Source organism: Leptosomus discolor, chromosome 1 (assembly GCF_034619465.1).
Source record: "Leptosomus discolor isolate bLepDis1 chromosome 1, bLepDis1.hap2, whole genome shotgun sequence".
NCBI lineage: Eukaryota > Metazoa > Chordata > Aves > Leptosomiformes > Leptosomidae > Leptosomus > Leptosomus discolor.
Genome location: NC_141391.1, coordinates 71,120,191 through 71,190,474, shown reverse-complemented (window position 1 = coordinate 71,190,474; position 70,284 = coordinate 71,120,191). Strand labels below are relative to the sequence as shown.

General features: G+C 40.6%; 1 protein-coding gene across 1 annotated transcript; it reads left to right on the top strand.

Moving 5' to 3' along the window:
• The first annotated feature begins 11,210 nt into the window (after window positions 1-11,210).
• On the top strand, window positions 11,211-31,360 carry TMEM182 (transmembrane protein 182). The gene is made up of 5 exons (XM_086482140.1): window positions 11,211-11,351; window positions 11,749-11,848; window positions 13,205-13,303; window positions 21,733-21,870; window positions 31,137-31,360. The coding sequence occupies exons 1-5, from the start codon at window positions 11,211-11,213 to the stop codon at window positions 31,358-31,360; spliced, it is 702 nt and encodes a 233-aa protein (XP_086338266.1).
• The last annotated feature ends 38,924 nt before the right edge of the window (window positions 31,361-70,284 follow it).

The window sequence follows — 70,284 nt, the reverse complement described above, 5'->3', positions numbered from 1 at the left end:
TAACACTGTTTCCCACAGCATTCTCCTGGAGAAACTGACTGCTCATGGCTTGGATGTGCATACTCTACACTGAGTTGAAAACTGGCTGGATGGCTGAGCACAGAGAGTGGTGGTGAATGGAGTTCAATCTGGTTGGTGGCCAGTCACAAGTGGTGTCCCCCAGGGCTCAGGATTTGGACCAGTCTTGTTTAACATCTTTATCAATGATCTGGATGAGGGGACAGAGTGCTCCCTCAGTAAGTTTGCAGATGACACTAAATTGAGTGGGAGTGTTGATCTGCTCAAGGGTAGGAAGGCTCTGCAGAGGGATCTGGACAGGCTGGATCGATGGGCCGAGGCCAATCGTATGAGGTTCAACAAGGCCAAGTGCCGGGTCCTGCACTTGGGTCACCACAACCCCAGGCAACGCTACAAGCTTGGGGAGGAGTGGCTGGAAAGCTGCCCAGTGGAAAAGGACCTGGGGGTGCTGGTCAACAGCCGGCTGAACATGAGCCATCAGTGTGCCCAGGTGGCCAAGAAGGCCAACAGCATCCTGGCCTGTGTCAGACATAGTGTGGCCAGCAGGAGTAGGGAGGTGATTGTGCCCCTGTACACAGCACTGGTGAGGCCGCACCTCGAATACTGTGTGCGGTTTTGGGCCTCTCACTGCAAGAAAGACATTGAGGTGCTGGAGCATGTCCAGAGAAGGGCAACAAAGCTGGTGAAGGGTCTGGAGCACAGGTCTTGTGAGGAGTGGCTGAGGGAAGTGGGGATGTTTAGTCTGGAGAAGAGGAGGCTGAGGGGAGACCTTATCGCTCTCTACAACTGCCTGAAAGGAGGTTGTAGTGAGGTGGGTGTTGGTCTCTTCTCCCAAGTATCAAGTGATAGGACAAGAGGAAATGGCCTCAAGTTGCATCGGGAGAAGTTTCGATTGGATATTAAGAAAGATTTCTTCACTGAAAGGGTTGTCAGGCATTGGAACAGGCTGCCCAGGGAAGTGGTGGAGTCACCGTCCCTGGAGATGTTTAAAAGACATGTAGATTTGGTGCTTAGTAACATGGTTTAGTGGTGGACTTGATGATCTTAAAGGTCTTTTCCAACCTAAATTATTTTTTGATTCTGCTTAGCATGTATGCTGCTGTGGTGTGTTTCCATTAAAGTCAGGAGTAGCTGGAATTGCAGACGGCAATTATGTTATAACATATTTGCATCCAGAGAAGTAAAATGGCGTTCTTAAATCTCTGAGATGCACAGGTGGAAGCAATTGTCACTTGCAAAATACCTTTATGTTGGAGGCAGAGGGGATTTTTTTTTTGTATAGCTGCTAGGCCAGAGATGAATGAAAAGGCTGCGGTTTTAAATGCTTTAAAAAACCCATAAATGCATGAGGGAACAGGAGATGCTTTAACTTGTTTTTAATTATCAGTAAGACGAAGGTTTTGAAAAATGATGATGACTTAAATTTTAAGAGTTAGCACCATTTGATGAAGTTTGAGAATGATCGATCAATAACTGACAATAGGATAACTTCAGTTCTGTCTTCATGTTTTCAGAAGAAATGTAAGTCACAGTATTGAGGGTCTTCAACAGATTTAGATCACAAAAAAAGGCGAAGGGAGTGTGTTTTTCCTTATGGTTATGAAGAATTAAGCTCAACACCTCTCCTCCCCCCCAAAAAAGCGAAACACCTGGAAAGCAAGAAGTATTCCTAGATACACAACTTATTTATAATATACCAAGGCAAAGCTTAGCCTAGCGTATGCATAGGGACAAAGATGTTATCAGAGTCTCCAGAATAAGTCAGTTGTTCATTATCCTAGTGGCTGTCATATTTTATAGTTGGCTTAACCAATACATCCTATTAATTTAGCTCTCTGAGGCCACTCTGAATAACAAATCCTCTCAGTGAGATTTTTAAAATTCTGGTTACGACATTAATGGAGATCACAGTTGCATACAATTCCTCTGAAATGGACAAAATGGTTAGAAAATATTGAAATACTAGGACGTCATGGGAATTGACGCTACATTGTCTGCTCAATATTGCACTAATTTTATATTTGGCCATTTTTAACTTTGATAGAAGAAACAGAAAGGGCTTGAAGATTTGTCAGAGGAAACTATTAAAGAGGTTGGTGATTAAAAGATATTGCAAGGGTTTAAGTACCATTCCTCAGGTATAAGGCAGTTTGATGTCCATGCAAACACTGAGCCCACGTGAAATTTTTTAAGTTCTATGTAAATATCAGTCTCTGTTGTAAGTCTCAGAAACCAGAGTTAGCAATTCTGCATTCTTCTCAGATTCTGAAGATCAAAATAATCTAATATAATGAGGATAAAATGTTGTAGGGAGGAATATTGAATTCCCTGACAATGGAAACTTTCTTAACTTTGTCTATTATTTCAAGCTACCTCCATGCAGAATGGCTTGTAAAGCAGAGAATAACTGAACTCTTTGATGCTTCAGTAACATTGTCAGTGCAAACTGTTCACAGAGTAAAAAAAAAAAAAAAACTTACTGTCTCTTCCTTTAACAGTTCTCTTACTCCTTTTGTACTGGAAAACTTGATTAGATATTAAAGAATTGTGAATAATACATGTTTACTTTTGCATAATATATAAGGAAATGGCATTAATATATAGTAGCATGGCAAATATCTGTTGCCTTTGAGCTGAAGGCTAATGGTTCCTGCTACTTCAGAGGTTCCCACTCATGTTCTGTCATTGCAAATACAAAATTTAAGATAAAGACTCACAAATAAAGAAATCTTTTGATAAACGTTCCCAGTTAAAGTGGTGGTATGATAAGGGAATTGACTAAGAATTAAATGGATGAAATGCAGTGAAGACCATTTTTCACAGTCTTAAGGAAAATAGAACCAATATAATATCTTTGGTGGCAGAAGTTGGCTGATTAAAATGATACTATCAATGTAGTACGCTTACATTACTTTAAGGTATTTGACTTGTTGCTACTTAATGTGTTTAACTTGTTACTGGATGATTCTTAAAGACAGTAGAGCAATGCATACTCAGAAATGGCAAACAGCTTGTAGATTCAGAATTGTTTGATATGTCTCCAGACTGTATTTGTGAATGGATCATCTTCTCTGAAGAAGGCGTATGTCCAGATGGTCCTCTCATTTCTAACGCTTTTTCCATGGGGTTTTCCAGACCTGGAAGAAGAGATAGAATTATTCATTGTATGGATAAAGCTAGGAAATTATGCAGACTACTGACACAACACGAACGGAGTACTCAGCTTTCATGATATACAGGTATTCTAAGTGTAAAGGCACAGCTAGAAACAAAGCATGATGCACCCTTAGGGGGTGCACCAGTCTGTTGTGGCAGTCAGTGATTATGAGATGAACTTGGTAGTTACGGTAAATAACCAGCGACCATAAGTTCTTATTGCTATGCTGTGGCCCAAAAAGCAAACTCCATCTTTTGATAAGAAATAGAGGAACCTGAAGGAGAAAAGCAGGAAAACTTTATTACATTTGTGTGAATTATTTGGTCTGAATACTAACGCAATATTGTGTCTAATTCTGCTGTCTTAATTGAAGATCAATGTTGAACAAATGGAGAGGGTTACAAAAAAAAAAAAAAAAAAAAAGAGAGACTTTAGTGGCAGAAGGAATGTTTCTTACAAGTGTCGGGCTGTCGGAGATTGGACTGTCCTCAGCCTTGCTTAGCAGGCTGTTCTTGCCTGAAATTATAAATGGAAGGAGAACTACTCCAGGGGAGAATGTCTGAGGTTCAGTTTGCTACTGGGCAGAAGGGATGAGGGATCTGCAGCCCTTTACTAAAAACATCCAGTGTGGTAAGTGCTTTGTGTCACCTGCCAAGCAAGGGGTTGAGCTGCAGCTCAACTGGTCTGCAGCTGCCTTTCCTCAGCCAGCTCTGTGGCTGTGTGTGCTCCAAGCCATGACACAGTGAAAGCACTGATGAAAGTCCTCTGAAATCTAACAAAGTTTTGGAAAAAAGATTCTTTCCTTCCTTCAACAAGGGAGAAAATTTTAAACCTTAAACAAAGTTTGTAAAATACTTTTGTAAGACAGATCTAAGACAACTACGGCAATTTATTGCAGTAAATTGAACATATTCTTGGATTCCTGCATTACAAAATAGTAAGGTCAAGAGCGCCAAATGTACAATTCGTCATCGGATTTAGTGAATCTAACAATGACTTATTTCATTCTGGTTTACCGCTTCAGATCATTGGGGTAACATTCAACAGTCATTTCAACTTTTCATATACAAATTGAGCCCAGTAGAAAAAGATACAATCCAGCGGTCCAGAACATTTTAAGAGGTACTGTAAATGAACTTGAGTTTGGAAACTGCTGTTAATCTTAAAGACATTTAAAGTCTGAACAGTTCTGCAGATTTAAGGAGTGTGGAAAGAAACCTTTTAATTGACTTCACCTTCAAAGCTGTAAGTGCTGGTAGGCATGACAGAGTGACTTAGAAAGCATTTCTAAAAATCTTGTTAAAGGAAGGAATTATTTCAGGCTTTGGGCCTAGTTCTCCCCTTCTAGAGTTTTCCATGGCAGCATAACTAAGACTATGTAGCTTTCCATGTTTCTTTCAACTAATGTTAACAGATAAAATAAGTACACCAGGAACGGTTTAGATACTATTGATCCTGCTCTGGAGCAGAGGATGGCCTGGGTGACTCCTGTTGGCTCCAGTCCATTTGCTGTCTTACTACACTACCACTACTTCTCACGCACACTGCCAGCCTATGATTTATGTTTTCTTTAACCTCAGGAGCGCTGTAGAAACTGAAAGTGTACAGAAGGGACTGGAGGCTAGTTTCTCAGCCCTCCTGAATAAAATTTGAAAATATGTATCAAAACCTGTCTGTGCAGTAGATGGAAGAAGTTACTGCCTCAGAGTGAGATTCATAATAACTTCATACTGTGGAAGGACATGTAAAGCAGCGGTAAAAATGGTGAAGAAGGGTGCAACTCAATTTCTGACTAGTGTTTCTAGGGTGCAGGTGCACAACTGTTTTCATGAGAAACTGCCTGAAATTAGGCAACTCCTTCATTTCTGTGAAAATTGCACATGGGGTGAGTCATTCCTTTAAAGTACTGCAGGAAACATTAATGGTGTTGGCCTGGCTTTCCTATAATTGTAAGAAAAGTTTAGAGCACTCACCGAGGATGTGAGGAACTCAGGTGCACCTTCTTGTACCTCTGATGGTTTTAGTTGTCTTGCCCAACATGCAGGGACATGGATTCGTCACACCTTGAGTCAGTGTTATGACTCAATTTTATCCAATGGAGATTTAACGTAAGATATAATGCAAAATGGGATAAATGAAACAGTGACCCACTCACAATCATGCTAAAATTTTTTATTCCTTTCTGTGGCTGAATAAATGTGATGTTTTGTAGAATGACAAAGTCCTGAGCATAGAGAGCGTATGAGGCAGGGTCCAAATAGGATATACACCCTGCAGCTTTGTTATCTGGGTGGCTGCAAGTCTATTGCGTGTTCCTGCAGATGCATAACAATGGATCCTGGTTACATAAAAATGTGTAGATATAATGCCACATAAAGAAGATTGTTCTTGTTGGTTTATTAGAGTTCCTGTTGAACCTGTTGCTGGGATATGGGCTGCTTCTGTCCTTAGGTAAGAAGAAGGGTAGTTACCATCGTCTGTCTCTTTGTGAGCTTAGTATAGCTCATGTGGAATGAATGACTTGGTGATACCTGTGTTCAGAATGGCTTGATTTCATCCATGTGTAGAGAAGTTGTACTGTCTACAATCTCTACTCAGGTTTTACATGAGTGCCCTTGCTGCAATGTGCCCTTGAATGGTATCCTCGTCTGCATTAGGCAAAGCGTGGCCAGCAAGTTGAGGGAGGTGATCCGTCCTCTCTGCTCAGCACTGGTGAGGCCACACTTGTGCTGGGTCCAGTTCTGGGCTCCTCAGTACAAAAGAAACATGAACCTACTGAAGAGAGTTCAATGAAGGGCCATTAAGATGACGAAGGGGCTAGAGCATCTATTGTATGAGGAAAAGCTGAGCAAGCTGGGACTGTTCAGCCTCGAGAAGAGGTGGCTCAAGAGGATCTTTTAAACGTATACCTGAAGGGAAGGTATAAAGAGGACAGAGACAGGCTCTTTTCAGTGATGCCCAGTGACAAGACCAGAGGCAGTGGGCGCAACCTGAAACACAGGAGGTTCCCTCTGAACATCGGGAAACACTTTACTATGAGGATGACTGAGCACTGGTATGGGTTGCCCAGGGAGGTTCTGGAGTCTCCAGCTTTGGAGATAATCAAAAGCCACCTGGACATGGTCCTGGGCAACCAGCTTTAGGTGGTCCTGCTTGAGCAGCAGGGTTGGACAAGGTGACCTCCAGAGGTCCCTTTGAACCTCAATTATTCTGTGATTTGTGGCCTGATTTACTTTAGTATTGAGATTAAAGTGGTCATATCTCAAACTAGTTATTCCATGCCCCCTTTTAGTCAGTGGAAAAAAAAAAAAAAAGAAGAAAAGTAATTGCGCTTTTAGGGCATGATTCATTGCACATTGAAGTAGTCATCCAAAAATAGGTCAGATAGACTGTGCCGTAAAAGTGCCGATAGGACTGTAAGGGAAACCTGAGGTGACCAGCTGAATTGGAGACAGCTACCCTGCAGCTGTCTAGTGTTAGGTAAGATGAATCCCAGCCAAAGATTTAATGGACAAGGTGTACTATACTTTGTACGTCTGACCAGCACGCTACTGACAATTGATCGTGTAGGTGCAATGGATAACATACTGCCCAGCTGGGGAAGATGGACAGGATGAGGATCTGAATCAGCGGATGAGATACTCCATTGCTCTTCAGAATGTTTTTCTTCAACAGTAAATGGGCATTGAGGTCTCAGAAGGACTCAGCTCCAAGGCAGCTGCTGAAATTGTTTCTTGGTGTATAGTGAGACATGCAGCCAGTTCTAAAAGGCTGTTTTTAGATCATGGACATATCTGCCAGCACAGATAAGGCGCTGCCTGCCAATTCCAAACATGCACACACGGCATTTACTCAATCACACACAAACATAAACAAGCAAATAAACAACCTCCCCCTCATATAGACTTATCAAGCTTTTTTTCCTTTCAGATGGAAAAGGAATAAAGAAACAGCCTGCTATTATTTTAGTTTGTTTTTTTTCTTCTTCTTTTCTATTTTTAAATACAGGGAGGGTCTTAGATACTGTATTGAAGCTGGAGCTATTTAGATACATAAATAAAATATGCAGACTTAGGAGTCAGTTTAGCCCTATCTATCTGGAAAATAAACAGAAATAAAATCATAAAACTTTTGCCAACTTTGTTAAATGAGGTTGGAATCCATCCATTATGTGGGTGCCTTCAGTCTTTACACTATGAATCAACAAAATCGATGGATGTTTGGCTTAATTGGCCAAACTGATTGTATATTAAAACTGATTTAATTACTTCATTGTCATTATAGTAGGGATAAATTTAGCTAAGTCACTTTGATTTAAAATTCCTGTCTTTCTGTAGAAATTTAGGAGTTTCAGAAGGAGGTGGAGAATGATTTTGTTTAAGACTCAGATGATTGTTTTGGCTTGGTAAGCCTGGCCCAGTTTTCCCTGCCTTGAAATTTTCTCTCTTCTATTGAAGAACCTTCAGAATTTAATTTAATTGAAGAAAAAGTGCCCTGAGACTTTCTGTGAGTATTCAAGTAGTGGATAACATGAATTTTTAAGCTGACATAACAAGTCTTAACATGGCTTCTGATTCATTCCTGACATAGCCGGGCATAATACTGGAGATGTTCGAGTATTTGGAAGATAGCACTGCCAGAGAATGTGCCATAAATATAAAAGAGAATAATTAAATTAGATCCTCTCAGGATGAACATGCTAAACTGAGACCAGAGTGCATGTATAGTATATTAAAAATAAATACTTGTACTGCACAGGCAGTGATTCAGCTGTCATTTGAATTCAGTGAAACTTTTCATGCAAACTGATTTCAGTGAAGCTACTTATGACAGTAAGTTACTGTCATGCAGAAATGGGTTTGTGGTGTCACTGATGTATTTCTGACCTGAAGCCAGGTAGGTACAGTAAGAGCGAAACCAGCCATCTTATTTCTTTTATTTCTTTTATTGTTTGTGGTTCAATGGTTGAGTCAGGTGGCTGGAGTTCTCTTTTTACTTCTGATGTAATATTGAAAAAAGTAATTTCATCATTGTGTACCACAGTTTCCCTAGTTACAGGTATAAATAGCAATGCATAGCCATCTTTGAAAAGAGCTTTGAGAATTGTAAAGCATGAAAGTGAAAAGTATTTGTATTATTTTCAATGTCAGAATTCACCAAATTGAGGTTTGTCCCCTTTTGCAGTAGTCATGCATTGCTCTGTCCAGTTGGTATTTTGGAGGTTATCAACACATATCCCCTGACACTGAAAATTAACATTTTTTAAGATGAGCCAAATGGCGTTATGTTATACATCAGAAGCAATTAAATTTTATCTGGTTGTTGTTTTTTTTTTTTTAGTGAATATCATGAAGAACTTTGTGTCATTGATTTTGTTTATGTTGTGACTATCTACATCTCTGGATTTCACTGAATAAAATTTCTTGAGCTTTGGGCCAATGCTTTGTAATGCCACACATAGTACAGCAAAACAGTTGGGAACTCCAGCCCACTGGGTGGGATTCAGCTCCAGATTAAGACCTTTGCATTCAGATGTCTCCATGTGGAATAGGGATCTGTGCTGACATTAAGAGTCAGTGGAGGTCTGGTTAAAACACTCAACAGTGCTTCTAGAATGATCTGATCAGCTAATGGAGACTGGTTTCAGCCATCTAAACAGAGGGATCTAGCGTGGCTTTTAGGTGGTGTGAACCTGGCCTGTAGTTGTCATTCAAGAAAGGTATGGGTCTCCTCTAAGTCCCTTGTCATACCTGCCTGCCAAATGTGGATACTGTAGACATCCTGGAGCATCCAATGGTGGGAAATGACGGTAAGGCAAATGCATCCCTCTGTCCAAGCTTGATTCAGTCACCATCACATAGGTTCCTAGTGCCATTTGAGGTGAAAGAGGGTACCTAAGATACCTGCATGGGGCTGGCAGATGTTAAAATTGGGAGAGAAATATTCCCTTCTGGAGTGGCAGCTGAGCGCCTGCAGGGTACCCTGGGAACTAACTAACCAGAGCTTGGTGTCTGCCTGAGTCGTTGAAATGAGCTCTCTTGAGTCTAATCTAAGTTGTGCTGAAGCACTCTATGAGCTCAACTGACTGTATTGACTGTATCATTATTGATTACAACAGAAGGACATCTAGCTCTTGTGAAATTGTCTAAATTTCTAAATTTGTGCATGTTAGTCCTGAACTGAATCCTACTTTTTTTTTTTTTTTTTTTTGTATTTTGAGCACATTAGAATAGAATAGAATGGAATGGAATATTTCAGTTGGTATGGACCTACAATGATCATCTAATCCACCTGCCTCACCACTTCGGGACTGATCAAAAGTTAAAGCACTATTCTAACCTGCAAGTAATCCTTTTCTAAAATATGCCTTATTTTCTTTTATAGCGCATTGTGGGTGTTCTTCTTTTTCCTGAAGATATTTTTTCCTTTAATAAAGAACAATAAAACATCACTTTGCAAAGTGATGTTTCCAAGCATCACTTTCTGCTATAGCAAAGTGAACTGCATCAGTGGCTGTCAGGGAAAACAAATATGGCAAAAAGAGTCTGTTTGACTGAAAATTCATTTGATTTTCTGCCTACACTGAAACTGTGCAGTGCAAAAAGACCAGAAAATATCAGATGTGTTTGTGTATGAAGTTAGTATAGTATCAGGTTTTAATAAAATATGACTTGTAATAAATGTGAATATGGCATTAGGCAGACAAAGTAGTATTATAAAAACACTGAGGGCACATCTCTGGTTCATCTGTCTGGAAATGAGGAGAGGTGGTAGAAACAGTCTTTTTCTTGCTCTCCTAGAGCACACTGCTGCACTGTCCGAACAGATAGGGGGATATTGGAAGCAGGAGTCCCTCTGGAGACCTAAGTCTGTTCCAATAAAATTTTGTGACAAATGTTTTCCAGAGTAAACTGACTTCATCCTTCTCTTGATCCCAGCACTTCCCAGCATGGGATGCCAGTGGAATATTTTCTACTCCGGTGATAGATAATGCCAATGAAATGTCATTGGGTAAAGACTGCAGGATCTGGTGCATAGTATAAACTCAACAAATCTCTGCAGAAGCGTGCCCTGTAATCCACTAGAGATGTTTGGGAAAGCCTGCTTGGCATGAAAAGAAGTTGAAAACGCCTTTTTCTTGTGCAGTGAGTCCTTGGAATTTAAATGGGTTAGTTCATCACAACCCAAAATGGCCAAAGCGCAGCTATGGGAAAGTCCCTTCTTTTTTCAAAAAGATTGAAGTTTCTTTATCAGGTACTGGGGGGGGAATTTTTGATTGCATGCATTTGTGATATATGCAAATAAGATGTATCTGAATAAATAAAGCAGTTAAATGCTCAGTTTAGTGTTGTGAAAGCTGTTGCTTTAAGGGTAAGCTGTAAATTTTTAAAGCTAACTGTATTTATAATAAAGGTTAGGATTTTTCAAAGCCATCGCTGCGATTTGGCTACCTTGTTTTAAAATTCCATAAAAAATTCTCAGCCTTCATTTAGCAACGTGACTTATAGTAACTTCCAAAGTGTTGCGTGTGTTTCCTTCCCTGCTAGCAGCCAAGGAGGCATTCACCACCAAGCCTGAACTTCGGAAGTCCTTGCTGCTACTGTGTGCTCTGTAACGCAGTTTATGTGGACGGACGGAGCCATGGCAACTCCATCTCCATCTTCACTGGTGTTGGTGCACCAGCTGCAATAATATTTCGAGTCAATCCCCGATTAGTTAGGGGAAGGTCAGCTATTTCTGACTGGCCTCACCCAGACAGAAAAACAGAATGAAGCTCTGCCATCAGTGTCCTAAAATAGAAGGCCCTTTTCATCTGTCAGGCTTGAGTCAGCCACATCGCACACCAATTAGGAGACACAAATCGACTCACAGGGCATTGGAAAGAAGGGCACAGGCAGAAAGTCAAGTGAAAAGAAACTTCTTCAGATATGAGCTGTGTTCTCCAAACAGCTTTTTAGTCACTTTCCCAATAATTTTATTTATTTTACTCTTTCTTCTTCAGTAATTAAGCATTTTTTTTAAGACAACTTCGATAATGAAACTGAGCGTGGGGATATTTTTTGGAGGCTTCTTTGCAGCTCTGGGGGTTTTGCTTTTTTTGGTGGCATTTGGAACTGATTATTGGCTTCTTGCTACAGAAATAGGAAGGTGTTCAAAAGCAGCTGAAGATGCTGGGGTTAGTATGGACATTTTTATTTATAATGAGAATTATATATGGAGGTTTCTTTGATGTGTTTATTTTGTAAAAATTTACTTCTGTATAAACTTTTGAATATACTCATTTTGACCTTCTGGAGGCTTACAAACCTGCTTCAAAACCTATTGTAACCAGTTTTAATCAACTCTAAAAGGAATTTGTCTTTTGAGATACTACTTTTGCAATATGACATTCTTTCAAAGGAAGTGTAACTGTTTAGATATGCTACAGTTAACCTATATTCAGACAGTCTGTGTTTCATTATGATGGTGGTGCCTTTTACCTCAACATCTAATTTTGGTTGAACATGATTCTTTCAGCCGTATAAAAATTGTATGATAATGGCTTCCTTTTTTTCACCCCCCTGACTCCCTAGGGGGAGAAGGCCACTTTTCATCATGAAGGTTTCTTCTGGAGGTGCTGGTTTAATGGAAATGTAGGAGAGAATAATGCCAGCATGTGGAATTTCTGGTATAGTAAGTAACTTTTTCCTTTTACATTCTCTACAGTAGTTTGTTCTCAAAATTGTTGTGGGTTTTTTTTCTGTCTTATGAATCACTGGATTTCATATGGCTTCTTTGATGATCAGACTCTTCAGCTACCCTAAAATAAATTCTTGACATACATATTTGTGATCTCTACTAAAGGAAACCCCGGGACAAGATGATAAATGTTTAACTATCAACTTACGCTGCGAGTGTTATGGCTGCCCTGTTAACTGTTCTTATCAGGACAGTCTCTTGCCGCTTATTGTTAAACAGACAGTTTATTTCTGTAACATAGGAAAAAAGAGCTTAGTGGTTACAATGGTCTGTGAATTTTTGCTTAGAGAGTTTCTCCAACTAGTTCTACAAGTGGGGTAAGGAGGGCATGGGCAATTCCACTGTGAAAATGATGTAGGACATGTCATCTCTAGGAGAATTCTTCTACTAAATTCACAGATGACCCTTTGCTTTCTTTCATTACATGCCAGAATTCTGGAAGATCAGATAGTATTTTACAATCAAAATCTCCCATGAAGAAGAGGTCAAGCAAAACTTCTTTTTCTGTGTTTGACCCTACCTCTGAGGTACAGAGCTCCCTCTCCTTATTGCAAGATTTCCACAGTCCTTGTGAGAAGCAGGTGCCATCATACAAATTTGACTTCAATATCCCATATTTTGCTAAATATATTGCTTGGTCTTAGATGGCATATGTAATATTCGCTGTAGTTAATTTCCCCTTGTTATTTATCTGGAGAATTCTGCGGTCAGGAATCTGAAATTTAAATGTGGTTTAAGCTATAGTCAGCCTTTATCTTTCACAAGGAAGAAGGTGATGTTTTTATAAGCATTTAATATAACGTGTGAAATTACCCTTCTCTGGGGATATTGATTCCATAGACTAAACTCATATTTGTTGAGACTGTAAACTTTCTGAAGATGCCTGATATTTTTCATTGTTCTTTCACAAGAGAAAAAGTAATTTCCTGGGGTTTTTTATTTTTTTGTGGGACGCACAATAATGAGACAGACATAATTAACCCTCACAAGAGAAAGGTACATATGTGTATAAAAGCATATGTATGCATTGCATATCAATTGCAGTGTGCCTTCAGCAAGGCTGCTTTACTGTTCCCATAGAAAGAATATGTGTTGCCCTTTAAGGAATATCCTTGGCTGGATAACAAGGCTGGTATCTCTTACCAAACCAAATCCATTGTAAGCTATTGCCTGGGAAAGAACCTGGAATCTTGACCTATGAAACTCAGTTTATCTATTTGAAAAAATGGCTTAAAATATTTTATTGTTAAGGCAGTAAAATATTAATCTTTAGCTTTCTTTCACTTTTAGCTAACCAGTCACCTTCTAAGAATTGTACACATGCTTACCTGTCACCTTTTCCTCTTATCCGAGATGAACACAACTCAACCTCCAATGACTCTGCAATCAGTAAGTATTTTTTGGGCTGAAAATGGATACAATGCCTATAGTTTCAAGAAAACAATTTAGATGCTTCAGTATAAAACAGCCTTATCTCTCCACACAGTTTAATTAATAGACTTGTGGTGTTTCATACTTCTCATAATTTTACAACATGCATATTTAAGCCACTGTTTAGCAAAGCACTTAAATCAATGCTTAGCTTTAAGCATGATGGCAGAATGGAAGTAATTTCTAAACAAAAGAGACATTTCTTTTTTAATGCTTTCTTTCTCTGCCATAAGAAGTATCTTCCTCAGGCTGAATGCATTAAACAAGTATTTCTTCTCATATATTCCAATAAAACTGTTTTTTTTTTTTGTTAAATAAATAATCACATGTAGAAATATATTGCATTTTTACTTTTTGAAGAAGGAGGAGAGGGACCTCGATACTGTCTAAGTTTATTCAACTCAGATATACTGCACTGACTGCTGGATGTGCCAGCTTTTCCTTATTGATACTATGGGGAGCTGAGGCACTGAAATTACTCTGAACAGTGTGTGCTATATATGAATAATGTAACCTAAGACTGTAGCAATGGGCAGTTTTGTTTTGTGAACTAAGCTCTTTTTAAATATATATATATATTCTCTGTAATAGTTCAAAATACTTACTATGTTAAACTGAGATATTAACACTGAGAAACTCTAGCTGTTCCAGAGAGAGAGAGAGATGGAAGATATGCAGTAATTGAAAACCTTATGTTTGAATAATGCCTGGAAAACTCTGTTTTTACAGCTCTTAAAAACTACTTTAAAGTGTTGGTCACGTTTCATCAGATCAAGGGCTTTATGCAAGTGTATTTGAAGAACATACCTTATGATACCTATTTCATACGACTTTTTAAATAACCCGTGATGTGTGGAAGGTGCATGTCTCTGAGCTCACTGACTCAGTGACTTAAGTGATTCCTTCCTGTCCTCAAGATGTAATTATGCCTTTGCTAACTTTGAAGTGTCTTCAGAATCCAATTTTTATGCTGCAGTCGTGAAAAAGAAAATAAGTTGATCTGATAATGGTTCTGATAATCTTTAGAAATCATGAACTGTTTGTCCAGGAAAAATTCAGACCTCACCATTCAGAGATTTAATCTGTAACTTCACAGCACATCTAGAACAGTTTATCTTTCCATTTGAAAATGATGGACTTATCAGCTCCTAATAATCTAGACAGAGTTTGTATTCCACAGTTCACTTACACATTCACAAAGGATCCTCAAATTATATTGCATGATTACACAGAAGTGGACAAACAAAGAATAAGGAAAGGAGAAGGAATATCATCAAAAGTTTAATTAATTTTAGTTAATGTTTGCCAAAAGAACCACTGATCAAATATAATTTTCCTATCTATATTTCATATTAGGAGATTAAAAATAGACAGAACTGTACTATAGATACTGGCCCAGGTAGAGTATATTCAGAGCCATCCCTGCTATATAAATAGATACAGTTGGATTGCTTTCGAGCTCATTAAAACTGAAGAGGGATTTTTTTATGCCTTCAGTTCATTTTCAGCATCCAAGCTGAGTTATTTACTAGAGCGGGTATGCTTGTTCAATAGTCTTTCGCTACTTTTTGTGAAGAAGGTCATCATCTCTTCTGTTAGTTCAAAACTGGTTTCTCCTTTGGTCTAGTTTTGCAGTCCTGCCCATGATATTTGGCAGACAAGTTTTTAAAACATCGCTGCAACTGCAGTTGCTAAATTAAGAAATGCTAGAAGGTTATCCTTCTTCTTCGTGATTCACAGTGGAGATGCTTCTCTGTAAATCCAGTGGTGAAAGCCCTAGGTTTGACTTCATGAAGAACAAGATTTCATCAACTATTTGTATATCCAGCTGGTTGCATCTAATACTCTTCATCAGCTAAACATAGAACAAAAAGGCACTACCAAAAGCTTGAGGTTATTGTCCCTTTTTTGGTCCTGCTACTGTTTCTTCATACAATATTACCATTTTCATGGCTCATAGCTTTCTCAACATACTCACTTTTGGGGATAAAAAAAAGAAATCTCCCGTACAGGTTTGTCACTATGTTTTTAGTGAGTCCCTCAAGTCCTATTTTAATTAAGAGTGCATGAGAAGAAATATTCAGTCATCTGAAAAATACTTAGTTTGCTCATTCATAGAAAAATAAACAGCTGAATAAAAAGCTTTAAACTTCATTAAAAAAATCAAACATATATGTACCACACATTTTTCTAAAAATCACTAACTTTGTGTTACCACAGCTGTTAGTTTCTGAGCAAGCAAAAGCACGTGACTTCTTTTACAGACTGTTTGACTTAAAAGACTTTGGGACCTTATCAGAGGAATTCAGATTTAGCTGGAGCCCCTAGTGGAAACACAAGTGTGGTTTGTTGGCGGAGTGCCATGCTACCATCCAGTTAGAAGGGCTCAGGCAAAGATAAGTTTTCTGAGGAACATCAGATCCCTGATAGTTTTTGAGTGGCGTCTGGACCAAGTTCTCTGTTGACATAACTCCTTTGGCTTTAGTATTAGTAGGAATTTGACTCAGAGCTTTTCTGGGCCATAATTCAAAAGAGGCTCTATCTGTCCCTTCTTAGCTTAGTTACATCTTTTTGTATGTTGGTTTTATGATGCTTGTGTTTTAGTTCCCAAAAGACTCAGAACACTGAGGATCTTGAAGTTTAGTGTTATAGTACACCTTACAAAGCTTTAGACCAAAGACTTGGTTCATCTTGCTATATAAAACTAGACTATGAGCTCTCAGTGGCAAGAATTATAGCCTTAGATGAAAATGTAAAGACAGAAAAGCCTACAGTGATGCTTATATTGGAGGTTTGAATGCATGTTTTAATGTCTCAGATTTCTTTTCATCATTGCTGTCAAATGGATGATCAGTGTTGAAGGGTTAGATAGCACTGCTTTGAAATTGCAGTTGAGTTCATTCACTGGTTTTGTTAAATAACAGCAGACTGGGGAGGACTTCACCTACCTGCAGTGCAAGGTGTGGTCCATGGCTGTGCTAACCATCATTTACGGTTAATGCACTTAAAGAAATTTGTAGGCCATGCCATTTATCTTAATCTGAAACAGGCATCTAAATGAACTCAGGGGAAGCCTGACTCTAGTGACTTTCTGTGATGGTACAGTGGTTTATAGTGACGGCTATTATAGTGTGCAGCTCTTAAGTAGACTTAGACAGCACCTCATTGTGTTGCCAGCAGATTCATTTGTATGATGATTCACAAGCATATGTGCAACAAACTACAACCTAGGAATAAAAAACTATGAAACTAGCCCATACAATAAAAGTGCTAGAGTAATGACATCTACGTTCAAAAATAAACATACATTTGTATAATCATAATCAGATTGGTTATCCTGTCTGGCTATTTTGAAAACACAATAATATAGTACTAAATAATGATTCATTGCTAGCTAGATTAATGCATGGTATCATGTCATTTGGTTACTTAATGCTGGCATTCAAGGATTATCATGCTTTTATGAAAACTCTTTTACTACAGCATAATACTGGGCCTGTTTTTGAAAAATGTACAGTCTTTACTTGTGCAAGTAGTCCGGTTGGCTATAGCGAGATTATTCTTAAGAAAAAGAGGTGCAACATCTAGCACTTAGTCAATTCATTAATTTTATTTTTGAGGTTTGGGGTTTTTTTCAACTTTATTTGGAAATAGACAATAGCTCCTTAACTGTTATAAATTGCCCCAGAGCCTTCTGAAGCTAAATTGGAAACCATTTAATGGGGCTGCACTGACACATTAATTTAATACTCTGATTTGTAGCTGCTAATAATTTTTTTCCTGACTATTAGTATCTTATTTTGTCCGGTGCTGGGCACATTGCCAGCATTTGAAATAGTGCCGAATATAATGTAGAATACACAATGTTTATAGGACTGAAGCGAAATTCTGGTTCAGCAACTGTTAAATCTAAAATGGTGTGATCAAATTTATTGGCAGATTTGTTATTGGGTTGAAATTAACCTAAAGTAATCTAGAAAATATCAGCAATGAAATCTGAAAATAAAAACTGTACAGTAGCCTATTTCTAGGGCAAATAAATGCTGTTATGTAATACAGTCACATAATTGCCCATGACAGATTGTAATACAGTACATTTACTAAGGGAGAACTCCCTAGCCACCGAGCAGTGATAAACCAAGAAGTATTTAAAAAAGCAATGTATTCATACTGTGAATCTTATATTTGTCTTACTGTTAAGGTTATTAAAAAAAAAAGTTTATTACTACTAAGGGATAGTAAAGGGTATTGAGTGAAAATGAGAAAAGTCTTGCAAGGTTTACAGTGTTGCCAGGTGTGTTTCCTGCACTGCTACTGCGATGTGTGATCCCATTTACAGTTGTTTATCTGCAGAGAAAATACTGTGATTTAGAACAGTTCAGGCACTTTGCCTTTCACTCTATTTTTATATTGTGGGTGGGAATACTCTTGACAAAAGCATTTTGATATCTCTTACATTAAATAGAGGAGTAAAAAAGACATATTCTAAAATAAAATCTGCAGTCAAATCACAGGAAATGTTCGCTTTAGCATGTGAGCTTGTGGGTGAAAATTCAAGGCAACTTTTTCAAGTCATTTTGCCTATCCGTAGTAATGTTTATGCAGCAATGTACTCACGCACGCTTCAGAAAGTTTTTCAGCTTTGTAGTGCTTAATAATTCATATTGATATTAAATTCAATATTAGGTTGCTGTGGGTTTTTTTGATAGACCATAGAAAATATGTTGGGTGATGGCTGAGATTTTAAACCAGTTAAAGTCAGCAAGGGCAATAAAATATGTGGTATGGTTTCATGGGGCTGATATTAACATCTTCAATAGTAGATGAGTCATATTGAGTCATTATCTAACCTGTTCCTGAATGACCCATTATGGAGCTTCAAAGGTGTGCATGGCTACTACACAGCAAGTGTGAGTGGTAGGTGACACAGCTGTGTAACTTTGTCAAATATATTATTGCTTCTGTTTGATATCATGCACCAGTAACATCTTAAAATGTGAATAGGTGGCTTCAGTTTATAAACAGTGCTGGGATCTACTATACTAGCAAAGGGGGCTTTTGGTAATTTTCAGCCATTTCTCCAAAATTTTGTCTGTTACTCAAAACCAGATACTTCTGGTTTTCAAATGATGCAAAAGGCTCCAGAGGGACCTAAATTAGGATCTTCAGGAAGAAAAGCAAGTAGCAAAGGAAAACTACATGTCGTGCAATTTTGGAAGAATATACTGCAGCTATAATGTTCCCATAGTATACAGGCTGAACGGTGCCGAGCTCAAAGACAAGCATACCGTGTATACTCCCTGTTTTCCTCTAAGTACTATTTTATTTTTAGGTCTGCCTGTTACTGCCAAGGCAAATGTTGTACCCGACAAAGGGGCAGCTTACCAAGACAAGTTACAGAACCTTCTGTTTAGCACTTTTGCAACACAGAGCAATGGTATCTAAGATTAACATTACAGATAGGTTTACCTCGGACTCTGCTGTAGTGCTTGTTCTTAATTTCTTCTGTTGTATGAAATACTTGGAATAATGCATGTATTTGAGGTAGGTAGCTTAAACGTATCTGTGAAGTACCTTGCAGAGGAAAGGGTACTCCTTGTCATCTGGACCAGAAGATGGGCTATCTTATCAACTGCATCAGCGAGACTTGAAATGGTGCAAACTTCTGTTAACACTTTGTATTGGTACAAAGAGAGAGCGGTAGGGCTGCATTGTCATTGTGAATTATAAGCCACGTAGGAATTGATCTTGCCCATCAAGGGAGAGAAGATGGGAAATGTGGTCTGAGAAAAAATGGTCTGAGTATGAAATAAGTGAAGCCTTCTTTGCAGAAAAATGGTTGCTTTTTAACTCCCTTACTAAAGAAGCAGTCTAAATGCTCTTAGGATGTTACCTCAGAGACCTGTGCCACAAATGATCCAAATGACTTACTGTCTTGCAAATTAGAGGGGTAGTCTTTTGCTTGAAAGTCACAGATTTGAGAGCATTGCAGACTTTTCACCTGTCAACTACGTTCTATTTTCTAACTGATGTTTTATGATGGAGTTATCTGGATAAACAAGTATTAAGATTATCAGAATTTATCCATGATTCTCTAGAGTAAATAATTATTTCTAGAGAAATAGAATGGACGCTTATTTGAGGTGATAGTTAGGTCAAATCAGTATTTCACATATAATGCATAGAACAGCTTTTCTCTTGTATAGTTACAGAGAGGTTTAAACAAATTCTCATCAGTTACATTTTTACTCCTTTTGTGTTCCGTTTCCAGGCATATTTGAACAAATCAAGCTTTTCTGGTAAATTTTCACTAAGAGCAGACTTTAAAGCTTCCTGTATGAAGAGCAGATAATGAAATTGGATACTGATTTTTTAATGCTGGAGAACATTGTGTCCTCATCCGTTCAGAAAATAGAAACAGTGCTGTATGACTTACGTGACTGACCATAATGATATCGAAGAAAGCTTTTTCAAGGTCCATTTTGGCCAGTGTGTCCTATTATGTAGCATGACTTTGAAGTACCTTGGGCCATCCATGTAAAAGAGTTGGGTGGTTATAGACTGATTTAGCGGTATTAGGCTTTAAATGAGGAAGTAATGTCCCATGGACGTGGGGACTGCGATGAAGCTTAGCAAAGTAGCCCCATGAGTAAAATAATATGAAATTGCTTCAGAGACCCAAGACTGAAAGACTTGAGAGATTTACTTTTCTAGGTCTCCATTCAGTGTCCATTTGCATTAAGTGAATCATTTAACTATGTGTTTAACTTTAAACAGGTGCCTAAATCCCGTAAGAGGTAGAGTGCTTAAAGCAGAGCACACACTTAACTGCTTTGCTGAGCCACAGCCTTAATTCTTACTTGCTATTTCTGTATTTTTTTTGTTTATGTGGCAAGAAGACTTGTATTGGATATGAACCAAAACACAGTTTTAACCCTTCTGCCATCCTTCAAGCACATTCATCCTTCCTATGCCCAAATCTGCTGATCAGTGTGGTGGAAAATTGTGTCTCTGAATGTTTGCCTGGATTAAAAAGGATGTTATTTAAAACATGGGTAATGTGATGAACGTGATGTAGCTAATACATTTACAAGGCTGAGAGAAGCAAGATGGTGTACACTTTAACATGAGTTAAGCTGGTCAGGTTTAAAACTATAGATTTTTAAAACACATAGGTGAGAAGCAGGTGTCTAGTGCACCTTCAGATTTCAGATGAGAGCAAACCCAAATTATTCCAGAATTGCTGGCTCTGGCAAGCCGTATGAATTTGAAACTTTCAGGATATGAACGAGTATAATAGTTGCTTGGTTGTGTTTTGCCATAACAGTAAGTAGGTGCTGTCAAATGATAAGTGGCAGTTTCTTTTGTGACTCACTTTTCCTGACTTGCCAGCTGGCTTATATGCTTTCCCTCAGTTGGGTGGAAATGTTTTTCACTGACTGAATTGTCAGTGCTTCAAGATTTTCAGATCTGACGATGGAGATCTTTGCAACTCATAATTTTACTAATGGGTTGTGTTAATGTACCAATTTTTAAATTCATGGGAGAAATTTATGTCACTCTTGTAGCATTTGTAAAATGATGACTTTGTTAAATGGATGTGCAATTAACCAGCTAAAAAATAATTGTTAGAAAGACTCTTTTTGGCCAGAGTATGTCACAAAACTCTCGGCTCATTTATCACCAGCTGCATCCATTAATTCAGCACTGCTTGGCACTGTCTAACAGGGGCTTCTGAAACATCACATTCTAAATTGAATAAAATACAAAGAGCTTTAGATCAGGAAAAGGCTGGTTTAAAATACTTAACTGTTTTTCAGAAACCCCGTTTACATTTTTTGGGTTTCTCCCCCCCTCCTGCTTTACATTTCAGTCTGTCAAATATGCCTATATGTAAGGAGAATTATCCAGTTGTAAATTATAGAGAACTTACAGATTGCTATTGGTGATGTGGTCTGAGCACTAAGAATGTGAAGATGTTGCAGAGCTCTGCTTCTCCAAGAAAATTTTGGTGAAACAATTGTATCCTGTCAGTCCAATCATTTATCGCAAAGAATCATTGCTACAGCTTTGGTGTACCATTTTCTAAAGAGCATAAATTTGGTCAAGTTGCTATATTAAAAGTTCCTGCTAAATATTAAGCAGATGGATTTCATTCATGGTGACGTACAACCTATTTTCCATGATCATCAGATAAGGACTGGCATTCAAACCTAATTTGATCCGTATGATATATAACATATATGCACAATAGAATGAATGTTTCATTTGTTAATAAGGCAAGTAAAAAGAGAAGGCGAAAAGAAAAATCTTTGTTAGCCAAATATGTCACTTGTTTAAGTTCTAAAAAGTGTTGTATTCTTTTTTTCCTTCTTCCCTTTCTCCAGTTTATCGAGGTTTCTGGACAGTTCTTATGCTCCTGGGAGTGCTCACTATTGTGATGGCTAGTTTTTTCATCATCTGTGCAGCTCCTTTTGCCAGCCACATTCTGTACAAAGCAGGAGGAGGCTTTTTCATCATTGCTGGTGGGTATACTGTTTGCTCAGTCAATTAAAGAATAGAAAGGATGAGGTATTTCTTCCATTTTCCTTGACCAAAAATTATATTAATTGTGATTAAGAGAAAGAAAAAGCATATGCTTCTGTCCTTTGGCTTGTGGAGTGCCTGCCTTGGAGACAATTCTCTCCACAGTTATTTAGTCATGAAGCTATTCTAAAAGCTACTTTTGGATAAGATAGATAAAAAAAATCCAGGACAAATCATGAAATTACACTGCAATTTCAATCTACTTTTTTAGCAGGAAAAAATAATGCATATTTGGGATGCTGCCTTATAGGATTCTCAAGGGCTTTAGCTAAGGAGAGGGTTTTTTTTATCAGTGACACAAAAGATGATTACGGTGGGCTCTAAAGAAGTTGGAAGACAGAGCACATTCACATGTCCAATATAGGAGAAATGTTTTGGATGTGATTAGAGCACACAAAACAGTTGTCACATATGAGTAAGTGGGTGCTCTAAAGCTCTGTGAATGAAAGATAACAAATACCTGAATTCCTTCCTTCCTCATAACCCGCACGTACTATGGAAGATGTACCCTCTCAGAATTCAGCTGATATGGGCAGCTCTCTGGGACGCTGTTCGGTTAACCTTGAAAAGTCTGGGAAGATGTCACACTGGTGTGTAAGACATAGTTGTGTAGAATGTAAATGATAGTATGTGCTCAATCACTGTGCTCCTTTGTATAAAGCCTGGTGAGAGGCAGCCCTGTGACAGCAGCATTGTGTTACAGGGTAGGGCCACTCATGTCAGGACCAGGCTCCCTTTCTGCTTCTGTTACTGACCTGCTGACCTTGCTTACCCACTTCACCTCGCAGCTCTTCATACGCAGCTAGTGATCATTATTGCCTTTTAAAGGACCCACAGTGAAGTGTGGGAAGTATTTTATAATATTTTTTTCTGAAAAAACCTCCTGCATACTTACATTTGGTCCCTTGAGAATTACTCCTCCACACTTTTAAAAGACATGCAAAAAATATTCATAGTCTGACGGAAATCCTAAGATATTTCAATGCATTTTGTCATTAATTTGCAAGGTAAGAGCCTATGTGAGTCCTGTTTTTTTCTGCATTTGTAATCTTTAAAAAACCTCAGCTATCACTAGAAAGTAGCAGAGGCTGTTAAAGACGAAAAGGGCACTTGAAAGACACCAGGAACTAATGGGCAGAGGTGCAAAGTGACATGTGTGTTCTCCACTCTGGGTCAGTTCATCTGCCCTCATTTAGGCAGGGGAAAGTTAGATCCCCAAGTCTGCATTAGTCTCCCTTGTCTTCCCTAGGAGGCCTGCAAGAGCCTTTCATTGGCAGTAAAACATTCATTTGGCAGTGAAAAGAGTAGGTGTGTAAGAAGTTCCCCTAGCTAGGGATTAATTTCATCCTGAAAGAGGGGCCTAACTGGATCAGATGAATGCCCTATGGAGGAACCCTACACATCTCTTTCCTTTATTGAGGGACTCCAGAGAGACTATTTTTGTAGGTGTGTGAAGTTAAGTAAGCTTTATCATCTCAGTGTGAGACCTTGGGACTGTCTTTTTGTCCTCTTACCCTTTATCCCTATAGAGCAGATGTTCTTCAAGGGAAATCCTGTCTTTTTACGCTCTGTATATGCAATATCTTTCAACTTCGGGACTGTTCTCAATCAGGGCTTCAGAGAAGAACTGTGTTATTTTTACTATTACTATTGTTGTTGTTGAAAAGCAAAGATATTTAGCAAAATCCTGCTATGATTTGTGAAAAGATAGTGGTAGCAGCAAGATACAGGACCCTGGAGCCATTCAGCTTGCACAAGACGTTGATGGATTGGGTAGGGGGACATGGTCCTGACCAAGCTCTTCTACATCTACTCCCAGTCCCACCAGTATGACAGGGCTGCTGAAGGTACTTACTGTAAATATCATGATCCCATCTGAGACTTCAGATCACCCACAAAAAAGTTAAAAAATGTTTTTTGATCTTGGCACAGCCAAGGTGACGGTTTAATTATATCATGAATTAAAATCATGCTGGTGGGAGGGACCATACTGACATAAGAAGAGCTTATAAATACTTTGCATTGTCAGTAGTTAAAGCTGTGTCCTGTGGAATATCATGGGCAACAACCTTTTCCTGTGGTGTTACTGTTCAATGGCCCATCATGTTAAGTGGAGAGTAAGAGGGATTTTCAGACCCAAAGGCGTGACAACATGAAATTACTATCTCTCTTTCTCTCTCAGTAGGAATTCCTCATAATAGTTAATATCTTAAATCTGTAATAGCTTGAGGGCAGAGCAAGTTAAGGTAGAACCTGATGTGGAAGAGGAGTGTTTTAGCTTGTCCCTAGAAGACAGGGTGGTGTGCTCTACTGTGTTCCCTGCAGCCCTGACCTCTATCCATCTCCTTCAGGACTAGAGAGCCTGTTTGTTTACTACCTCCCAAGGGAAAACAGGGCACTGAAGGAGAGAGTGATGAGAAGTGGTGCATATTTACCACTCATACCAACATGTGATCAGGATGCAGCCGGGGTGTTCATCTATTTAAACACAGACCTACTGGGAAAATGAAAAGATGTAATGTGACTTAGATCATAGGTGAAGTTAGAGTTCTCGTAAGACAGAAACCAGCATATTGATTTGAAGAAAAAAAGGAATTATATACATTGTTTTGAAATGGCCTGGATGCTGTCTTACCACAAAAATCTGGAAGAAGATAGGAAGATCAGTCATTTTCCTGCTTACATATCTTTAAAAAAAAGTCTTAGATGAAGCAATTTTAATACCTGTTATTGGAATGAAGTATTTGTATCATTTTGCAACCTTAAATGGCAAAGTAGGTAGCAGAGAATAGCTGTGCTGAAGAGAACAGCTTGTAGTATGGTCTGCTGTGCCATCTTAGGGTTCAGAGAGCAGCTCAAGACATTATTGGGAATGGGATTCATGCCATTTGAAGGCTAAGTGTTTTGTATGAACCAACTGCTTAAACTTCTATTGTCAATAGTAAGAAACACCACCAGAGGGACATTTCACCTTACCTGTGCTAAGGCAGATGGACTTGCCTTTTGGAAGGACGTATGGAAGGAGCCTAAACAGAGTTCCTGAGTGACAGAATAAATTTAGGTTGGAAAGGACCTCTTGTGGCAATCAAGTGTGACGTCCCATTCAAAGCAGGGCTGGCTTCAAAGTTAGATCAGGCAGCTCAGAGCTTTATCCAGTCAAGTTTTTAAAATCTCCAATAGTTGATGCTTCGCAGCATCTTTGGGCACTTGTCCCAGTTTGACCAAATTAATTGTGAATTTTTTTTTTCTCCTTGTGTCCACCTGAATTTGTCCTTGCTGCAGTATGTGACCATTGTCTCTCATCCTTTCAGTGTGCAGGTCTCTGAAGAGTCTATCTCCGTCTTCTCTATAACTCCATTTAGAAAGATGAAGAGTGTTTTCTTCTCTAGACTAAAACTCCCCAGCTCACTCAGCCTCTCCTTGTCCTCCATTGCCCTAACCGTCTTGGTGGTCATCACCTCAGTTTGTCACTATCTCTCTTTCACCAGGGGTCTGAAACTGGAGACAGTTTTCCAGATGTGATATCACAAGGGCAGAGTAAAGGGAAGTAATAGTATGTTCAAACCTAATGACTCTGTTCTTGCTAATGCAGCTCTGTATGAAGTTAACTTTCATTTCTGCCAGACCTGCTTGGATTCTTGCACACTGAGATGGACCATTCTTGTGCTTTACGGAAGTTGCCTGTGAGAAACAATCAGTTATTCTGGGCCTCTTTACCCTTCAAGACATCCTTTGTCCTTCAGGGCAGCCTCCCTTGGGATCCTGCCTACCTGTTCCCTGAACAGGCTAGTCTGTTCTCCTGAAGTTCTGGGGCTTTCATCTCCTGCTTGCCTTCCGTACGCCTCCTAGGAACTTAAACTTTGCCATTTCATGGCCATTATGACCACAGCTAACACCATCTATCAAATTCCTGACCAGCTTTTCCTTATTTGTAGTGCAAACTGGAAGAAGCCTTATAGTTGCTTCAAAGGCCGTCAGAGAAGAAAGGAAAGCTGCCATGAAATAATAATTTAGAACAGCCTTCAATAAAGGCCATAGTTAGCTCAGGCCTCTTCCTGCCTGGGTGGTGGTAAAAGCTGTTGTCTTGTACTGATGTCAAACAAGCAAGCCCCCAGGCTCTGCACAGAGCATTACAGAATCACACCCTTGTGAAGAGGCAAGATTAGAAGTACAACTGACTTCTGCTTCATAGAATGGTTTGGGTTGGAAGGGATTGTAAGGACCACCTAGTTCCAACCCCCCTGCCATGGGCAGGGATACTTTCCACTACACCAGGTTGCTCAAAGCCCCATCCAGCCTGGCCTTGAACACTGCCAGGGAGGGGGCAGTGACAGCCTCTCTGGGCAACCTGTGCCAGTGTCTCACCACCCACACAGTGAAGAATTTCTTCCTAATATCTAATCTAAATCTCCCCTCTTTCAGACTGAAACCATTACTCCTCATCCTATCACTACACTTGCTGATCAAGAGTCCCTCCCTACTTTCCCTGTAGGCTCCCTGTAAGCACTGGCAGGCCACTATAAGGTCTCCCTGGAGCCTTCTCTTCTCCAGGCTGAACAACCCCAGCTCTCTCAGCCTGTCCTCATTGGAGAGGTGCTCCAGCCCCCTGATCATCTTTGTAGCCCTCCTCTGCACACACTCAAGCAGCTCCATGTCTTTCTTCTGCTGGGGGCCCCAGAGCTGGACACAGCACTGCAGGTGGGGTCTCACCCGAGTGGAGTAGAGGGGGAGAATCACCTCTGTGAACCCGCTGCCACACTTCTCTTGATGCAGCCCAGGATGCAATTTGCTTTCTGGGCTGCGAGCGCACATTGCTGGCTCATACTCAGTCTTTCATCCACCAGCACCCCCAAGTCCTTCTCCCCAGGGCTGCTCTCAATCCACTCATCCCCCAGCCTGTCTCTGTGCTTGGGATTGCCCTGACCCAGGTGCAGGACCTTGGACTTGGCCGTATTGAACGTCATGAGGCTCTCATGGGCCTACCTCTCCAGCCTGTCAAGGTCCCTCTGGACGGCATCCCTTCCCTCCAGCGTGTCAACCACACCACTCAGCTTGGTGTCATCAGCAAACTTGCTGAGGACACACTTGATCCCACTGTCCATGTCACCGACAAAGATGTTAAACAGATGTTAAATGCTTTTCCTGCCAAAACAGTGAAAAGAGCTGGTATTTTAATTCTAACTCCTAGATGAGGGCAAAAATCTGTCTTCAGAGTTACATGCCAGTTCCCATAACTCTTAAGTAGGATTTTCTGTGCGTGCTTCAGAGCGGAATGTGAACCATGCTTTTTAAACAAAGGTCACAAGAAGACAAGGTAGGTGGTAGAATCTGTAGTAAGGACAAGGACAGAAAAATGCAATTGAAAAAAAAGAATACACACACATACAAGTTTTCCTCGAGTGAGATGAAGAGTTCTGAACTTCTAGGCACAAGTAAAAAGCTTGCACCATTCTTTCCAGCACCTGTTGTCTTCATGTCTGCATAGTAAAAGATTCATGCCATAAACAGCCATTCACCATTGACAAGTGAAAGGCATTTCTGCGTGGGAAGAATAAGTACTAAAGGCCAGCAAACTGCTTCTTGAATTCATAGACATTTCTAAAGGTTCTGTATTCTTTCTCCTCAGCAATATGCACAAGTATTTGTTTGAAAGAAATTCAAAAGAATAAATGCAAAAGACAGAAAAGAGTGACCTCAGAGAAGTCCACGTCTTATCACACTGCACAGAACTGTGTATCAAACATGTGTGTTCTTAAAAAAAATGCAAAATGGAAAAAAAAGAAAGAAGGAGGAGGAGGGAAGTATTTATTTGTCTTAATCTCTCTCAGACATATTTTATGTTGTAGGAATAATTTCCCCCATCATTCCTGATTCATGCAACTGTGGTTTTATTTTATATTCACTAAAAGGCAAGGGCAAATGGACACCCGCACACTTATGCAAAAGGTCTAAGTGCCGAAAATGTAGAAATACATCATAGCACACATTGTTCCTAAAAATATTTGCTTCGTGAAATTGTGAGGGTTTTTTCAATCTCAGTAATTTTGCCTTGGAGCTTGGCTATGAGAGTTCATGACATTCATGATAGTCAGTGGAAGACTGCAGGAACAGAGTACCCAGAATAAATATATATCCAGTAAACTCCTGTCTAAGTGCTTAACTCGCACAAAATCATAACTCTGTGAAAATTAAGCAAAAGGAGCACTAGTGAATGAAATGCTGTTGGAGGCAACAGGACATGGTCAGTTTTTACTTAGCCTGATTCTGCTGTTCAAGACCTTTCTTGAACGCAGTAAGCAATATACCTACTAATTAGCTTCCATTAGCAGATAGCGAGAATCCTTAAATACTCCTTTAGTGCCTTAATTAACGAAGAGGGTTTACATATTCTCCCTTTCTTTTTCTTTTCTTTTAAAGAAGGGCATTTATCTCTGCTTGACATACATTCCTTCAGCAAATTTCCGTACCCAACAATTTGCCACACACAGGTATTAACAGCTTGCTGTGAAATCACCCAATGGATTTTAGCTTCCCTGAAGTTGTTTTACCACTGGCAGCACTGGCTTGCTATTTTGCATCTACATGGTGTTGGCTCTAGTTTAACCACCTAGAAGGTGTTGCTTCAAGACTGCCTGAAGAGCAGGGGGTGCCCGTTTCGAGATTAAAGCACCTCTGATGGGGTCTTGTCTCAGTGGTAGATGCTTCTGACTAACTGGGCTACTCAGCTTTGCATCTGCCCAGGGTGCCGGACGTCATTCCAGATGTGCAAGGCCTGGTTACACTTACCTGCAGCCATAGTAACGGAATATGCATCAGTACTTTTTGTAGTTATTATTATTTGGGACTAAATTTGCACCGATGTAGAGAATAAATAGAAGACTACAGACATTTGAAAATGAGCAGGCACAGACAGCTGAAGAGGTAAACTCCAATGTTCATATGGATTTTGCCATATTATTAATGTATCTTTCTAAATCTTTGGGCTATTTTTTTTTTTAATGAAGTTTTGAAACCTTGAACAAACTCCATGTTTCTAATAACTCCATTTATGAATTTGGCTCTGAATCTTTTTACTTTTTTACCTCAAAAGTGACTAGCTCTGTTTGGTTCTCATTTTCCTAGGTTGCCTACATTATCTGTTATCATTAGATGTTCTGTTATAGGAATCTTCTGCTCAGTTTGACTTATATTTGGAGAGTCTCCAATTTAATTTCTTGTTCTTTATGTCTGGCCCTAAAGTGATCCTTCTTTCTGATTGTTTCACCAGTTTTATGTTTAATACAGGCGCAGTACTAAATTCCATCAAAATTGAGTTTTACTTAGGTAAAATACTTTCAAAATTGAATTTATGACTTTTAGAGTTGAGTGTTGTTTTTGTTCAAACCTTGTTAGGAATTTGAGCCCTAGCAAAAAATGTAATCCTGGAAGTATATTTCATAGACGGGAAATGTGTCTGCCTCCTTCTTTATTTAGTTTTTCTACTTTCTTTCAGCCTCAAAAAAAATGCAGATCCTTTGAGATTTTCAGTCACATTTTGATTATGCCTCAGGTTAACTACTTCAGCTCATTTTTTGGTGGGCTTCAAAAGGAAGTGTTCACAAGCATTGAGTTGTGAGCTCTCACCCGTCAAATGTTCAGGATGTCCAGAATGTAAAGCTATTATATTTTGACCATAAAGCACCAATAAAAATGTCACCGTATCACCAATTTCAACTGCTACAGCTAACCTGTCTGATTTTGCCTGAAGCAAATGAGGGAGTGATGCCAACAGTTCCTCCCTGGTAAGTGGGTAGGAAGGGCAGGGAAAGGAGGTGGTGAGGCAGCATCTCAGGCTGGGGATGGGGAAAGGTAACCATGAAAGTTTACAAGGACAGATGGGTCTGGAAGCAAATGCCTGTCCATGGGTGCTTACAAAGTGCATTTGTGGGTTTTGCCACAAGTGTCACGTTTGTTCAAGGTTGCATTGCAAGTATTTAGGAGGGTGGGGAAGAGACCACAAATAGCTTTGACTTATACTCTGCAGCTCTACAGCCTGTAGACTCAAGTTTGGCAATAAGTGTTCCCAGGAGTATGCACTGGCTTGTGGTTTTAATGAGACACCTAAACGTCTTGGGATAAAGGCATGATGGGGTGGTGTTGTCCAGATATTTTAATGTTGGAACAGATAGTCCTCCTGCTGTAAGTATGACAGCTGGAGCCCAGGGAGCAAGTGGGTACAGGCTGGAGCATGCAAAAAATTCAGACTTGTGCCCTCAGTTTTCCAGCAAATCTTCTGGTGGAGCATCTGTGCTGCAGGCTTGCATTTCTCAAGTGCCCACATTCCTCTAAAGTGAAATGAAGTATTAGGAATGCAACTGATACTTTGGAAAGCACTTTCTTCTTATATCTCCTTCTGGTGTATAGTAACAAAGAGATTAACAAAGTTTGTAAGAACATGTTCTGCTATTACGATCCTGTGTAAACAATCCAAAGGCCTTTGAGAGGAGTGGCTGGGAAAAAGCTGTGAATTATGTGGTGGATTAATTCCAGGAAACTGTTGTATCCAATCTGAGGTTAATGCTAATAGCCTGCTTCATAGCTATTATTTCATTATGGTTGGGTTTTGTTCCTTTACCAGGAACTCCTTTTCTAATGTGGAGGATTTTTAATTAAAGACATCTGAATTTGTCTGCAAAATATTTGAGTAAAATACTATGAAGGTAGTATGTTCCAAACAAAGCCCTTTTCATAAGAAAAAAGAAGCAAATGTAGAGAGGTGAATGACAGAAATATTTCCCACCCCTTTCCCCTTTTCATATCTCATCCAAAAGACTGTGATAGAAACGATGTCAGAGTTTGTGAAGCAAAAGTAGGTATTTTTTCCCAGGTCATCAAGTCCTGTCTGCCCGTCTTCCCCCTCCCCTGGCCCCTGAATTCAAACCAGTAAATACCTGCATGAATTTTGTCCCTAAGCCCACCTGTGTTTCAGTCTGCCTGCCAAACCCAGATATATCCTTTGTCGTGGGAGTATGCCTTTCAGTGCAAATCAGAAGCGAGGTGGAGATAGTGCTTGTTAAGAGGAAGCCAAAGGCAAAACACATCCCGTGGTGGCTGACTGTGCCTTGCAGTTGGGGCCTCAAGCATTGATGGGTTTCAAGGTATTACAATAAATGCACTCAGCATTTGTCTCACACTCTGTTGTTAAAACCTGGTGTTTCTGTTCCAGGTGTCCTGTTTTCGCTGGTGGTCGTGATGTATGTCATCTGGGTCCAGGCGATGGCTGATCTGGAAAACTACGCAAACATGAAAAAAATGGATTGCCCAGACTTTGCTGTTTATGTACGTTATGGCTGGTCTTTTATGCTGGCTCCTATAGGAGTATTTTTTGCTTTATTAGCAGGAATGCTGTTCTTGTTGGTGGGGCGTGCCATTTATTTACATTCAGACTAGTTGCACACTGCTGAAGGGAATACAGGAATTCTAGTGAAACTTCATAACAATTGTAAACTGAAACACAATTTTATACATTGTAACCGTTACGGTAATCCTAAGTGTGCAGGCAGACTTCTGGAAGTTCTTCTGTTACTTCTTTAAAGGTAAAGGACACAAAACTCAATACAGGAGAAACCACTTTTAGTCCCAACTAGTTGTTTTTAATTCTTTAGAAAGTACACATGTGGTTCTCCATATTGTTCTATTATCAGCATTTTCGAAGTTTTGCAAAGAGAGGAAGGCAAAATTTTTCTGCAACCAAAAGCCCAACATGAAGTGGGCCAGATCAACGTTTTATACACTTGTCTTTTAACATTTTACTTCGTGCTTCTGCTTGTGGATAACAGTAGAAGCTGGAGGAGAAAAACATTCAAACACAGTAATTCAATCTACCTCCTCTCCTGTTTTCCACTACTTGCCTTAGCTTTAATACAAGGAAACATGTCTGCGCTTTATAAAAATAGAGTGCAGTTGTTCGTGGAGCATCCCTGGGAAGAGGACGAGAGAGAAGACAATTGCTGTGAACAGCGACCTGGTGCTAGTACATGTAAAAGCTTAACTGCTTCCGTTACGCATTTCTCTTTTCTGTATGCATTTGAAAGCTGTACACTTCTGTATTCTGAAATTCATGTTGCATGATTCTATAAGCCAAAATGCTGTAGTTAAATCTCTAGCTGAAGTTATGCCAAATTGTACTTTGAATTATAGCATTAATATTTTAATCAAGTTGTAACCCTTTTGTTTTTGAATGGAATAATTGGCTTTTCCCACAAACATTTTCCTGGCTGTGTAAAATTACTTTTTTATTAAAAAAGGTTTATTATGAAGAGACTATCTAGGACATGAAAATGTATGTTCTATGTAGCTTTCATTTTCCCAAATATTAAAAATCTACATTATAGGCCAAATCCAATTTGCCTACTAGTCATCCCAGGAAAAGCAATGAGCCTAGCTAAGACATCAGGGGAGATGCATTTGGTTCTGTAGAGTGGCCGGTTTCTGTGTATGTGTGTGCGCACGTATGTTTGGAAGATGGGGTAAGGATGGGACTGTATGCATGGTATGGAAAAGTTGGGATGGAGTTTTAACAATGGGGAAACCTTGTCTGGTTTTGGGCCCAAGCTGAAATTAAATCCATCTGTTGGTTTTCACTTTGTAACTCCGTGCAGAATAGTTTGAGACTGATGAGGAAAAGTAAAGACTGCATGTTGGTTTCTCCTTGTTCATAATGCTTAATTCCACAGCTGTTCTGAATACTGAAAGCATCACTAAAAGGCAGGAAAGGAGTGCCCACCTAGAAGATGTGGTGGGCCAGATTGGATGTTGCTTCCATTTCGGGAGCTTTGTGATTGGAAGCTTTCCAGCCTGCCCTGCTACTTATTTAGTTTTCCATCATCAAGATTAGCTTTATACATTATAGAGCAGGAAGACAACAAGGGCGGGGGGTAGGGGAGCTGGGACTATGAGGTTTGGAATAATTACCAAATCACAAAAATATTTTTATTGGCAGCTAACATGGTGTTTTTAATTACTGTGTCAGAAAGTATGATGGGTGAATTTTAACCAAATATTCATAAGCTCATATCTGAACTCCATATAAATGATAGCCATCCGGAGAACATTAGGGTTACACCATAATGCCTTTGGTTAGTCAGGAAATGCTGAAATTAACCCTGCCCCTTGTGCGTATGGTATTATGTTCCTGCCCTTAATTACACAATCACATACTGTTTCTCAAATAATACAATCTGTTGGTATTTACCCCCTTTACAGTCTAGGATACTCACTGGTAATTGTGGAGGTAAATTCAATAATCAAGAGTTATTTGACTAGGTACCCCCCCAAACCTGTCTGCTTCTCTGCAGGGGAAGAGTCCTTCTCCACAAGACCTTAGAGGGGGCAATACGCTTGAGCCACTTTCTTGCAACTTTTAGAAGCTGGAGGAATTGAGAAGTGCCTCAGAGCTGGACTTCTTCCAGCAAACCTAACCATGTGTGCAGCAGCAACTAATAAACTCTGCAAGGAATGAGCCAAAGGCTCCCGTGGAGCCCTTAATTCAGCCCATGTGCATCTTCAGAGCTCTCTCCATTATGCAGCTAAATTAGTTACACTCTTGTGTGCGAGGCGGCCTCTCTTGGAGGCAACCCTTTGGGTCAGACTGTGGACATAATGGCCATTGAAGATCCAAGGTGTTTCTGAGGGTTTCCTTAGAAAATTCAGGAAGCCTTTCTGGCGTCAGCAGAAATTGCTTGAGCGCTCATAAATTCTTCACTCAAACTCACACTTTTGGCAATAGCCCGTAGCTCTATCAATTCGCTTTAATTGGATACCACCTTCTTCTCCTAATGGCAGAACTGAGAGTCAGGTTCCTTCTGAAATGGAGGGGACAGGTTGCTTGCTCCCTCCAAAACACATATGTAGGTAAGCACATGATGTGTAATAAGTAGCTGCTTCAGACCTTGGAATGATGTTGAGGGTGGTGGAGTGGCATCTCTGTATGGGTATTACCAAAAAGCGCAGTCTAACTCCTGTTCTTCTGATTTCATTAAAGAGCTATGTGCAGGGGAATGGGTTTGTAAGAACTCGGGGAAGACAGGCCAGCTAAGAAGACTCTCTCCGTGGCATTCTTCCAGATATGCTTTTGTCTAGAAAATCCTTGGCGGCGATGCAGGGATTTTCATGATTAGAGCTGAGTAAAAGATTGTAAAGGGGATTAAATACTGTAATCAAAATATTCTGTGAAATTGTTCAAAGAACTGTGGTCCTCACAAATCTATAGGGTTTTGAGTTTGCTTTGTTTTTAATTGCCTGGCTGGCTTAATAGCCTGTGGTCATATTGGAAGAAAAGAGGTGGGGGTTTTTTGTTGGTTTTTTTTTTTTTTTTAAGCAACATGTTTGGAGAAGTGATGGTGAAAGGAACAGGTAGGTAAGAAGCATTTTCTGATTATTTTCAATCTGACAATCATCTGGTTGTCTAGCGCAAACATGGCAAGGGCCATGCCTGACCACAAAGGAGGCAGTGAGAAAACAAGGGGATGGAAGTGAGAAAGGAGGGAGAGAGAGGAGGGTGAGCGTCCCTCTGTGATGCCCTCTGCCAGCCCGCTGTGCAGCTGTTGTGGATCCTACGGGACGCACTAACACGTGGCAAAGGCAGCTGCAGACAAAAACAGTCAGAAAAGGATTTCCCCATGGTTTATCCTTGTAGGTCATTGGTGTGGCTGCTGGTGGTTTTGCGGGAGCTGACCTTGATGAAATACGTGGCTGTTTATTGACATTTACATTGGTGAGGTAAAGCAGCATTCTCCTTTGAGGAAATGCAGAAGAAAGCCTGCTTTATTTCTATGCAGGGTGCCTAGCTGCTGCAACTGAGTCTGTACCCTATAGAGTGCTAGTAAACTGCTAGTAGGACAATCATAAGTAGTGTCTGTATTGCTGGCCCCATTCTTGCAAAATCCTAACTGTCTGCAAAGTATGTTTTGCTTATTATCTTTTAAAAAGTCATATTGAACCGCTCAAATGAACTATTTACCTTCTGATGCAGCAGCTGGATTTTCTTCTGGCTCTCCTGTTCCTATCTGTCCTTTCAGCAGTGTGATTTCCAGGCAGTGAAGACTAGATAAAATATGTTCACATGAAATTCTGCTGTGTTAACTCAGAGTAAGTCTGGATTAATGCTGCTGAAGTTGGTGGAGATGCTGAAATTGAAAACAGAAGTCAGTCATCTATAATCAAAAGTGACAGAAGGGATGAAGAATCACAAATATTTACAGTACCACTTTTCCCTTCATGTCTCTTACTCACATTACCAGTTTAAACTGGTCTATCTTTTCAGTCCACAATATGACTCATCTGCCAAGGAGACACGTTGACAATAGGGATCAGGAGAGCCATTTGACATGAAGGTAAGAAGGAATGGAGGGCTGGCAGATCTCCTATGTTAGACACCTCCAAATTCTGCACCTAATTTTTCCCTACATCTCAAAGAGCCCAGAGGGGTCTCATGGACTGCTGCAAGACTCCACATTTTGCTGTGAGAATAAGGGGAGGGCCTGGAGCAGAAGTCATCCCATGTTATTTACCATAGATCTGTTCCTCATCTGTTCCTAAAAACTGCCAAGGGTGCATTTGGTACAAACTAGAGGGAGCCTCTGCACAGGGAAGGTGTGTTTCACACTGGGAGGCAGCCACTCTGAACTGGGTTGAAGCAAGGGGATGGTCTCAGTTGTGGTACTTCACATTTGGCACACCGTTCCCCCTGCCTTGTGCCCAGGTGCCCAAGTACATGTTCTTTGAAATGATCTGCACATGATTCATGTTTTAAACCGGTTAAGACCTTAAATTAATGCATCTTTAAGATGGAAACACTTTTAAAACAGAAAGAAACCCAGGAAGATAATGAAAAACGTTCCCCCCTCCTTTCCTATACCACATCAGATTGACTTATCCTCTGTTATGTGGCTTTACTTTGAAACAGATCATTCTCATTGCAACACGTTGAATGCTGCCAGCCACCACATGGTTATTTGGCAGCTATTTAAAGCTCAGATCATATTACTCTGTCGCAGCGCTAGGCACCCATGTTCCAACTGGTATACAACTGATCTAAAGAGAAATCAGCTTCAGGTTTTGTTCTCTGAAATTAAATGTGACGGCATGATCTCTATGATCCTTTTTTCCCTCTTTTCTCTCTCTTTTTTTTTTTTTTTCATATGCATTATTACTTTTTGGAACAGCGTTTTGCTAGCACCACAGGGGAAATTCAGTTAGGTTGTCAGCCTGATATAGTGTATTATCAGACACGTTAGCTTTTCCTCCCTCTTACATTTGCTTAAGAGCTTATAAACCGCAGAGAATAAAAAGTGCTAAATAGAATGAAATGACCTGTCAAGGGTAGATATAGTATTTGTGAATGACTTAAAAAAATTCCACCAGCTTCAAGCACTCCAGTCTCACTGACTGTCTGTGCTATCTTGAAATTTGGCCTCTTTCTTTTCTCCCCCAAGTAAAGCTCTTTGATGGTCATTGATCTTTGCTGATTGCTTCTTGAAAAGGACTAATTTTGTCTTCTTATATTCAGTCCAGGACGAGATTTTGTAGCAGGAGAGGGTGCCATTATGAGATTCGAAATAGATTTGAATCCTGCTCTTAATATAATGAGCCTCATCTTGAATTTTACAAAACATTGAACAAAGTCAAGACAAGCGACTCCCAAGAAGAATTAACCAATAAATACTTTACACTGCAGGGAATTTAATTATTTTACTAATGGAGAACAGGAGAATTTTCCATAGGAAATAAAGTGACAGATCTCATACCCAGGTCATTGTTAAACCTGATAGGTATATTAAATTGAGGAGCTGGGTGATCAGCTTGCATTTAACCTCCCTCAGGAAATATGGGATCATGCTTACGCAGAAGCTCCAGTGGGTATTGGTTAGGAAACTGAAGTTTTGTATGTAATCCTTCTTTCACTCCTTTTTTCTAAAGTCCTGTTCATGTCGTTCATCATTGGCCCCCATCCGTCACCCCCAGCAATTACATCAAAACCTTTTCAGGGTTTAAAGCTTTGCCCTGAACTTTAAATAGCAACTTGCTAGTCACAGCAGTGACTAGCATATTCCTATACGTTCCAGGACTAGCGCTAAGGTTATAACGTAACTTGTTTCTTTGGCATGAACGTCACATAATCGGGTACAAGAGCACCCTTTTAGCCTTCCCCGAGGAGCAGGCTTTAGGGAGGGAAGTGTTAAGCCTCCCTCGCAGCACGGCATGCTTCGAGGCACTGGTGTGCTGCTGCCATGCACACAACAGTCCTGGCCATGCCTGGTGCTGAGATGGGCCTGCATAGATACATCAGCTGCTCCAGGACCCACACCGGGGTCCAGACACGGGAGGATGCAGCTTAAAATGCAGTCTCCAGAGATGCCTGTGTAGCAATGTAGTGTGGACATACCAGCTTGCTCCACAAAGTTAGCTTGAGTAGTGGACACTGCCAGCTGATGGTGACCTTGGTGTGGTGTGCAAGACAGAGTTGGTCAAAGAGAAAGGAGGAACTGTAACCTGGACTATGCTCTCTGCCTTACCCACAGAAACATCCCATTGCTGTAGCTCCAAATGCTTGTTTTGTTCTTCAAGTTGCACCATACACCATTAATTCATGGGTTTCCCAAATGTTAGCTGTGTCTGAGGACATGAGCCTGACGGGTTTCAGGACAGAATGTGTTATGTGTAGATTGTGGCTTATTCTTCAGCTGGATTGATACAGCACTGTATAGACACTGTGCAGAGCTTCATATTTCCTTGGAAGACGTTTCTGGTAGACAACTAACTCTTTGTGTCTGCAGAGAATGCAGTCCACAGGAGGCACTTGCTTCTAGTCACTACCAGAAAAAAAACCCTCTAGCCTGATTAAAAAAAAGCAACTCCTATCAGCTTAGTTTTTCTAGCCCTAACGAAAACCTAGTAGTACCTTATTGTATGAACAGCCCCATAGAAATCTGTCACAAGGCATTGACGTACATGCTCAAAGACAGGATGGTGACAGCTGGTTCCAGTACATGAGACCCTCTTATAGCTCTAACCTGTGATTCACCCAGTAGGAAAATATTTGGATAACCTTTCTCCAGTGAGAAGCATTACTTTGTAATTCGGATGTATGGGAATATTAAGTAATTATATTCCAATTATTAATTGCTATAAAAAGGCATGTCTGACATTTTTTCTCTGCAGAAAAGAACCCCAACAAATTCTATGCGTATTTCAGTGACAGTGAAATACCCTTCAGATTGCCCTTGGTAATCTGCGCCCACACCTCTGCTGCTCCAGTGAAATGAGCACATCCCTTGAAGACTCTGCGTGAATCAGCTATGGGGTCTTTGTTTTAACAAGGAGCTTCTGCACTCAGAGGGGGAGGAAATTCATGAACTAGAGAGACCAAAGTAGAAGCCCCAGTTAGAAGCTAATGCCCTACATCTTGGTATCTGAAACTCTTTGATCAGTCGTATGCTTGGGTCATTTTGTCAGAACCTTATTCCAGCACAAACACACTGCCTATTATTGCCTGTATGTCTAGACATAGGGACACCTTTAGATGCCAGAGCGTCTAAAAGCTGCTCAATAATAGAAAAAGACAGGGCTCTGAGAGACCGATTTAACAAGAAAGCATTTGGCCCGTGCCAGCTTTTCAGGGCACCTGGATTCTGCTGATGAAGAATGCTGAAGGTGTGGTTTGAAGTTGGGAAAGGACATGGCACTGCCCCGAGCTTCTGAACTACCTGTTCTTCCAGCGTTAAGACAAACGGTTGGCAAAAACAAACTCTCACCTCACGAGACAGGGACGCCTGCCAAGTGCTTTCTCTTTGAGAGGAGAACGGCAACCTGCATCGCGTTTTGTGGAGGTTTGTATTTGCTGTTGAGCTGACGAGGGAACAGCCACGTCACCCCTGTGCGAGCCATCACCCGCACGACGGAGATCCCGCCGGCCGAAGCCTACGCGTCTCAGCCCGCCGCTTTTCCTCTTCAAAGCGACCTGGAGGAAGACGAAAGATTTGGAGCGGGGATGCGCGGGGGGCCAGGGCTGCGTTGCTGTGGCGAGCTCTGCCCAGGGCCGAGGGGCTGCGGCGGCTCCAGCAGAGCCGTGGGGCAGCGGGGCCGAAGCGCGGGAGCCCGGGCGCGGTGCGGGAGCGGTGCGGGGGGCTGCAAAGCGGCCGGCGGCCACCGGGGGGCTTCATCTCCCCTCGAAAGGAGCCCAGGCGGGAGCTGCTTCCAGAGAGAGCGGCTCGTTAGCGCTGAAAAGCGCCCGGCTTCCCCCTCCCGTCGCGGAGCGTTTGCTGTTAGCTCAGGTTTCGTCCATTTAAAGGTATCTTGGCCTCCCTGATCGTGTTTTTTTTTTTTTTTTTTTTTTTTTTTTTTTTTTTTTTTTTTTTTTGGGGGGGGGGTGGGTGGGGTGTTTCAAGCTTGTCGGCCTTCATAGAGTTGAGGCTAATACGCTTAGGCACGTTTTCCCCTTCGCTGGAGTCTTGCGTTGCCTGAATAATAACAAAGGCCGTTCCTGGGGCAGGGCAGCCCCAAATGTTGGGCTAAAAAAGCTCTTTGCAGCCTACCAGACTCCCATTCCCGCGGTGCTGCTCTGCTTTTTGCTATGAACGGGTGCTTCAATAATTTCTTGCTTAAATAATTAGCCATGAGAGTAATACATATTAATCACTATAATACATGAGGTTTTTTTAAACGCTTATATTCATTCATAAGATGTCAAAGTGCTTTTTAAATGAGGCCAACACAATTAACCCTATCGAACCACTGCTGTGAAGAATTTCCAGATGTGCTTATAACTGATGCTGTCACTGTGCATCAGCCGGGCAAATGATCCCGTTTCTAACACCTTTAAGCCAAGGCTGGAACCAAAACCAAAACAGCAGGAAGCCTCCATATTAGATAAGGTTTTTGGTCACAGAAGCTGCTGCTGCCTTGAAGGGAGGAAGAAAACAGCCTGCAAGCATTTGGAAACTGCCCCGCTGTGGTTAAAATGGTTGAGGATCACTGAAGAGATGAAATGAGGAGAAGCAGCAGTTGGCAAAAACTGGAAAAGGTAGCAGTGAGAAGGAGAGCAAAGTTTCTTAAGTAACATGTAGCTTAAAGAGCTGTCACAGTTTTTGAGATAGGCGCCTGCCCTTCCTCGAAGAAAAACATTCCTAGTGATCTGGAAGAGTGAGGGGGCTAAAGCCCTAAAAGGAGGCCTCCAATTTTAGCAATGCCTCTCCTCTCCATAATCCCTCCACTTTTATAACATTTTCTACGTATGGCATTATACAAACCGCGTAACTGACAAATCCTCCGTTTGCATTAGATTTAAGTGGCTTCCCTCCCATCACTCCTCATGGTTAAAAATACATTATAGAAATTACTAGCCTGCCTAGGAAAATGTGTGATGACTCTGGTGTCTGTCGTTTATTCCTAAAACATTTTGGCACTTTTCTTGCCGGGTTGTCTTTTCCCTTCAGCTTTGAGTGGAAGAAAGTGTAGGGTTAGGGCAAGATTTTTCAATTTCCCTGGTTATTGCGTGCATGCATTGCAGCCTGCGTGCCAAACACGACGGGATCTAAATGCTGAGCAGGAGCAGTGAAATCCTCAGGAGGAAAGGGGAATAGAAAGCCCCGAGAAGCCACAGTTCAGGCTGCCATCAGAATGGCTGTATTGAATCAGACCAAAGGTACTGGCCCAGGATGTTGTCTTCCTACAGTGGCCAATATTTACAGAAAGACTGTCAGCAAACAGCAAGTGCAACATGACCTTTGCTCTCATGTGACCTTTCAGCTTCTGCAAAGGGCACAAATTCACCCCTGCTTTCACTTCCTTGCCACATGGGCTAAATTTGACCCTCCGCATCCAAACAACCCTCTGATCTTCTTCACTCCTTTCTCCTGCAGGTCTCCAGCTGATGCTCCAGCGCCACGTCTGAGGGGCTGCTCACACAGGGTGTTTCTGAGCATTAATCACTCCGCAGAGATCCATTTTGCCTCTGATAAGAGCCGGCTCAATCTGCAAGGAAAGGAGGGGAATCAATCTGCCTGATTGCCGTAGACCCTTCATTTTGCACTCTGCAGCCCCTTGCCAAGCAGAGCAGCAGGGGAGTCTTCGCTCAGTTGCTCCCAGCAGGTGTCACTATGGAATGGGAAAATGCAAGTCCAGGGCCGGGAAAGGAACCTGGCTGCAGGCAGAGCATCCTCTGACATTGCTGCCGAGGTAGCATGCCGCTACGTCTGGGAAACTTTCATAATTAGAGCTGAAACAGATATGTGCTGCTGCCCTCTTCCCCTTTTTCTCCCCTCCATCACAGCAACACTAATAGCGGCTAGGAGGAGTTTTCTGATTTTTTAAAACATTGCTTAGCAATGAACGAAGAGAAACCTGTCTTCATGGATCACTACCCTGTGTAGTAACACAGCACAATAACATGTAAAGTTTCCAGAACTGTTGGTAATTACTGATAAGCCCAGTTCAGCTCTCAGTTACATACAAAGCTGGGTAAACAATGGGAGGAAAAAATTAATTAGAGCCCGTGTTTGCTAAAGCTGGCTAGCGATTCCATCTGATCACGTTTCTGCTCCTTTTATTCCCTTTGCACAAACATTTGGGTGGTCAGGTTTTGCTGGCACCTAGGTGTGCAGGAGGAGCTTTTGTCTGTGCAAATAGTACATCTCTCCCAGGGCACAGGCCCTTCTGGCGAGCACTCTCCCATGCTCTGCCCTTGTGTTTGCAGCCGGGAGGGTGTTTGGAGGCCCGGGGAGGTGGAGGTTAAATGGTCACCTCTCCCAAGCAGTACCAGGAGTCTATACATCAGCAAAAGCAACAGGGGAAGAGGGAAAAGAGTGAAACCAGGAATGGGAGACAGTGGCAAGGACACTCATCTGGAGACATTTTGCATGTGTTTTGACCCCAGAGTACTCTTGTGCAGTGTATCTTTTGTGACAGTAAGCACAGGGTACATGAAGAGGCAGAGGGGAGTTCAGCACATCACAGAAAGCTCTTCTTAGGCATGCTCTAGACACACTGGTGACACGAACATAGTGCTTGGCTTGGCTTACCTCACTTTCTGGGAAAATTGGCATGGGCCCAGTACTTAGAGCTTTGTCTCAGCCAAATACTAAGGCTTGATGAGTGCTACATGGCAGCTTGAACACTGCATGGGCCACTTGTCCCTCCCTGGTTCCTCATCAGGGACTTGGGCAACTTCTGGCTGTTCCAGGAGACTGAGGCTGTCCGAGGATGTTGCCAGGGCTCTAAAAAGCATGTTCTTCACAGCCAGTTGAACCCCCTCACTACAGCAAGTCTGATTTACTGAAAAAAGCTAGCCTAGTCTTGAGAATGTAGTCAGACTAGATGACCTTTAAATGTCCCTTCCAATCATTCTGTGGCTGTGGGGTCCCAGTTTCTTAGCCATGTCTTTCAGCAGTGCCCTTATGTTTTCTGCGTGCCATTTACCAGTTTTATGCAGTGGCAATGCCTGTTCTTCCAGTCTGCTGTTCTCAGAGATCAGAAAGGCTGAACGGGACACCTCCTGAACTCATTATAAATCTGGTGTACATCTTTCTCTCTCCTTCGTCCTGGGAGGAACTCTGCAGATGAGGACCATGACTGGTGAAGGGTGAACGTGGAAAGTGCTTCAGTGCCCTCAGTATTGTCTCCTGCCATGTTCTGTTCCCTGAATCACTCCCTCAGAGTCAATGCCTGAGTGGTTTCTTCAGATTCAGCTCTAAAGTGTAGAAACCAGTTCAGGCCATCATGGGGATGGCTTGATGTTTTGTTGGCAAGGAACAGTTTGGTGAGACCTGGCATCTGCTTAGACTCATGATGTGTTTTTCCTCTTGTGAAGAAATGCTTGGCAGATGGATCCATAAAATCCTGCCCTTCAGTGCACCCCTTTTATTGGCGTTGTTCGTGCCCCGGTGCACAAAGCTGGGTTTTATGGGGTGCCGGAAAAGGCTTAGATCAAAGCTAATGTGATTTACTCATGATATTTGCAGCCAGAAGAGGAGTTCAAAAGATAGGAAATCATCTATGAAGACAATCAAGCTTCACATATCCTTTCTGTACTTTACGTAGAGTTGGGACCACAAAAAGAAGGGTTCTGGGCAGAAGCCTAATATCGATCCATCCTTTTTCCCGCTAGCACATTGGACAGCATGCACCCCATCTCACTTAGGCTGTGGGGTCTCCCCTTGGCCTCCAACTACGAGCATCTGCCCTGCAGTGTGCTTCTAAAACAAACTCGGACTGTGTGGGTTTAATTAAATTCTCCGCTCTCCCTATTTGAGCTACTGTTAGGAAAAAAATCATCCCTATGCTCTAATTTTTGTTTATTCTGAACACATTTGCTGGATGTAAGCCATTCTAATTAAACTGCAAACTTCTTTTGTAAAGAGCTCAGATGTTGCTGAAATCGATGTCAAGCGTTACACAAGTCTGTATCATTTGTACTGATCTTTCTAAGCTCCACTAGCATAGAGAAGGAGTAGCAAAAAAACCCCACCAAAAACCAAACCCAAGCCCCCAGATCTATTTACTGTTGCTCTTCAGCTGTCCCCAGGGTCTCCGTGGAATTTACAAAACCAGGAGCAGAGCCTGACGCAGGGTGGCAGCTGGCAAATGTGGGTGGTACTCGGGTGCCAGATAAAAATTCATTTAGAAATGCAGCTGAGGAGAAGAAAGCCTCCTTCCATACCTAGCACAGCCCTTGCAAATCAGGGCTTGAATTTGGTATCATGCGGTGAGCAATTGCTCTGCAAGTTGTTCCCCATGCATAGGTTACAGACATGATGCTGCTTTAACCTAATAGTTGCACCGGGTGTCCAGTAGAAGACCTCAAGACACTTTGCTAGTAGTGCAGGAGGGTTTGGGACATTAGCCAGCCGAGCTGCATACACTTGCTCATACTCAATTAGCAGGTTCAGGCTGTGTGTGTAATCCACACTGCCTACAGTGCCAAGCTGCCAGTTGCCCTCAGCAGCTAATGATATAGAGCTGCAAAGTACAGTTAATTAAGTAGGTACAATTTATTCCATAGTATGTTCCCTACATACAAAATGGTGTGTAGGTTTCTGATAGCAATGTAGGGTGTTGCTCCCAGAGTTGTCCCTTGTGGTCCTGGTCTCAGATGCTGATTCCTTCTCACCTGCTGTGTATGGGACCGTGCCCCACACCCAGGGTTGTGGAGGCCATGACTGGCACCAAAACCATTAAATTAACCTTTTGAATTAATGTCTTGGCCAGTCTTGGGGTCTGGAGTTGTGACAGTTTTTCTTTGGCTAACTTTGCCAGCTCTTACCTTCTAAACTAGGATCCCAAAGAATATCTACAATCGTAGTTCTTTGCTGTTGGAAAAGAACAGTGTAGAGGGCAGGGGAAAGCATGTGAAAGGTCACTTTTGTAGGCTAGTGTCAGGATTTCTGTGGAAGCTTCATGCCAATTGCTCATCCCCATCAGTGTTCCTTCAGTGCACTGAAACAGTACACAGTAATCTAATGCAGGGATCCTGGGTCAGCTTCGGTCATGCACAGAGGCAGAGAGCTATGACTTATATGTACAAAGGATGTATGGGAAATGCTTTGCAAACAGGCTTGTTTTATAAGCTGCCAGTGAGTCCTCTTCCAGAGAAAAACATGTTTTTTTCAGGCTGCGTATTGCGTTGTTTGAAGGTGGATTTGTTACAACTGCGATGTTAGTTATGGGGTGAAGAGGGATGCAATGAAACTTTGTAAGGACACTAAAAATCATTAAAGAAAAAACAAGACCAAAACCACGTAGGAGTTATTTATGAATGATTGAGAGTAATCTTGGGGGTATTATATGAATGACACCTTGCTTTCTCCTCTATCTCTGCTTGCTACTGTGAGTTTTTGGCAGTATCTGCCATTTGTATCGGTCAAGGCGAAATATCCATTTGGTTTCGAGGAGGAATCAAACGTTTTTACAGCACATCTCATCTTAGTTAAAGTGTTATTCTTGGGCTGCAAAGAAAGCTTTGCTACTGCACTGTAAATGAGGTGTGAGTCCACTGAAATAAACTCAGACCAGTCTAAGCAGAGACCAGAAAACCATACCACATGTTTTTTTAAAAAAGAAAGAAAGAAAAAAACAACAAACAAACCAAGCAACAAAAAAGCTGGATGAGACAGTGAAAGATAAAGATGTATTTGAATGATCTGGTAATTATATGTACACCAAGAGCCATTCATTCGTTTATCTATTCTTCCTTTGCCAGCATTGGCGAGCAGGCAGAAACTAAACTCTTCCAACCTTCTCTGTCATTTGCTGCTTCTTTCATCTTCTTTCCAGTTTCAAAATCAAACACTCAGCTCTCCCTCTGCTATGGAGATTTGTAAGGCCTTTGTTGTGTCTCCTTCCCTGAGTTGGCTTCCAGTTCAGATGGCAGTGGATGGGCCCAATACAAAAGGGTGAATGATTAGTTGTAGAACTGAATTATTACTTTCATGAATCCTGCATGCTGAGAATGTCACTCGCAGTGACAAGGAAGGCATCTAGGTGTTAGGGAGGGCTGATGGACATGTGATGAACACATCCCTGTGCCATTTATGTACCAGTCGTATAGGGATAATAGCCCTACACACACATTTCAGATGTATGGGAAGGCAAAGAGTCTGCCCATAACAGTCTATGGTTTGACTTAGAACAAAACACAACAGTTAGGAGGGGAAAGAGCAAGAATTAGGAGAGTAGTAATAAGATCACACAGCAAGTAACTGCTTACATGCACAATTAGACAGTTCCAAGCCATTTTGAAGTGGAGTTGTGTGAATAATTGATTTTTCAGTTCACTGGTCAAACTGAAGAAAAAAAAAGATTCATTTTGGATTGACCTGAAACATAAAATTTTATTGGCTTTCTTGGCAAAATTAAAAAAAAAGTTGCAAAAAGTGATTTGGGATTGAAGTCAAAGCTAATGGTTCATTTAGTTGGTCGAACTGAAATGCTCATTAAGTGCATTTTTAATTTAGAGACATTTACAAAAAAATAACTTTTGAACAAAAGGTTAAAATATTGTGAAAATATGAAAATAATTTATCTTTTTTTGAATTCATTTTCTTTTCAGTCAAAATTATTAGCCAAATCAAGCCAAAGTCAGGAACAATTTTGCCCTGATCTGTTTACCTAGTACCTAATGACACTGGTTCCCTCTGTCCTTCCACCTTGCTTTCACAGGGTAGTGCGTTTGTTGGAAGAAAAGTTGCAAACAACTTCTGAGGGAAATGACAATTTGATTTTTAAATGAAGATTTTAAGCTCTCTTCTGTTGGAGACGAAGGACATAACTCTAAACCCATTCTTCTGTTATAAAAGTAAGACTACAGAGAAAATATTCAAGTTATTCTGTAGGGGTTTTTTTTAAAAATTAATATGTAAATACATAAATAAGGCTTGACAAAGAAAGAAAGTACTTATTCTTAAGCAGTCCCTCCAAACTGGTAAAATTACTGATTACCAGTCCTGAGAAATAAATCAGATTAAAATAGTGTGCCATGTCAGAGTATTCAGAGAAGTGTTACAGATTTGCACCGGAGTTACAAAGTCATCATTCCTGCAGCAATCTGGTGGTGACCATGAGTGCAGAGGGCCACTCGGGGGTCCTGTGTGGAGCCGAGGACAGGAGAGATCAGTGTCTGGTCACACTGGCTGACCGTGTGTCAGCTCCCACGGCTGGATCGCTCGTTTTCACTCCCTAGGGAAAAGCTGTCGTGCCTCCTGTGGGCTGTGCTTTCACGCTCACTCTTCTTCCTGCAACAGTTCAAAGATCAAAGAAGGAGCAGAGCAGGCTTTATAAAGACACCCATCGCACAGGCCCTGCAGGAGGTGCCTGGCAAAGGAACAGGATTTAGTGATTGTTTTGGTTAGTAGCTGGAGCCAGTTGCTTCCTCCCAACCCTATAATTTTCCCTATATTAAAAATATTTTCTCTTTTATAAATATCATCTACTCTTTATTGGTCCTCTCTCTTAAGAAGTGTACTTTATTTCTGCATGTCATACTTTATACACACTTAAAAATTCCTGAATTTTTCTTCTTGCATCAGCTGAGTAACTTCGAGAAAGGAAAGGAAAGGAAAGAAATTGTCTAATACGGCCACGCTTCCCACATCCATTTCTCAGCATCGCTGACCTGGTGCATTTGGTGCACAGGGTCTCTGCCTGGATCGGGGAGCAGAGATCTTCGCTTGCAGGGAACCATATCGACCTCTCCTCACGTGGACTCAGCACAAGAGTACAGGGAGTTATTTATGGCTGTGAAGCCTAAGCACCTATTTGAAATGAAGACACCTTGATCCAGTTCGGTTATGGAAAATAATGGGCACTATACATGCACTTTGATACGTTTGCTTTTCTTTTGATTTGGCTGAAAGCCTCTCTCTCTGTGTCTTTCCTCTCCCTACTGTCATTTCCCTTTTTTCTCTTTCCATTCCCATTTCAAACCTGACTTAAAGAGTTTATGAAGGAGAACCAGGCCGCAGCGCAGCCATTGATCTTAAGGGGAGCAGGTTTCTGCCCATATCAGTCTGTCCTTTGGGTACTGCTGAAGCAATCAGACAATTCATTTATTTTCTATTAAAACTTTATTAGAGACAGCCAATCTTGGTTTTCTTTATGTGTTTCTCTATTTTCTTCTATAGAAAAATGGAAAGTAACAGTCACACCACAATGTATTCATAAAGCAATTAATAACGATAAAAATAACATCGTCACTGTCATTAATGACCACACTCTGGTATTCCTTTTCAGGCAACAGATCGCCTCATCATGACTTCCACGGGTCTGTGTGCAAAAGAAAAAAAAGGCTTCTCATGGTGTGTATAGAAATTGAAACCTGTTTATTTATGACTGGATAAGAATGAGCTGCCTCATTAATGTGGTATAAAATGGGTATAATTCAGCTTTCCACACAATCCTCCATGACGTGTTGACAGGTGCTGTCATGCACTATCACTTTTAGGTTATTGCACTCTAATAGACTACAATTATAGCTCATTTAATATGATATGACAGTGGGGAAGCACGTGTGAGGTTACAAGCAGTTACACTTACAAAACAAGCTCGTGGCAATGGGTACAGCTACAGGTAAATATTGCAGGGGGCAAATCCCTCTTCCACTATCACAGGGCACAAATCTCTGCTGCTACAGGTCTTATACATACAGTTCTTGCAGTGAAATATTTGTGTCTATCCACTTCCTTGCATTTTCTCTTATTTTCCCCACAAATGCCAATATTACTGCTTTCAGTTGTGCCTCCTAATGTTGCTCCAACAGTCGAAACCACAGCAGGGGGTGGAGTAGGCTTGAAGAAAAGCCGAAGCTGTAAGTAGCACAAGATTTATAACAGTTGGCAGCCCAACATCTCATCTCATACAAACAACTCAGTTTCCTTTTGGTGGCCTGCTGTGCCACTAACAAGGCAGGCTACAAAATTCACCCACTGGGTGACGGGGGAAGGCAGCACGAAGCACACGCCAGCATTGTTTTCTTATGGTAGGACAGTGGCAGAAAAGTTGGACCCCATGCTTTGGTTTCATTCATTAAAGGGGAAAACTGCAGAACTGATGCTGGATAGAAATATTTTTAACTGGCTAAAAAAAGAAAGTCCCCTTGGGGAAGTTAAAGATTTCTCAACAACGTTTGCAACCCAAGCATTGCAGGGTTTTGTCAGGGCAAGATTCACACTGCGGCCATGTAGGTGGTATAGTAAGCCAAAAAGATGGCAGCTAGTCTGTATTTTTGTCTAAGCCGTATACTGAAATGAGTGGCTTTGCTACTTTCTTGCTTAAAATGTATTCCAGATATTGTTTTAAATGCTGAGGTCGTAGCTATGCTTGCACACGGAGCAACTGCAGGATATATACTCCTTCTGGGAGTTGCCACGCACTTAAATTCAAGGTTTTAAATGTAAAAGCCTAGAAGCTGACTCTGTGCGATGTTTTCAGAAAACCAGCTTTCTGGCCCATGCAGCCGTGGTGCCTCGACAGCTGTGTCACGCCATATGGGTCAGGATGCTGCCTCCCTGTTTCACGCATCCACGGAGCCGCAGTAACGCTCCTCAACCGGTTTGTAATGAAACATCTCCTTTGCATTACAAAGAATGTGCTTGTTCACTGAAACTCTTTCCCCTTCAGCAGCAATCATACGCTTGGCATACCTACTGGAAGAGAACACACGCAGGCTCCTCTGCTCCAACTCAGCAGCACGGAAGGCTCAGGCTAGTGAGCCATCACCTTCCTCCCTCCCCTCCTGAGCAGCCACCTCTCTCCTTCATAATTCAGTTTTCCCTGCTGCTCCTCACACCTTTCCAAACCTCCGGCTCCCACCATGTCCTCTGTGAGCCTGCTTCGGCTCCTGTCCCAGCGTCAGCAAAATGGAAGGGAGGTAACTCTCAGGTCGGGTCCTAGGCCAGGCTGCTTCCTCTCTGCCAGATTTTCAGCCAGCCCTGGGCGCCTGACAGAGTGGGGTATTCCGACCACGGCCACTTTTCAGAGGAGACGCCTGTGCACACTTCAGCTTGATAATCCCAACTGTTTGCGATGTCCCGTGGACTTGCCCAAGGGATGTGTACCGGAGCCATCGTCGTATACAAACCCTATTAAACTAACTGTGCCCTCTGGTTCTTAAGGAGATTGCAGTGCTGTAGAAAACATCACAAATAAGCCCCCCCTGCTAAAACCAGTAGCATGCTATTTTACATCTTTTCATGCTATTTTATGCCTCCATCCCAAGGGAAGAATTGAATTAATATGGCATACAGGGGTGCTGGAGAGAAAATAGAAGTGCTGATATAATCACGCAACACTTGCCTTTAACATTATTTCTAATTTGAGGCAGGACACTGAAAAGCTCCTGCTACTCTTTTGGGAAGAACTTCCTCTGCAGAACAGTGACACCTGGGATCCAAATCCATTGGTTCCTTCTGACAATCTCCCGTTTAATGTCACTGTTGTTTTTAAATTCTCCTACAATAAAGACTAAATTGTGTATATTAAGATAAACAGGAATACCTTGTTTAGTAGCTCTTTGGCATTTGGAAAAGAATTAAAACAAATAATTTCTAAATATTTAGACTACATTCATTAGTAATGGATGCTTTTTAAAAAAAAGTTGATCTCATGTCACAGCTGTCAGCCCTTTTCTTCATTGTTGTGACCGATCTCGAATCTGGTAGCCTCTTTTTAGTTATAAAAGTACTAAAATTTAAAAGCTTGCTTTAGTGTACCAGTAATGTCACATGGTTAAGGTCTACTAAGAAAGTGTAAGTGCTAACATTGTCACAACAAAGTAAATTCTTCTATCTTTCAAACTGAATGCTACAAACAGTAGCATCGATAGGCACCCAGTAATACATATTGCTACAATAAAAAATCCCCAAACCAAAGGAAACAAGATTGAGTCTGGAGAAGCACAAAGCAGAAGCCTTCACTTCTGAATTTTCTGGGTTTTTTTTCTGTTTGGCATGAAAAACTGTTTCTGTAAACTGAAGGACAGTTGGACCCAAAGCTTCTGCCCCAATCAGTGTTTGGTTGGCAGGAACTGTGTTCTCCTTGGTTTTGGTTGGTTGGGTTTTTTTCTCCGTACCTGAATAAAGATTTTGTTGCTGAGTGGGGAGATTAGGAAGGGGAATAAGAGTTAATGCTGCTTGAAATAAAAATCCAAGCAAATTTCTATGAGGATTTTCTGGGGTCTCCCAAGGGATGGCCACAGATGGCATGTCGTCCTCCTGCCTTGGACTGCACCCAGCAGGCACCTGTGGATGGGGCTGGGGGGCGAAAGGAGCGGTGCCAGGGACAGCATTAGACACAGGTTTTATTTTCCTGCAAACTGGTTGTAAAACAGTAACAGAGTAAAACATTCCCTGTTACAAACTTTGGTGATTTTATCACGTTTTTAATATTTCATGCTTGTAATAAGCTCTCTTCATCCCCCTTCTCATCCTCACTTCCATAGTCCTCGGAAAGCAATTCATTTCACCCCCTTTGCTATGTACAGAAATTTCAGTTGTGGCAGTGTGGTTTTAGTAAAGTTTTCAGGAGTGAAACAATGTGTTTCACCCTGCTACGATGGAATGATTCCTAACATATTTCATGAATTTCACTCTGAAAGAAACTGTCAAGTAGAGAATTCAAAGTCCTCTTTTTAGTGCCTGTCTTCATGAACTGCTCACTGTGGATAGTGCCATAACCTCTACTGGTAACGTGGAGTATTATCAAAGCCAGGCATTTGCAAATCAGCAGGGAGGTAAAGACCTGAAAGGCTTTTTGTTTTGTCTTTAGTTTTATATAAGGATGGTCAGATCTTTGCAAGTATCTCTTGGTTTTAGGCTTTCTACTGGTTTTGGCTTGACTAAAATCATGCTGAAGTGCCAAGCATTAGCTTTTCCCTCTTTGTTCCTAAGGGTTGTATGAATCAACTATTTAGACCTATGTATGTGTGAAAAAAAGAAAGAAAGTCTGGTACATTAGTGTTTTTTTTAACTACATGGAGAGTTCTATTTTGTCCTTACTTGAGGAATACTTTGGTGTTAACAAAGTAATGAATAGAGGCATTGCATTTTTTTTTGAAAAAGAGTTTAAGATTATTGAACACCTTTGAAAAGATTCCCTGTGAAATAAACGTTTGTATTTTTATTCCTTCACGCACTCAAACCAAGAAACTGGGGGTCTCATTAGAATTTGCCCAGTAGCACACACTTCTCTTTCCTCTTTCTCTCTCTCTTCATTCTTTCCTTTTATCTTTCTTTCCCCCTCACTTTTCCTTCCTTCCTTCCTTCCTTCCTTCCTTCCTTCCCTCCTTCCCTCCTTCCTTCCTTCCCTCCTTCCTTCCTTCCTTCCTTCCTTCCTTCCTTCCTTCCTTCCTTCCTTCCTTCCTTCCTTCCTTCCTTCCTGCCTTCCTGCCTTCCTGCCTTCCTTCCTCCCTCCCTCCCTCCCTCCCTCCCTCCCTCCCTCCCTCCCTCCCTCCCTCCCTCCCTCCCTCCCTCCCTCCCTCCCTCCCTCCCTCCCTCCCTTCCCCTTCCCCTTCCCCTTCCCCTTCCCCTTCCCCTTCCCCTTCCCCTTCCCCTTCCCCTTCCCCTTCCCCTTCCCCTTCCCCTTCCCCTTCCCCTTCCCCTTCCCCTTCCCCTTCCCCTTCCCCTTCCCCTTCCCCTTCCCCCTCGCCCCTTTCTCTCTCTCCTTCAGCTATTTTCAAGATAAATCCGATCCTTGCAAATTCGTAACTGACAGGGCTGACAACTAGAATATTTACTGGAAAAACAAGAATGCACAGCAAGACTTCATGATTCTCTCCTTCATATGTATTTCTTTATAGGGTGCATTCTGCAGTATTTGGTGCATGTGTCAGTGGAGATGAAAAGATACTTTACAGGGAAACTGAAATCTATTTCCAATGACATTACTATAGCACAAAATGGAATACTATGAATGACAGTCACTCAGATTTCCATAAATGTGGCTCCTCTATAAGCGAAATTCTGAAGTGATTTTTATTTCTAATGTCACCCTTGGAGGCTCTGCAATGTCATCCTCTTTTTTTATCAGAGTAATTATATTTAATTTGGGGATTTGATCTATCAGAGGTCTACAAATTTGTTTCATCAGTTAACACTACTCATTTGTCAAAAACAGGCAAGAAGCAATGATTTCCCTGTTTCACTTCTGTACAGTATGGACATTCCTCAATGGTTAAAATGTTATCAGTAACATTTCGGGAGGAAAAGAGAAAATATCTTTTTTGAGTCTTTCCCAGTGAACACAACAGTCTTTGTCTACCTAGTGTGGTAGGCTAGTTGAACCTTGTGTCGCATGAAGACCTGAATACCTCCCAGTCAAAAAAGGAGCAATTTCCCCAGTACAAGCACAGTAGTCTTGTAAGTCTGAACTCTGTGCAGGAAGCTAGATTTAAGGAGTTTTCTTTAGCAGCAAGTTATGTAGAATTTCAAAATTGGATCAGTGAAGTCAAATCAACCTTCCAAGTCCATTTCAGGCTTTCTTTTTTTTAAATTTTTTTTTCTCTTTGGACATAAAACACTTCAAATAAAAGTTCTATTAATAAAGCTCTAACCACAGATTAAATATTTCTGCTGACATTATTTGACTGATAATATCAATTTCATAGTTCAAATTTTAATAAGGTATTACAAAGCATAGGAAGAAACAAGCTAATCAAGCCAAGTTTCATATTTCCCCTCTTTTTATAAAATGATAAGTGAATTTAAAGCTATGCTTTGTCTCTTTAATATCTGCTAAATATGGATGAATTACTGAATATATATTTATTCTTAGCCTCATTTGAAGGCAAATATTTACAAGGCTTTTCTCTTGTAATCTGATTTTAATATCTCAACTGAAAATGATTCATAACATGTGGCTTCAAATACCCTGTAGTTAAAGAGGCCAAAAATTAATTAGCTGATTCTAGCAAAGGTTTCTTGGAACTGACCTTGAAAGAAAAAAAAAAAAGCGGTACTGTTTATCAGATCATTGTACATTGTTGTTGCTTGTGCAAAGAATTTCAGGAGTAAATAACAGAGACTGGCAATAACTTATGTCTGATCCTTGGTGCTGATGTATGCGTACGTACTTTGGTTTTCTGTGGCTCTTCTAGTAGGGCTTCAGGGGCCAAGTATCTTCTGTCCTTCTGGTGTGGAAATTGTTCAGACAGGCATCAGTATGTGAAGCGGGCTAGTGACCATTATGCAAGCGGCGGGAAGCACCTCCTTTTATTCCCTTGTCCAGATTAAAATGCAGTGAGTGCAGAAGTACTCGCAGGTCTTGTTTTGCATCTTATAAATATACTCAGGAAGCCATCTGGGAACAGAATTACTCCCTAAGTACTGCTGACCTGAAACGCAAGTATCTTTGTGGAGTCAGTTTCTCTCCTTCCTTTGAAAGACAATCTTGCTGATGCTGACTGCTAAAAATAAGGACGCAAAATCTTTTCCAGCATCTGGAGTTTTCTGTGCTTTAATCCTTTCATTTCCTTATGTATTGTTATATAGGTATTTCTGTGCACGCTCTGATTAATGTACAAATATATATTTTACTCAGTAGGATTAAAGTCAAGTGGGCCTGATTCTCCACTTCCTTGCATCTTGCATCGTTAGCTGTAACTGTAGGTACAGCCTTTTTAAGAATTTTCATTTTATACGGAGCTTTAGGGAATTAGATTAACTCTTACTTTGCCACTTTACAAATAGTATCCATCTATTGTGGGTTGAAAAAAAAAATCTTTCCTCTGTCTTTTTTTTTTTTTTTTTGGCTACATGCTTTTCTAGAAACCTGAGCTGTGGTGTATCTTCTGTCCCATTAAAGCAGCTGTTTCCAAAGGGTACCATGTGGTCCAAAACTTCCTTGGGGCAAGAGTATTCCTATAAGTATGTAGGGGTATGTGTGCAGGTTTTAGATAGGTATGTACACTGTCTAATTGCCAGCCATAAAAGGTGCAAATAAGCTGTTAAAGAGCCCATCCACAAAACACCTCTCAAACCTCCTCCTCAGTTCCTGTTGTGAGTGGTTTGCACTGTGTTTGGGGAGGTCTCCAAATTAGGAGGTTATGATGACTGTCTTTGTACTTTTTGCATGTGTTTGTTCTGGGCAACAGTTCATTTGGCTTTGCAGTAAATCTCAAATTTAGTTTCCTTATGTCCATTTTCCTCTCCTCCTACAAAACTGGGTATCATGGTAGGTGTGCTGCCCTTAGTTATGTCAATAGGTTGTGTCAACAGGTTATGTCAACGGCAAATGCTGTGGTAGTAGGTGCTCTCACATAATCCTGTGTTAGAGTTTAAATCTGTATAATCTGCATATTTCTGATACTCCCACTTGCATATTAGGTTGGCACTAATCATCCTTAGAAGAGTCAAACAGTGAAAAATACTTGACGTAATTTCTCCCGCAGCAATGAGCCTTGGTTTGCCGTGAAAAAAAGGTCTTCATGACCATTCTGAGTGTGGCAGAAATCTAGTACCAGGATATTGATTCAGCTATAGCATCATAAATGTGAACCGGGCCAGGATTTCAGTTTTTCACAGAAAAGAAAGCGGAACAAGATGTGTATACTTAACCAAACAGGAGTGTAGCCGCGGCTCCAGAGGTTAGGTTCTCTCAGTAATTTAGTGTCTGCTTTGGTTTTGATAACTTTTAGTTCATTTTTAAAAAGCCAGTGGAATTTATTCAATATTAAGAGTAAAGCACGAGAATTACGTATGTACATACATATTCTGTAGGATTTTGTCTTTCCACATGGGAGTGTATGCGTACACGTGTGCCGTGTGTCAAACAGCCCTGAATGCCCCATCTGCAGGCTGATAAGGAGCTGTGCCAAGGATGCAATGATACTGATGAAGCTGAGGTGATGTGCACACTCCTGATACCTGTCCCAGCATGTCCTGCATCCTTTATGTTTCTTACTCTAAAAATCTTGATTTGTCCATGAACAGCCTTTCATACGGGGGTTGAATATTTAGATATACTTGTGGGACTGTGCCAGTTTGGTGTGGTCCAGTGTTGCACTGTTATTCCCTGAATTAATGCATTTAACAGAAGTTCTCCTGGCAATGATGGAAAAAGTCTATGATGGAAACTTGCTGGTGCCCCTGATTTATTGAAGGTTTTTCAAGAAACATGAGGGATTGTAATACCACACTTAGCACTTTGGATCAAGTTGCATCTAACAGGAGCAATTGTATTTTTATCAATGAATGGGTTCACTTTAAATAGTTTTTCTTCCTTCCCCAAGGTTAGCTTTTTCTTGGTATGATTGGCAATTTTTCATCTTCTTTTAACCAAAATATTTTCCGGAAATGCAACATACATTTTTCTTGAGAATGAAGTTGAGGCACACTTTTAGTCAATCTCATGTAGTTAGTTAAAAGTGGTGCAGTCTGCTGTTTGAAAGCTTCTACTGTACACAGCTCCATATCTTGCATTTTATCAGTGTGATGTGAGCTAACAGCCACAGGAAAGACAGAATATCCTGAGTAACCAGCAACTGCTACAGGGCAGCATGATTTGGCAGAATCCTACTTGTAACTGCCGATCTTGACCTGAGGAAATACAGATAGGAAAAAACCCAAAATAATTACAAAATTATTTGTGCCTTGCTTTTTTGTAAAAATGTCAGGCATTGCTTGAGAAGTCTGGATTCCTGATTTTTCACTTCTGCTGTTTTTACAGAAACAAAGGAAGTAATGTTCTAAGTGACCCTTTCTGTGTACATGCTATATGTGGTTTTGATATAGTCTCCTCATTATAGTAGCCACATCCTTCCCTTCTCATAATAGTTCTTTTGCTCTCATCTGTAGTGCCATTGCTTATTTCCTCCCTCTTCATTATCTTGTGTAGTGGACTTATAAAGATCCCTTCTTTACCATAGAGCTAGATGACCTAGTCTGGGCTTGAAATAAAAAGCATTTTCTATGGGAATACCAGAAAGCTTTCTGTGATCTTTGACAAATGTCTTGCTAGTATTTGCTGCTGTGTAGTTCCTTTTTCCCTAACACACCCTCGCCTACTGCCATTACCACCATCATGAAGAAAAAAGAATGTATTTAATTGCAATGCTTTGAAAATCAAGTTTAGAAGCTAAGGATGTAGATGTTTTGACAAGCATAGCTCTAGGGAGCTAGCTAAATACACTACTGAATTACCAAATCAGTCCAAAGAACTTGCCTAAAGTCTGCTGGTTTATGGTTTCTTGAATGCTCCTAGTCACCGGGTATTAACAAGTTATGCTACAGAGTTTACAGCATAGCATATACACTCAGCAGCCTGTTATAGCCGTAATCCATATTTTAATGCTTTATGTCAGGCATCCCTGCTGCCCTCTAACCATTGTTTAATAGTAAGACAAAAGTGATATTTTAGGGTAACAGTTAATAAATAACGTGACTTATCCAATCACACCTTTCACTAAAATATTATTATCTTTTGACAGGTTCATTACTGTAGAGACATCGGGGACTGATGAAACATTGTCTAATTCTACCACTAGTACATTTTCTGTAGTTGTCTTTCTTTTAATTTAATTCTCCTACTCTGAAAGCATACTGTCCATTGCAATTATCGAATGAGCATTTAATCTAGCATAACTAAGGCATTTTAATCTTTTCTTATGGAAAAACGATTAAATGGTCATAACATTGCTATGATGTGCACTCATCTACTCCTGACTTAGAGAATCAAAGTTTTCTCCTTTCTGATAACCAAACCTCAAGTAAGATTTTAGCTTTAGTGCAGTGTATTGGCTGCCTGAGCAAGAAGAGGACTGCTGTTTGTTTTGTGATATTGCAGCACCAGAAAACAAATTTGTGGTTATGAGCCACTTCTGGTAGGATTGTTTCTGGGCAAATTCTGCATATGCCAGTGCCTTTTCATAGGCAACCTTTTTTTAAAACTATTGTTTCTTGAATCAGACATGTATGAATAGTACAAATCCAAGATACAACACATTGAAACAAAGCACGTTTCAGGAAATCCATTTCTTGCAGTCTTGTCCTTTTTGTCTGACATTACATGTACAGATTTAATGGGAAGTGAATTTGGAATACACAAACATACATGCAGAAAATAAAATACTGTTTTTCAAGTTTGCCTACGAAATTTGGCTAGAAGCAGAGCCCATCCCTACCAAAAAGGTGACTGAGTAAGAAACTCAAATTAATCATCCCAGAATAAACCAGCAGCTCTCAACTTTTTTTTTTTTTTTTTTTTTTTTTTTCTTCTGCCTGAGGTCTGACTGCAATCTCTGTAGGACAGCAGTTCTTGTTGACAATGTGGAAAGGGGCAGTAAGTTCATTGCTCTTTCAGAACGTGCTGCAATCTCCAAATTCCCCTGGAGATTGTGTATCAGATATCTTCAGAGCCCTGCTTCAAATAAATTCTTAGACATTAAAAGAGTTTTTAATAATGGGTAGAATTGTGAAAAAGAAAGCTAAATTTATCAGCTAGATTTATTGCTCACTCCAGTCCCCCAGACAGCTGGTTTTTAATGGCTCATTATTTTGCTCTTTAAAAACTAAATCTGTACACATTATAATAAAGGATGATATGTAGTTCCTAACCTTCTACCCACATAATAAACAAAAACTTAGGTAATGAGTCACTATCCTTGCACAGAACCATAAGTGAAGTCATACTTCTAAATTCAAGGAGAAAGTGCTGATACATATATCCTGCAACATGCTTTAGCACATATTAAAAGTGTGACTTGACCAGGTTGACATTCAGGTTGTCACCATTCAATAGCTCTTCATCCCAAGCAAGGATGAAAAATGTCTTAGTCCACTCTCACAGGAAAATACAACTATCTGCAAAAAAATAATCTAGTATTAAGGCTTTTTGTCCAGTTACTGTAAATTTAGATTTGGAAATGTCAGTGCAGGGCCTCATAAACTCCCACATCCATGGAAACTGGGTACCTTATAGCCCTAGTGTCTTCTAAAGATCTCTCGGCTAATTCCCCTTCTTCCTGTCTCACTATCTTCATACCTCTCATAGAGCTGAAGTGTTGCACTGTGAGAGCCTCTGGCTTTAAAGAACCATAGTGTAGGTCTGCAGTGAGTGAATGGCCAATGTGAGCAAATAACTTCTCTAGGAGATCAGCTGTCCATTTAGTGAACACCACCATTGCAAGTGGCAGCTGACTCTGACACGAGAACATCACTAGAGATAGTGATGCTCCAAAATCCAGGAGAGGTAATAATGGCCAAATTGCATCAGCTCCTACCTCCCAGAATTGTCTTTTCATCTGTCCCCTAAGTCCTTAGCTTATAGTTTTAAATGACAGAGGCCTTTTTTTTTTAAAGATCCTTCCTGAGCACTTTTCCTACCATGCTAGGCAGAAAACGAAGGAGGTCAATTCCTATTTGCCATTGAAGGATTCTTCTAACATTTCTTTTCCCAGATAAATACTGGTAATAACTGTCTGTCCTGAATACAGTACCTTTCTGTGAGGGCAGCTGCATGAAAAAACTGGCTAAAATTTAGCTTTAGCAGCAGTAGAAAAGCTCTTCTTTAACTTAAGAGTAAAAAAGCATGGACATCATCTTTCTCGGTGACAGAGTAAGGTGTGGAAGACTCCTCTCTTCCTACTAGCAATGAATGGAAAAGACTACTTTGGTTCAGTTTTGAACCGTCTCAGTCATCAGGGGTTTGTAAGTTCAGTTCAGACTTAAATGTTATAGTGCCTGCATGCTATTGGAAAAAGATCAAAGCAAGGAAAGGAACAAACACCTAAGTTCTGTCGCAGAGGAAGGAACTTTGCAGGCTTGAACATTTACCATGGTATTAGTTCATACTTTTGATCTTTTAAAGAAAATAATGGATGACCTTTAAAATTAATCAGGAAAACATGAATTAACTTTATATTAACTGAGTTCTTAAAACCTAAATGATTATGAAATATGCAATAATTGCCTAAATCTTTGCTGTCACTAATACTCACAGAGAAGGCATCTGCTTTTAGATCCATGTTGCAGGTTTAAACAGGATGAGGTCTCTCTTTCTGAGTTATCTAAGGACACTTCAGGAATGGGAAGACTTTTGTTAAAAGAAGAGTAGGCCCTCTCTGCCCCTACAGCGGTGGCAAGGTGAACATCCCAGGTGTTTTCTTTCTCAACATGCAATAACCACGTTTTGGAATATGTGACTGAGAAAAGTGTTCACAGAATCGGGTTGCGTAGCTGGGGAACGTGTTTCCTAGCCGAGAACCAGCATTTCTGCCTTGCAAGGTTGTGGAGATAATTTCTGCATTTTTTTTCCATCTTCACTCTCCAGGTTATCTGTGGCCTTGATCTTTCTTTCATGACTGTGATCAAGGTAAAGGTGAAGGATATTTTCTTATTGTAATGTGAGCTGGACGTCAGTGGGAAAATGCTAAAAGAAGGCTGTCACTCATCCACATAGGTCTCCACCATTTCTCCCTCCTGTTAGGAAGCTATTTCAAAGGAAGGATGCTCTGACTGGCTCTATCCTTCTGTACAAAGCTAGACAAGGATTTGTTTCAATAGCATATTATTTTTCCAGCTCAGGAGTGTGCTGTTGAAGCAAATCTGCCCTTGGCTTTTCTTACCAATTTGGTTCACGTCACGGGGTAGTCTCAGTTTGTGTGAAACTGATGCTTTTGTCTGAAGCCAAACCAGAAGATACACTCCAGGAATGCACCTAGTGTGCTATATGTGGTAATGGGTGTTGAAACCACAGGCCCAGTTTAATGTTCTTTTATGACCATAGGGTTTCCTCAGCCCTTCTTCATTCAAATCCAAAATAAGAGCAGAAATTTATTAAGTAATAGCTAGGTTAAAGACAAAGTGAGGACTTCACATTTTCTCTCTTTGTCACAGGTGAAATCACAGCTCCTTAACTTTTGTGTTCCATGCTTGGCCATCCCCCAAATATTTGCTCGTTTTCTTTGCTTCTTGTGTCCTGTTCCATGCCTGATTTGAAACCTCTGATCCTCTATGAAACCTGTCTCTGCCTACCTTCCCTCTCTCACATTCACATTTCTCTAAGTCACTTTCTGCATTAAAACAAAGCTTATTGGCTTCCCTTTGAATCACAAAGCGTGCTTTATATTTATTTGGAAATGACTGGAAAAAATGTTCAACGTAAATAGTATTTATTTGCTAAATATGCTGATTCATTCAAATGCAAACTTTTCAAAATCCTGATAAATTGTCATTCTGTTCTGACCTTCTCTATATAAAAATCCCTATTTCCAGCTCAAAATAACTGATTGCTTTATAAGCTAGACTAATTATACTATAAACTTTTGTAAAAGTCTGAGATGTAAAGGAAATATTTTAGCTGCTTTGAAACAATTTTTCCCTCTGATTCTTAATGTGGGAAAAATTTCAAAATGCTGACATTTGTCCCAGATTGAGGATGAAAAAAATAGAAATCTAGAAATATTTTGCTTAGTAATAAAGCCATATGGTTAAGAGGAGCAAAACGCACATATGGCAACAAGATCATCTCCTGTAATTCAACCCATTAGTGCAAGAAATTTGTTCAGACAGGTATGGAGTTTGCTTCTCATTTAAGTTACTGCCACCTCATTCTTACCTGGCTGTAAAAAAGGCCCTGAAATGCTAACGGTAAATATAGCATATGCTCCTATTAAAAGGTGTCAAAATCTTCTTGTTTCCTTACACCAAATTAGGCTATAGTATGTGCATGTAATGTGTATGTATTTGGTCAAAAGCTGAGTGTCTTGTTTTTCCTTGGTCTGAAGTTAAACAGCTGTAAGAAAACCACATGAGGATTGCAATATTTTTACACTTAAAGAGAATGAAAATCAGTGTATTCTCTGACTTGTACATGTACCCCTTTTCCTACCGGCCAATCCCTGTTTTCACAATTCCTTGTTGTGCAGAGTTCATCCCATCGTCTGTGGAGAGACTTCATGATGAAGCATAAATACAACCAAAGATTAATAACCTTTGTTTCAAAGAGATTTTCGGTAAGGGTGCTCAGTGATCAGTAAAACAAGAAAAAATGATGTAATTATCCTGTATATCTAACTCCCACTGCCAGCTTTGAGGACATTTCAGTAGCTTCATCATCATTTCTACATGTTTATCCCGGTTTCCTGGAATACTGCTAACAATTTACTTGGACAAGGCTGAAAGTCTGGCTAGTTCAGCTGTCGGGTTGCTGAATACTGTGAGTAGGGAAGCTGTGTGGCTGAAGGAGTAGGAAAGAGTATACGTCTGGTCTGATAAGGGGTCTCAGGTAAGTCCCTTCACCTCTCTGTACTTCAGATCCTGTGGTACTCTCTGCCTCTCTAAAGCACTTGCAAAGCTGTATAATATTGATGGTGAACATTAAGCAAACCTGATGTAAGGCCATGGTCATTGTAGACGGCAATGGCACACTTTAACACAGCAGTATTTTTCCCCAAAGTGTATTTTCAAACAAAGTTGTACTTTTGTTTTGATTTAAATACTGCTTGCTTACATTGGGAAATATTTATGTCCAAGGAAAACTCCCATAGATTGCAGCTTCTACATACTCTGTCTCACAGCTTCTGCAAAGCCCTGTTTTCCAGCTTCTGCACAGCCAAGTTAAATTGAGCTTTTATTGTCACAAGTGCAATACTAGAATGTATTACCTGACTTTATTGCAGAGAAGCCAAATGGGAGAAGACAGAGAACCTGACGAAGTCAGATATGGAGAGAACAAGTAGTATGCATGATGCTACCAAAACCCTCAATGTTTTTTATTATCATGTACAAAAGATTCAAATGTCTAAATTATGCTAAAATTCAATAGCAGTTTTAATACTCTGATATTGTAAAGCAGAATGGAGTGGCAACTGAACTGGTCGTTAGTTCTATAGTGACTGTGAATCTTCATGTATTTAGAACCAAAGACTAAGCCTGGTTCTGACTTTATATTCTCTATAATAAACTTCCTGGCCACTGCAAAATAAAGGCTGAGCTGAAAATAATACGGCTTCCTAAGCTCTTGCTGAGAAAATTCTCTGTCTAACATAGTCATTTCATTAAAAAGATAGCTGTGAAAATCAAAACAAAGGCTTTTAAACACACTGCCAAATTGTTCCATAGATATATCTCGTTTCCTTTTGTTTGTTATTTATTTTCACATTCAACAGCTTACTATCATTCAGTCTTTGCCCTCAGGTTTGTTTGGGAACACGGATTAAGGAGACTGTCCCAGGAGTAGATTTTACTGTCAAAACCATCAGGATCTGTGTAAATCCATCGCATATGTTTTAGGGGACAAATTAACAAGACTATCTAAGTCTTTTGATAATGCAATAGCTAGCAGGTATGCATAAAGAAGACTAAAAGCAGTATCTGTCATTATTCACTGTCAGCAAATGGCTGTTTAAACATAAGAAAATGATCCCAAAGTTCAGCTGATTTTAAACATCTAAGTCCACAGGCCAGCTGAGAGAGTAAGTGAAATTTTTCACAGGATGGGAAGATTTTTCTGGACAAGAGGCTAGAATGACAAAATACATGTATTCTCTGTGGGGGTGGAAGATTTTAACTGGGAAAGATGACATATATTACTTTCACCTTACATATGTTTCTATCTCTATTTTTGCCCTAGTGCAGTGTTTGGGTTGCTATGTGCCTTAAGATGTCAGCAGGTTGTCTGCAAAAATGCTTGTGAAAAGACTCCCCACCAAAATGCTTTCAAACATGTTTATCACATGCAAACAAGCAAGCGAGAGAAAATGACCATAGGAACATTCAATATTTAGCCTAATGTTGATTTTTCTGTAAATTAAAACCCTTCTGACTAAGAATGTCAAGAAATATTGCCCTTGGTCCTATGGTAAGTCACTCTGAAGGTATTTATATAATGCAGGTCTCTGACTCCTGCTCTAGCCTCTGGACCATGCCAATTCAATGTTGTTCTGCTTTCTCCTGTTGTTTTCAGAGAGCATCAACTGTGTTTTGGCTTGCTTCCCAGACAATGTTGTTCCAGAGTAGAGATTTTGACCCTCACTAGAGACAAAAACATGTGAATTAAAAATAAAAAAGAAGTAACAAATAAAGCACTGGAGCTATAGGCATGTGAAGAATATCATAGGCCATTCGAATGGTAAACCTTAGCATTGGTGTGACCTCTGCACTTGGATCAGACTTGTGTACCTCCAAACTTGTATTTGTTTTTCATGACCTGTGCTTACCCTTGGGGTATCTTGGCTTTGAATACCAAATATTCTTGAAAAAAAATTCTTTTCCAGGTTCCCAGGAATGGTCACATGGGTTAATGGTAAAGGCACCTATAGTGGTAGCTTAAAGGCACTGTGATGGTTCTACTGAGTCTAGCCTAGCTAGACCTAACATAAGCACAAATGTGCCTGTGTTTTCAAGGGCTTGTCTTTGGAAAGTCATTGTGTCAGGCACTTGAGGAGCTCTTCAGTTCAAGCTATAATGTGCTTGGATTTACCTGCCTGGAAACTTAAGACAGTCTGGGACTGAGGTGGAAGTTAAGTGCTTTCCACCTACAACTCCTGGTCTAAATTATACAGTTTTCTAAAGGAATAAATGTGTCCCATTTATACCATGAAGCAACAGAGAACAACGCAGTCCAATGAAAAATGCTGACTAAGCAGCCCCTCAGACAAGAAAGGTCTACGTAATTGGTGTGAGGGACAGCCTTCCAATGACTTTTGATGGAAACCATAGCTGATCCCAGTACTCAGAGTAACAAAGCACAGCATGAAGCATTTTGTTTAACGTAAGAAGATACTGTATGTATATGTCTCTATTAAATGCCATCTCCAGCAAAAGATGCCTGCTGGCACTGCCAACTTTTTGAAGCATGCAGCTAGAGATCAGAGACTTCCAGACCTTTGCCCTTTGCTTATATGGCACTGATGTTATCATTAGCAGCATGAGAGAAGGGGTTGGCTTAGGACAGTACAGTATATGGGCAACTCAGGCACACACTCTGGCTTTTAATATGTGGATTGGTCCAGGAAGATTGGAGTCAGACCAGGATTTCTAAATTTCTAATTGCTGGATACCAGTGTGGCATGGAAAGACCCTCAGTGTCCTGTCATTGTTTCTTCATTAGAGAATAGCCTTTTTTCTCAAAATGATTATCAGCAGCAGACTGAATGCCCCTTTTATAGGGTAGGCAAAGGCCTTTGCTTTAAAGAGAACAGACTAGAGAACGAACTGGCCAAAGAGTGTGATAGCCTGCAAGGCACAGTGCTGTTGGTTCTACTCTTCACAAGCCATGCTGTCAGCCCTTCATTTTCCATCTCTCCCTTTTTGTTCATTCCAGTTTTCTAATTTTTCCCTACCTTGCTGTCTTGAGTCAAGTATGTCAGCTCCCTTTTGCAGCCTTTTGTGTTCATTGATCGGATGCTGTCATCTCCTTGACCATCCTTATCTGCAACTGAACCCTCCAAACCTGCGCCTGCGCCTCTCTACCCTCCTGCTCCACGAACCCCTCGCTACCCCTTACCCTGGGCTGTTGGCATAATGAAGGCTTGATTTCAATACTTCCCCTCATTTCTCTGTTCACCGCTCTGCAGGTTAATGCAGATTCCAAACTTCAACAAGCAGCTGTTAAACATGTCATTAACACTGCTTCGGCTGCAAATGAAACTCTGCTATTGGGATTATTCCGGGAGCTATAGTTTTGTGATGAGCTTTGTCAATCACAGCTGACCTGCTGTGTACAGAATGAAACTCAGATTATCTTCTTTCTTCCTCAGACTCTTGTCATTTTTTCACAAAGAATTACTATTCTACTCCCAGAAAGATTGATTACTTGCACAAATAAGAGAGTCTGAGACATTAATACAAAATTCACAGGCTTTTCTTTATCTCAAACCTGCAACTCCCTCTACATTTCCTCCTGGTAATTATATTAGAATTGTGTACACTAGGAATTGCCATCTGATTATTATGAAACTAGTTTTGTCATGACAAAAATGAGCTTAAGTCTTGTTTTTTTGGAAAATGATCAGTACAGTGCACTGGATGAGAGAGAAGGAGATTAAATCCAACTTGCTTTCATCCATGAATGCTTTCATCTCTTTTTCAAACACAGGAAATGATTACCACTGCTATAAGCTGCAGTTCATATGAGTGAAAAAGGATAAGAAAATATTGAAAATTCTGTAACCAACAGTAGGACATAATATAGGTCCCTGGTACCCACTGAGAGACATGTACTTTATTTTTCTATGCAGGCAATGTCAAGGGTTTCACATTTTAAGAGTTTCCTTCTACTGAGTTGTCGTTAAGTACTAAAGAATATGTTAATTAATTTGCCATTTCTCCAGGTCAGGATATTCTTTTATTGTAAGAAAGCAAAATATGCTAAAAAAGTTTCAGTCAAATAGCCTTTTCTCATCAGTCACTTAATGAACCTTACTCTTGTTTCTTTCAGTAATTCTGGAATTGTTGAATAGCCCAAAACTGATTCCAAGCTGTCCTTTGTTCATAATACTTGGTGTATATTTGAAACAAAGTAGGAAACACTTAACATTGGTCTGGCAGGCTGACTAGTTCTTTTGTGTCCTATTTTAATGCATTGATCTAAACATTGGTTTGATTTGGTTTTGATTCTAAAGTTGAGAAAATTGCTTGACCTCTTGCACAGCACTTTTTCTTTTACTGAAGCGTCAGTCCCAATGAGCTCTTCCTCCTGTGATATAAAACTCAATATTTGGAATCAGATGCACCTTTGGGCAAGCGATATATTTAAATTTGAGCTCACCTCCTCTAATACTGCAATCCAGTAAATAAAACCATTTCAATTTTATTGTCCCTGCCCAACAGATTTTCCCTTTACAAGGCCTGTCGAGCTTGTATTGAAAAGTAAGTCCTGGTATAATTTCCCCCAAATAGCCATTTGAAGTGTGTGGGTTTGTTAAATGGTGTGCCCAAGTCAGTAAGAAATTCAAACTCTCCCAGGCACCTAAGACAACAGAGCTGCTGAATGTAAGGTCACGTTCAAAGTCGGATCATCGCCTCATGAATCATGAGCACACTCTGAACAGGTGAAAAAGAAAGACTGAGAGGAGAGAGAGCATGTTTCAGGGAGAGGGCGAAGGAGCAAGTAAGCAAGCAGCAAGCATAAGGTCTGATTCAAAGGAAGAGACCAGGATGATGAAAAGTGAAGGGTTGAGGAAACATGGATGCCTCTTCACCCCTGGAGCTGAGCTGCTAATTTTCTTCTCTTTTAACCCTTCTGTCTAGCAGAGAAAGAAGGGGGAAGGATGTGAAGTGTGGAGTGAGTGACAAAACGCTCACCAAACAAAACCTCACAATTATTAGTAATTGAATATTTCATATTTTGAGTCATTCAAGCTCTGTGAGCCCCAAATAGCACTTTTAAGTATTCAATTTTTTTCTCCATTGACTTTAATTAAGCTTGCCCCAGGCTGGCAATCCTGATGAACGTGGAAAATGTTTTTTTTATAAAGGAGTAAGCTTTCTACCAGTGCGGATATTTTTTTTTCTTCCTGAAATCATCCAGCTGTTATTTAAACTCAAACTCTTATTATGTCATCAGGTACAATCTTAGAAATATAAAATACAGATATATTAAACTGCTGCACCATAAATATTTTCCACTTGGTAACTGTGAAAATTACCATATTATTTCCTGATTCAGATATGCCCGATGAAACCTAGTATTAGTGATAAGTGACTGTACGTATAGTAACTTCTGCGTGGGGACTGGCATGAAATGCTTTAATGATAGGATTCATGTACATACCTGCATTAATGCACCTGGTCTCACATTTTCTGCTTCTCTGTCATTAACCGGTACTACAGCCTTAACACCAAAATGTCCAAAATGACCATAAGGCAAGACTATTCAGAAGCAACTTCTCCCCATTATCAGCGGCATTCTTTTGCTGGCACACAGGAATTTATTGTGTCTTCAAATTGTTGAACTCACTGACTAAACTGCTCTTGATGGCAATGCGGTGGTGTCATAGAAGCCATACCAATCTGTGCTGACTGCGTTTATCCCCCTATCTGTCACTGAAGTGCAACCAGTATGGTAACTGCAGTCTTTTTCCTGAGATGTTGGACATTCTGGTCTTAAAACATGGCCTTTTCTCAGAGCACATAGGAGTCTTATACAAGCAATGACACGGATATATTGAAAAAGCACTTTCTTCATGTAAGTTAGTTGGATCTACTGTCTGGATACTCTGTCAATATTAATCGCTGTAACTGTTGACTTCAGTTAGCTATACTGATTTATACTAGTGGTGAGTTAAGATTTAAAAAGCACAGTGATCTGGAGTGCTAACAAAACTACAATTATGACAGACTGAGACATCGAGGGGAAAATAGTGCCTACAGTCATCCAAAGCCTGGTGCAGAGACCAAGGGCACTCTGTCATGCAGTTGCTGAGACAGTGCCAAGATCAGTGCTTGTTAAGTAAAGAGGTGGACTGTCTTTGGGGCTCCTAGGAACAACAAACTCCCCACGAGATCAATAGTAGTGAGGTAGATGTTAGAAATGGAGTCTCTGGATACTTGAGAAATTCTGGGGACAGTGCAATATGCTGAGGGATTCACAGGTAGTGATGGTGACAGCTTATTCTGATGGCTGCTCTGTAATGTGGTCTCCAGGTAAGCCTCAGCATTTTGCAGCACAGAAGGCTTGCTATGAAGGACTGATTTCCCTCGTAGCCTCCAAAATTTTTCTTGTTTTACCTAATTTTGAGGTAGCTCCTGTAGTACTATAGCAAACAAAAGAATACTCTAGCCTCCTTCTGAGATGCGTGAGCATTACATTAAAGCTAATTTGAATAACTCTGACCCTCTGCTCTTTCCTATCTCAGTCCATCTGCTGCAAACTTTTGGCTCTTTCCAGTTAAATGGCATGACAAGTCAGCAACCAATTCTTCTGGAGACCAGCCTCAAACCAAACTCACTTCATTTGTGACCATTTTGAATAGCTTCCTCATGGGCTTCTGAGGCTATGGCTGTTTTCTAGCCCTGTATTTACAAAACTAGACTTTCCATTGCTCTCTTTCAGCAAAAATCTTTTGGCCAGATTTATGCTTGACTGTGTCTAGGCACTAACTCAAAAGGAGAAATGCATATTTGGACATAAACTAGAAGGACTATATGTGATAGTGCTACTTACTAAGAGGATCTTGAATCACTGACTCCTCCAGTAATTACCAAAGATTTTGCAGCCAGGGCTTTGTTACAGTGGGCCAGACAATCACTGATAAGGCACTGGGCTTCCAAAATGTGGGCTACATAGGCTGATCTAGCAAAAAGGGTGCTTCTCATGCTTGTGTGGGAGTAATCAGGGTATAGAGGCTGTGGGGGGGGCTACAGTATTATTAGTAGTTGAATGCAGAATCAACTTTGAGTGGGTGGCTGTGCAGCTTATCTGTATGAACTAAATCTCACCAGTCTGAGCCAATATCTGTATTGTAGCTAAAGCTAATTAATTTTTGTATCAGGGAAAGTGGTCACAGTAAGCCTGATTTTGCGCTACCTTGTTACGTGGTTGTCGATTCAAGTCTGTGGGTGTTTTGCTCAGACGTAGAGTCCTTCAGTAGGAAGTACTAAAGGTGACTATGAAAGGCGAGTATGAAAGTGTCACCTACTATATCTTTTTGTATGTTTTTACCAGGCTTTAGTCATGGAAATGGGGCTAGTTTCTTTCCTATGGCCAAAATAAGAGGAGTGGGTGATCTCCCAACCCTTCTTACCCCTTTTCTGAAACATTCAGGAGCCTGAACACTTAATTTTTCATCTTTGCCAGCCTGTAAACTTTTGAGATTGAGTGGCATAGTCAGCAGCAGCACAACTCATCTCCTGTGTACTAGGGGGGAGGCCAACATAAGGGTCTGAATTTCTGTTGAGCAAGCAGAATTTAAATGGCCCTGCCCAGGCTGCTGACAAAAATAGATACAAATACATTCAGCGTGAGAAAAGGTGGGGGTTTTTTGCTGTGCCTCTGTGCTAGTTCTGGAATATTTGGGGCTACCCACACTTACAGATCTCATCATACCAAAATTATCAAATATGAAATTATGTGATTATTTTCTATGTCAAAAGGACAACATATTAAAAACAAGTCACAGACAATTCTTTTCCTGTAAAGGTTAGGGATTCTCAATGTACATTCAGAGCCATACACACAAGTGCAAATAAGTCAACTACCACAGCTATTTAATCAGGAGCGTTTGTTGATTTGAGCAGAGCCCCTATGCTGTGAAATGAAAAAAGAAAACCAAATTTTCTTGAGCAATCTTGCTGTTCCTGCTTCAGGTGCTAGGCCATTTCACTAAAGCAGCTCAGACGAGAATGTCATTAGTTCTTAAGCCCCAGGTGAATTTGCCACTGTTCCACATGATTAAGCCAGATAATTGTGTGTTGATAGCGAATGTGGTTGGTGAAATACAATTTCTAGGACCTTCCTAAACAAACACAATGTAGAAGTGAGTCAAAGTGCTGTCATTTCAGTCCTTTGTCACAGGCTTTGCACTTGCAGACATCTCTGGTGAGGACTGGCGAATAATTCTGTGGCATGTCACTGTGCTCTTAAAGGTGACTCGGCTCAGAAAGTGGATCATACATCTTCTGGCACGCAGTTTAGGAAAGCAGGGGGGAAAAGGCCTAGTTAATGTGCCTGTGACCAATGCAGACTTCTAACATTAGCCCATTTTAAACTATGCAAGCTGGAGATTGCTTTGTCTTCTAATAACTTCACAATTCCAGACAGTACTTTCAGAAGTGATTAAAATGCTACAAGTAATGTGCAATTATATATCCTGAGAAGCAAGTCATTGAAAACTTTTTAAGAGCTATTTTAAACAGGGTTTCTCTATCAGGACAATGCAGACCCAGTAAGCA

Bases quoted from the DNA above. Each gene is read 5' to 3' on its own strand.
- TMEM182 (XM_086482140.1), top strand. From the start codon at position 11,211: ATGAAACTGAGCGTGGGGATATTTTTTGGAGGCTTCTTTGCAGCTCTG. The intron at 13,304-21,732 runs GTAAGTATTTTT...CCCTTTCTCCAG, and splicing joins CTCCAATGACTCTGCAATCA to TTTATCGAGGTTTCTGGACA. The intron at 21,871-31,136 runs GTGGGTATACTG...TTTCTGTTCCAG, and splicing joins AGGCTTTTTCATCATTGCTG to GTGTCCTGTTTTCGCTGGTG.